At 42.4% G+C, this 63089-nt stretch overlaps 2 protein-coding genes across 7 annotated transcripts; both read right to left on the bottom strand.

The window, feature by feature from the left end:
• Positions 1 to 2387: 2387 nt before the first annotated feature.
• On the bottom strand, positions 2388 to 29902 carry usp25 (ubiquitin specific peptidase 25). Of its 6 annotated transcripts, XM_022745783.1 has the most exons (26): positions 29682 to 29902; positions 24188 to 24265; positions 23875 to 24019; positions 23413 to 23536; positions 22159 to 22321; positions 20410 to 20496; positions 18825 to 18962; positions 17830 to 17906; positions 17629 to 17702; positions 16679 to 16830; positions 14951 to 15078; positions 14736 to 14831; positions 14444 to 14608; positions 13530 to 13768; positions 13340 to 13410; positions 13020 to 13248; positions 12287 to 12547; positions 11566 to 11705; positions 9913 to 10086; positions 8948 to 9043; positions 7990 to 8168; positions 7224 to 7302; positions 6992 to 7071; positions 6603 to 6726; positions 4563 to 4755; positions 2388 to 3828 (listed from the first exon to the last, which is right to left on the bottom strand). In XM_022745783.1, exons 1-26 carry the CDS (start codon positions 29721 to 29723, stop codon positions 3656 to 3658), a joined length of 3507 nt encoding a protein of 1168 aa, XP_022601504.1. In that variant the 5' UTR covers positions 29724 to 29902; the 3' UTR covers positions 2388 to 3655. The 6 variants fall into 6 exon arrangements, with proteins under 6 accessions (XP_022601504.1, XP_022601499.1, XP_022601500.1 ...); XM_022745778.1 differs by lacking the exon at positions 9913 to 10086; XM_022745779.1 differs by lacking the exon at positions 9913 to 10086 and having other exon boundaries at positions 17830 to 17903.
• Positions 29903 to 41252: 11350 nt separating this feature from the next.
• nrip1 (nuclear receptor interacting protein 1) lies at positions 41253 to 44903 on the bottom strand. The gene has a single exon (XM_022745936.1). It carries the CDS (start codon positions 44901 to 44903, stop codon positions 41271 to 41273), a length of 3633 nt encoding a protein of 1210 aa, XP_022601657.1. The 3' UTR covers positions 41253 to 41270.
• Between the last annotated feature and the right edge of the window lie 18186 nt (positions 44904 to 63089).

Here is a 63089-nt window from a genome sequence, read left to right as displayed (position 1 = left end):
CACACACACACACACACACACACACACACACACACACACACACACACACACACACACACACACACACACACACGATAATTCCTGCCCTGGTATTTTTAAAACCAGGGTAGAATAAGGACAACACACAGACTCACATACAGTAGATCTCAATGTCTTATTACCTCATAAGCAGAGAGGTCGATTATTGATCTTCAGATAGGTCTGAGCAGCCAACACAGTGAGACAGTGTATCAGGTGTCACAGAGTCTACATGCTCAGACAGTGATGTGTCTGTATGGAGAGGACTCACAGAGTCTCCGTCAACAAGGCTGAGCGAGTAAACGAACTATGTCCGGCGTTTGAAAACTACCTCATGTCAGAGGAAGCCCTCCAAGCCCTAAATGATAATAGTATTAATAGAGAGACTTGGATTAAAAAAAAAAAAAACAACACTGACATTTTTGTTACGGCATTCTCCACACTGAGTGGACAAAACAAACACACCAACCACCTGCTGTCTCAGTAATAAAAAGATGAGCTGGAGCGAAGGCTTCCTTATTTGCTTTTGTTTGTTGAATGTGACTCAGTCTGATTGGCTGAAAGGATACAAGCTGAGGAAGACCTTGAGTCAGACTGTGGGAGCTGTTCACAGGGTTAATGAAGAGGTATGTAAATGTGCATTAGGACTACTCTCCAAATAATAACATAACTGTTGAAGGAAAATGTACTTCAGTTGTCATTGTTTTCTTTATACTAAAGGAAATCAAAAAGATGAGTCAGCAGAGCAAATATTGGTGAGATATTTGCTGCTTTTTAGTTTTGCATTTCTCACTGTTGCTGAGTGTGGGTGTAGACATTGTACTTTGGGATAGCAAGATGTATCTGCTGCCTTTCTATTAGTAGGGATCAGTTTTTGTGACTGGTACACTGAGCTTTAGGCTGTTAAGATGCAGCAGTGGGAAGTAACTAAGTACATTTACTCAAGTACTGTACTTAAGTACAATGCTGAGGTACTATGTGCTACTATTTCCTTATTCTCCACTAACTACATTTCAGAGAGTGATACTGTATTTTTTCTCTCCACCTATAGTTCTAAGTTACTTTTAAGAGAAATATGATAGCTCATAAAACACAAACCATTGTTGATTAAACCAGTGGTTTCCAATGTTTTTGGCTTGTGATAGTGTAGAGTTGAGGCCCTTGTTACGTTTCTGATGTCTGTGAGTTGTTAACAGCTTCACCAAATCGTGATTACTCCTTTAAGTTCTCACATGGTTTCATTTAAATAACTGAATAATTGAATAATCAATGCCTGAAGAGGTAAAATTATCCAATGTTCCAGAGCAAAAACAATCAAAGTCCTAAAACATGAAAACAGATATGTGTATCAAAACTCAAATTAATCATTTTAATACCCATCAGATTTATCCTGTAGCCCTTTGGGGGGGCCCCAACCATAACTCAGCTGAACTACCCATGTGTATATAAAGTATTTAAAACTAGCTCCACCTTGACTAGATGCAACAGTATCTATGCTACTTACACATGTATCAATATTAACAGCCTCGTAATGTCATATAGAATCAGTCACTGGGACCAAGCCTTTAAATGAATTGGGTACTCAAGTACATTTTGCTGCATGACATATTTTTCTCGCTGGAGTTTTACTTGTAGTGGAGTCATTTTACCTACTGTACTGATCTGAATACTTCCACCACTGTTAAGATGTGAATATGTTTACATAAAAAAAGCTTGAGCTCATATACAGGAAAAAATCAAATATGCCAATATGTGCCAGGGTTGACAGCGTAAGTATTTCCACTAACAGGTGCTGAACAGTTTGTGTGTGGCCTGTGGATGAAAATGTGTCTCACTGATAAACTAGAGTTACTGCCTCACGGTTGTTCGTCTCTGCCAACCAGTTAAGTTGCAAAAAATATGGTCAGAATCTCCCCTTCCCTTCCTCACCTACAGTACTGAATAATGGTCAGAAGAGCTTTCGCAGAACATTATGATGTCACAGTGAAGTTGACCTTTGACCGTCTGGATATAAAATGTCCTCACATCACAAACTGTGTCATAATCGGTGTCAAGTTGCAGTTTACATACATGTCTGTCTAGACTCATAATATATGTAGTAAAGGAATTTAACAGTGTATTTTGTCATAATTAGCGCTTGAATTCTTGATTTATGAAAATGTAAAAATGTGTGTTGTGAAGTCACAGTGACCTTCGACCACGAAAATCGAATGTTAATCAAGTCCAAGTGTTCCTGAGATATTGCGTTCATGGGAATGAGATGGACAGACAACCTGATGCCTCCAGCTGTCACTGTCACAAAGGCATAAAAAGACAAAATTCATCAGTTAAAGCTCAGAGTACAATTCAAAACACAGCACTGTATTTTATTATATATCCAATATTCAATATTCAATTTTGAAAGATTATTTCATCTTATGGTCTGCACAATGCGGGTGGCCAGTGTTTTGGAGATATTTGTGAAAGTGTTTCCTGTCTTCTTCCGTTGGTTGTTTGTAGTGATCCTCGTTCCCGGAAATTAGTGTTACTGCAGGAAATTAGCTCAAAATGTATTATTAAAAAAAAAAAAAAAAAAAAAGCAATTTCAAAGCAGCTAGAACTGAGTCTTGTTTAATAGTTTTATTTTCTTGGCCATAAGCTGTACACGTTGGAGTTTGTATTAATGAAAGGCTGATTTTAATTAACTGCATAATACCATCTGAATGATCACAGCTGGATCACATAGAGGTTTGAGACCAATGGTACATGATGTCAGTCTGACTTTAAGTGAGGACACTGAAGCTCTACTTACATTGCAAACTGCCAGCTCCTCTGTCTGCCCCCTAATGTCTCAAATGAAAGACATTTCACTATGAACAGTGAGGTGCAATGTTAATAATAATGTCAGTGTCAGTTATTATTGAGCAAGTGAAGTAAAAATCAAAATCAGGCAAAGCATTGGTTAATTTGGCCTAAAAGGGCCATAAATAAAATTTTATTCTCTCGATTTATTAACAAGCCACAGGAAGTCCGTGGCTGTCTACCACAGCACTTAAAACATCTCATTCTGGCGCAGTCCACAAAGACATGTGACCCATTTGAGATACGCTGAGCCACTGATAAATCTGAAGGCTCTCTTCCTTACTTCCTTAGAAAAATAAAACAAAACATGGTAATACTGTACCAAACTGGAGGCAGAGCAGCAGGGTGATCCTTTTCACGCAGAGAAGGGTGCTTTAGAAAGGGCTATGAGCGTGGTTGGAGAAGCTTGAATCAAACAGCAACAACAACAATAATAAACTATGAAAAACCCTCAAACTCTGTTTTTTGCAAAGCTGAAGCAGAATGTGCTTGGCTTTCAACCACTGCAGGATTGCCACTGTTTTTTCCATCATCTTCTCCTCTCACATTTCTTTATTCCCTCCCAACAGTCCGTCCTCTCTTCCTCCTTTCCTCCGTTGTGTTTTGCTTAAAATAAAAGTGAAATAATATTTATAATGATAAAACCTATAGCAGCAAAAGAGTAACAGAGGAATAACAGCTAGAAGCGAGTGACCCCTGGATTTATAAGGAAGGCATGGGTTAAGAGAGGTCCATGGATTTTTTGCCCAGGGTTGGGCCTCTGAAAAGGGAGCGGTGTCTGGCCGTCCCTCGGAGCTCATCTCCCCTCGGTGGGCACCCTGCCTAGGGCGGCCATGATGCGGCTGAATCGTTCACACAGCTCCAGCGTGGAGTAGGAGGGCAGCTTGGGAGGGTCGTGGAAGCTTTTGATCTCCGTCGAGCAGTCCAGTAACTTGGGGAGGAAGTCGGTCAGCTTTTCCTGCAGGTTGGCTGTGAGCAGGAGGTCAGACAGACAGAAAGATAGTAGATAATTAACTGTATGGACCATGCAAAACAATACAGTGAAAGTCAGATTGCTAATCACAGAAAGCACAGGGTAAATATTTTCAAAGTGATATCACAAGTAGTTTGAAAGCATGTTCCACCACAGAAACAGATTGTAAAACTACTGAAATGGGCTCTGGGTGATAATACACTGCTTTTCCTGAATAAAGGCCAGGAACTCAAAGAACATGCTCTCTGTGGACTGATATTGGAGCATACTGATAAAAGCTGGATCCTCTTCAGTCCTTTTTCCTACCAAGAAATTTATCTGAACATTTCTTAGAGCAGACTTTGCTGTTGATTAATGTGCAGATTATTTCCCTGATTAACCAATGAATTGTTTTGTTTATAAAATATCAGTGAATGCCCTTCTCAATTTCCCAGGGCTCAATTGGACGTCTTCAGAATGTCTTCTTTTGTTTTGACGAAACAATGAAGAAGCTATTACTGCTGTGAAGCTCTGCAATCATCGAATTTTTAAAGCTTAAATAAAACAACAGCTAACCTGAAATTTTCCCAGTACAAGTGAAAATGCTGCACAACCTGGAAGTGAACTGAGCAGTGGCCTGATTATCATGATCTTTGGCAGGGGTACCGAGGAATGTACTAGTAACCTAAGACTTCAACTCTCCAGAAATATCTAACAGGCCAAGTCTGTTCCTGCTCCCTCAGGGACTCACATTCCATCTCTTGGCCCAGGTAAGAACACCAGCGGTTCCTCATGTCCTCCACTGCCAGAAGGTCTCTCTCAGTGTCGTGGACCAGCAGCAGAGGGATGCAGGGCACCACCAGCTCATTCATGATGCCTAGGCCCGTGGTCACCTCTGGTTCTTCTCCTGACTCAAACATGGCGGCCGCTTGCTCGTTTAATTTCTATGGGAGGGAAGATACTGGTGAGTCTTTGATACATTAATACATTAAACTTTAAACAGTAATATTAATGTACTTTGTAATTTTATTTGTCTGACTTTAATTTAAGGGATAATCATGGTCAAGTTTCACAAATACATTTCCCATAATTTTAAGGGCTTTGGGGATGTAAACAGGAAGTATAACGTTACCATGGAGTCAGTCAGTCAGTCAGCTGTGGGCTCCAACATGAGGCTTGTTTTTTACCCTATAATTGTTTACATTTGATAAAGTGGCACCATTAGGCATATGTTGAATCAGCTATTAGCAGTTCTGAGAAGGAGTGTGAAGTTTAAAGAAAAATGTCCCAATCGGCCTCTGAGGGTTTTAAAGCACCTTAGTTGGCTCCATGAGCCGCATGACATAGCAACTGCTGCTGTACCAACTGCTGACTGCGTTGATTAGTGGGCTAAATTAGTGGGCCGAACAAGAATAACTAACTTCCTGTTGTGTTCAGAACAATGTGCACCTGTCCCTTTCACCTCATGCAGTATCTTTGCCCCCCCCCCCCACCAATCTAGGGAGGCGTGACTCACAGTTTGATAGTCAGTTTGAAGTCATGGTGCCCTCACAGCTTTTAGACAGAAGAAAAATTTTTTAAATAGCTTTGGCCAAGAACACGCTTTGCTGACTTTTGTGTATTTGTGTTATCTTACATAATTGTTTTTACTCCAAACAATAATCTTGGTTGTTAAATGTTGCTATGTCATTTATTTCACTGTTCTTGTTTTGTTCTTTCTAGTCAAGTTTTCCATTAGTCCTGATAGATAAATAAGTGACAGCTTGAGTAGTAACAGTAATCTTATCGGCATCATTAATATGACACAGTATCCTACAGCCACTGGAACTTAAGTGGGTCCTGACGTTCTCGCATGCATGTGGATACGAGCTTTTCTTCCTGTTCTTGGCCAGAACCACCTTGCTGTCACAGACAAACTCCATGACCTCCTCTCTCTGAGGAAACGACCCGTTTTTTTCAAGCCAGTTTGGAAATGGGAACTGCAAGGCTGGATTTGCAAAACATCCAAGTACATTAACTGTGTCAATGTTAGCAGTGTTTTCAATTAAAACAAGAGCTGAAGGTAAACAGCTGAGCGGACGGAGCCAGAGGTTCTGGCCAGAGATCTAAGATGACCGATCGGGCTGTGCAGAGCTGAGGTTTGAGGTTAGCTGAGGACATGCTTGTGTCTCATGGTAATGTGTTTACACTCGCGGGCCCTCCTGCTTCCTATTCCCACTCCAGTGATTACATTATGAGCACAATGCTGGTGTAAGGTTACTGAGTGCAGCAGCAAGAGGGCTGCTGAAGATCAGTGCGAGGCTGATCAGACCAAAATACCCTCAGCCCTAACCAATAATACCAGAGCACAGCCTGCAGTTTGGTGGGAGTGAAATGAAAAGGGGCTCACATCACAACGCTGAAAGGATTTTCATCTGTCAGTATCAGATGAAAAATCTTCAGTGGAATCTTTTGTGGGCTGCAAGCAAGCCAAAGCAATATCTCAGCAAAAGCAATTTGATTATAGTACCACAGCTCAGTATTGAGGGGGAAGTGTCTGGCGATGTTAGTTTTGCTGAGTCACTTCAGCAAAGGAAGTTTGATACAGAGGAAAGGGAGTGACAAAGAAGAGACAGGGATCACAGGGAAGGATTGCTGGACACAAAGGCTTCCGTTCCAAAACAGACCCTCTTTATAAATCACTTTGTATTATTGAGATATGACATATAGGAAGAAACATATCCGCACGTTTCAGAAAATATTTGACAAGTTGTTTGAAACAAATCACTGTGTTGTGCATGAATGAACTCACTAGCAAACACTCTCGACGGTAATGACCAAGAAGCTCCTCGTCGTGTCCTCTATACAGCCCTTTGGACAGAAGCTCCTTGTTGTACTGATACGAGTAAATCAGATACATCAGAGCCTCCACGTAACTGGAAAGGAAGCGATGTTCATGAACAGATGTTACATTCAGATAAAATAGCCTGCAAGGAATGTCAAAGTTGCACTGAGAACTTACAGAGTAAACCATTATACAGAAGAAATAAACTTGATGAACCCACTGTACAACTACAAAGCTTGGAGTTGTACAGACAGTTAACTGCTGCCCTCTATAGGCAGCAATTCACCATTTACTAGCTGCTACAGATGACCAGTGAACTGAAAATAAATGTAATGTAAGGTAATATTTCACCATACCTTGTCTTCTGAAAGAGCTCCAAGCCAGTCATCATGAAGACGGTCGTCTCACGGAAATTCCTGTAGTCCTGATGCCACATCTGATCAAAACAAACAGAGGTTACCACAGGCAAACTAACTATGCTCAAGCTCAATTATGTCACAGCAAAAGCTTTAAAGACAATGTATAATACTACCTTGAAGGCAGTCTACTATTTTAGATAAATAAAGCCCAGAAGAGACCACAGCTGACCTCATATTCATCCATGTTGACCTCCTCTGGCTTAATTAGGTCCAGTTTGGCACGTGCCACATTCATAATGCTCTTACATCTGTGGGGGGAGGTGGGGAGACAGGAAGAAGAACCGGTATTAGCGATAAGATGGTGAGTCATTGTGAGGTACTCCAGGAGATGAAACGGTCCACCCTGCCCCTAGGCCTTAACATGGCCTAATGAATCACTCTTTAGTGCTGAGAGGAGAAGTGAAACACTCCTCCGGAGGCTCCTATTGAGGCCACATGCACACATAAATCTAATTATCTTGCTGAAAATAGAGGAGAAGGGAGAAATCAATTTTTCACTCATGAATATGGATTGAGGCCAACAAGCATAGTTGAAAAGTTTTAAGAGGTAGTAAGGAGCGTTACACACACTTATGACACGAGCATCACAATCTCACCAGCGAGGGAATCTTATTTGCCAGCAGTACTAAAAAGATCATTAATGGACATGTGTCTCTTAACATCTGTGTTTCAGAAAGCAATGTTCAGATGAGACACAGTCAGTCTGTGCTGACTGTGAATGAGGAGGGCTGCTAGAGATGCTGTAATGTCAGAGTCAAGGTCTCTGCTACCCTCTGCTGGTCATTTTGAGAAGTTGATTTTATGTAAATTATCTAAGTTGATTTTAGTAGGTGGCTAAGTTTAAGACGATTGGACGAAAGGCACAGAACACACAGAATAGTATATGAGATTTTTAAAAAACGCAAGGTTGTGGCAGAGCCTAACGTCTTAACTACCTCTCATCAAAGGCCAGGTTCCTGTCGGCAAACTGTGTGAGCAGAGTCCTCTCCAGGATCTTCTTGGGTGCCTGGTTTTGGATGAAATAGACGATGATGTGCTGAAGTCGGTAGTCATTCTCAAGTGATGTGTCCTCTTGGGCAAATCTCAGAAGACGGGCATACTCCAGCTTTATGGCCTGGGCAGAGAGACAAAGTCATAACAAGTCGTGGTTAAAACTCTGACTGAGGCTGTGGTGGTATGGATATGGATGCTTCTTATTCAGCTACTCTTGAGTCAAGATCTTAAGGGTAACCTGCAGTGAATTTCCCTTTTAGACATTGATTACCGTCCTTGATTACTAAACGTTTGGGCAGAGCTTTGAGCTACTTTATCAAGGTACAATGCACTTGCCATTTTAGACTCATACTTCTGCAAAGCATCTGTACTGATTCAAGCTAGATAAATAGATAGCAGGACTAAAAAACGTCTAAAGGATTCTGTGATTGTTGGAATAAACTACTGGCAACAATAACATGTTGAAAAACAAGCAATCTTTCCACTACTTGCTGTAAAAAAAAAAAAGTCATGGTTTAATGGGTATTCTTTTTGATCCACTACAAATTGTCCTTACTGAGAAGTGGCACATAGAGCTGTCTTGTTTTCTCATTTTTTTCTTTTGGTATTACTTGATGTCTTTGAGATTTAAGAGGCAACTGCTTGTTTTTTCGCACAGTTGAGCATCTGTGCAGCAGCTCAGGAATAAACAGACAACTTTCCACTCGTAACTTTTGACTCAAGATCTGAAAAAACAGCATGATTAGAAAGGTTCGAGTGACTCTTGAGTAACTAGCTTTAAGTGTTTTGTGTTTGTCTCCTGCACTGGAAGAAAGTACAAAAGAGAAAACCAGGAAATGGAATGACATAAGAGGGAAGGTGGACGGAGATGGAATGAAGAAAAGAAGAGATAGTGTGTACCTTAAAAAAGGCTGCCTCAGGCCCATTCTTTTCATATACGCTGCAGGATTTGCCAATGGCCATTATTATACCCTGCATGTTGGGGGTCATCATCGCCTGCCCAGGAAGCAGGAACCATGTTAAACAAAACAACAGGTCCTTGGGACGAACCAAGCAAGGTCAACCTCTACGTTACGTGCTCTGAGGCACTATAATAAAGCATACCACAGTCAGGGCATGCCAGACATCACTCAGCAACCCATGCATTGGTTAGGGTGGCACAGTTGTGAGAGACAAAGCCAGTCGGTTCAATGGCATGATGCACAATCCTCACAAGGATAATGTGGGAAAACCAAGGTAGCCAGCTGTGTGTGACGGAGAGCCAAAAGTGCAGGGCAGTGAGGGAACAGGCTAGAATACTCACTAACAACAACAACTGTCCACGCAGAACATACAGAGCTACAACTACTGCTGATATTAAGCCAATTCAAAAGAAAATTCAACTACGATTCCATAGCAACAGCATGAAATCTGTGTATACGATAATAAAGATCCACGACAGGTGCATTTGATTTTGTACACAGGTCTTTTTTGTACACAGTTTGAACATACAAAGAGCATACAACGGCTTTTTTATTTCATATCATGACACTATGGTCTCGGCTTTTACAGTTAACAGTGACTCATGTAGGATTTCGGCTAAATGTCAACCTGTCTTTGTGCCAAGATGCAGGCTGGCTCAAGAAGAGACTTTTCACACAAGGGTAATATAGAAAGGCCAACAAAGAGATCGGTCTCATTGCACAGCATTTTCAGCCTCAAGCCAATCCACAAATCAGTCAGTATAAAGTGTCAGATTTCCTCAGGTGTGAAAAATCTTATGTAGAGCCACGTGAATGGGTAATGATGCTCTCACTCCATGTATCAAATAAGCACAGACTCGTCAGCACAAAAAGGGAACGAAGATTTATGTGGGCGAGAGCTACCTCATCATCATACCCCCCCTCTTCTGACTCAATGACAAAGGTCCCCACATTAGGAATGGCCACCTCTACTGTGCGCTGGCCAGAGGACTCATCCTCCATGACCAGGTCAGGAGGAGGGGTGGAGGGGGTGCTCACCCGGACCTCAGGCTGAGGGGAGGTGGGAGGGGGAATAGACTGTAAAGAGAATGGGACAGATGAAACAGGAAGGGGAGACAACTGATGGAAAGGCAAGAAACATTAAAGATCGAGGGAAAATGTGTAATATTAGCAAAATAATACTCATCAAATAAACTCATTTAACATCTGAACACTACAAGATTTGATGTGGTTTTCCTAAAAGACTGACTCACTCTGCTGACATCGCCTTTTCGACAAATCAAAATTAATCCTTGCTCAGACTCACTAGGAACAATTTTGAAAATGATGAATCAGCATGAAATATGGATTACAGGATAGATTCACATTTATTCAAGTTTGTCTAAAAACAACACTCAAATCAGTGTTTCCCACACAGACTTTAATTGGGCGGGCCGTCCAGGTACTGTATGTTAACGGCGGCCAAAGTATATTTGGCGACCCATTTTAGCATTTTTATCTTTATTTCATTATCCATCTGAGAGAACAACACCATCTGCAACTGAATAACTAGCGGACAATCTTCCCTCCTGTACCTGTTCATTCACCCGCCACCGTCTAATTAATAAAAGATCTCTAACTTAAATGTTTTCCACTGTTGCTTCATTCAAGAGCTCTCTCTCTCTCTCTCTCTCTCTCTCTCTCACACAAACACATTGACAACGCACCCGCTGACATAATCGGACTTGCCATTGGGAGCACTGGGAGAAATCCCACCGCATCAGTGGGCCAGACGTTTAGCAAATAGTAACTTATTAATACATCCAAGTTACCAACGGACCACTATCATTCATTTGGTGTCATGTTACCGAACAGCGAAGGTGAATGTAAGTCCAACATTCTCTTCCTTTTAGCTCTGGTTTAGTCTCCACCAACTCCACAGAAAAATATCTGACTCTTTAGCTGCTAAATTCTCCCCTATGTTCACCAGCTAGTCACTGAATGCGTCTGTCTGATGTTTGGTCATGGGCTTTTAGGCCTGTTTCGATGCTGCTATGATGCTATGGCAGCAGTGAGAATGAAACAAAACAGTCTGGTCAGAAAATCAAGACAATGGGCTGAAAAACCCTATTAAGCTCAACAGCACTGAGAGGAACTGCAGAGTTGAGTGAGCATTCTCTGTAATCACTATGATCACGTCACTATAAATGACACCTTTCACATACAAATAGTCACAAAAAGATATGGATTATAGCAGCTTTTAAGTGCTCTTGTATTGACACTTAAATATTACATTTTAAGAGTAAATAGTTGACACCTCATTCAACAAATAAAATTGGATCCTGAGCAAATAATTACTCCTACAGGTGTTCTCTCAGTTCATTTACTCAGGGGGGGAAAAGATGAAAGTGGATGAAATAAAATGAGATGAAATAAAAACGCAGGTGAATACACTTCACTTTTACAGATTGATATAAACAAACTGATGTGTAAAAAAAGACTGATACACATGACGGGTGACAATGACATGGCGTGAGTGTGGCTGTGTCACTGTGTGTCTTTGTGTATTTTACATACAGCATTTAGCAATGCTTCAGGGCTTCTCTCCTCTTGCTCAGCAGCAGCCCTTGAGATGGCTCTCTCTGTGTCCTCCTGCAGGTGCTTGGAGTCATTTGTGGGTGATGGCTGCTCCATGTACTCTGGGTCCTGCTGGGGTACTACAAGAGGGCGACAGCACCATCAGAGAAATGCAGAAATTCACGGTTCTTTACGTTTCAACCGTTATCTTTTCACAAAAGCATTTTCTGTGTTTGCCATCCACACAAAAGCCAAAACAACAGTGCAAAGTGTAAATTTATCCACATTAGTATGAGTGTGATTGCAGAAATCATCCATTGCATTTACCAATATTCAGGATTTCATGTAGAAAGCTTGTATTTTGAACAAGTGCCTTGATTTAATGTAGTTTATGTAATAACAGTGTGTCTACAATGAAGTATAAATTGAGTTGAAGTGCAACCCAATAACAGACCTGTCACTGCTTAATTTAGCCAATTATCATACTGTGTATCCACCATAATTCAACAGAAATACATTTGAGTGCTATTGGCTGAGCGGTGAGTCAAAATCTTACTGTACATATTGTATACAATGCACGGAGCATGCCAATATTTCAAGGTCATTTCCTCGTCTTTTTATAACTCTCTAGGGAACAAGAGTTTTTTGTATTTATCTTACAACCAATTATTGATTCTCAATTAAGTATTCTATTCTGCATTCAAAGGGTCATGATACTGACCTGCATTGTCTGGAGGGCTGGATTCGATACTCATGGGCTGAGGAGAAGAGGAAGAAGTGGAGGTGCTGGATGCTGCCGAGGCAGCGGCAGCTGCTGTGGCCAATGCCAGCTTCTCCTGCTGGGCCTTGCGGGCCTGCAGGGTGTCCCACTCCTCAATCTCCTTGTCAAACAGCTCATTGTCCTCCTTCACATACTGCTTCAGGTCTGGAGGCAATTTGTCCATGCCGCTGAGTATCTGTCCCGTTTCCTTATCAAACTCCTCTGCACAGACAACAGAGAGGACAATGAATATATTTTCTCTGCAAAACATGAAAGCTCATTTCTTTCAAAAGAAATTACAATTTCTTCTTAGTGATAAAGTACTTACAACAACAGAATTTGTAACATTTGGGATAAATTGTGTCACAAATAGTATGAATTTTTTAGTTATAGCCAAAAATGTATTTTATGAGGTCACACTGATCTTGACCTTTCACATCTAAGCACCAAATTCTAATCAGTTCATCCTCGGGTACGAGTGGGCGTTTGTGTCAGATGTAATGAAATTCCCTACAGGCATTCCTGATATTTCACATTCACATTCAACAGCACAAACATGAGGTCACAGTGACTTTGAATAATGGACAAATTAACAAACATATACAAAACGTCAACACTAACAGAAATCCTAGAATGGTGCATCATAAGTACATATGTGAGTGATGTATTGTTTTCTCAGTAAGTCCATGTGTACCTTCTATGAGAAAGGGCTTCTTGTCGTTGATATACATGAGACAGTAGGCACTGGCGTTGCGGTAGCCTCCGAATGAGTCTCTGACCAGCTCCTCCCAGGACGACTTAGTGACCGAGATATCATTATACTTCATCCAGCAACGCTGATGTGGGTCATAGATGTAAGCCCAGTAGTGCCCTGCATTGGCCTGGCCTTCGTGGACCAGCACTGCATGAAGCCGGTATGGCACCTGGAATAACATAAAAAACATTTAAAATGCTGATTCACAAATGGAGTACTTGATTGTGCCTTTTTGTATTGCAAATAAAAGTGGTGCTCACCTGCATCATAGATTTGTCAGAGTACATTAGCTCAATGGTTCTGTGGATTCTGGTTATACTGCCCTGCAGATCTGATGGGAAGAACATCGTATACAATCTATTAGTAAGCGCCCATCTAATGTTTACTTCGGCAATATAATACAGAAAGTGAAGGACAAGTAAATCATGCTGACAGAACCACAACACCTACCACGGGTGTCATTTTCCACCTCACTCCTCCAACGATGCAAGCAGCCCTCGAGCACCCTCAGCTCTTCTTCAGTGATGTGTCGTGGGGCAGGGTGCATGGGGAGGTCAGGGGGAAGCCGGGACTGGGTAAAGGGTTTATGAATGGGTACTCTCTGTTGTTGGGCTGCAGTGGGAGCTGTAGCGGGAACCGAGGCAGGGCCTGAGCTCTCTAGGGGAGGCAAGGAGTCCTGCTCGGCTGTGCTGCAGGGTAAGACACAAAGTATAGAAAATAAAAACAAAATACATACAGAAATACAGGTCTAGAGTTACAACAACAAAGTGCCAATAAAATGAACGAATGGCCTGTAGTGTGAATAATGTACAGATAATCTGACTTTCTCCTCAAACAAATATGTTGACTTGTTCATCTTCCATTTTATGACGGGCCACTTTGATTTGCCGCAGCTAACTTCATGTCAAACCATTCCCTCTCAATTTCTGTTACTGTACAGTGATGGCAGTATTATTTTTTTCAGGTTTAGGTTTTTCAGGTTATATGACTTTTATCTCTACTGCACTTGAAGATCTGTGTTATGAAGTTCTTCTTTTCACTCTTGGGGGACATTTTCTAAATGAAACTTGTCTACTTATATTAGTGGTCACATCTCTAGATCACGTACATATTTATGAACATGTGGCATTCATCAACTTAAAACAGCAATTTATGACAAGTTTGTGGATTTAAGAGGGTTTGGGACTTTTAAAGTTCTTGGAATATTGGTACAAGCAAGAGAAAAAATAAAGGAGGTTCAGGATAATAATATGAAAATAATCTTGCTTGAGGGCCTGTTTTTACCTGTTCCTCTGTCCCTGCTACTGAAACTAAAAGAAAAAATGATGAAGAAATCAAACAACAGGCTTTCTTATGAAACTTGCCTTGGTAGGGGCAGCTGTTGTCCTGTGGTGCCACCGGGGGGTGCTGATGAGTCAATGTCTTCCACTGGGGAGGTGCACACTGGCTTACTGGAGGCAAATTCCATGGCATACTGGAGGACATCTGCCAGAGGAAACCTCTTGGGGCCTGAGCCATAACTCAGATACCTGAGAGGGAGCAGAGATGGAGGTAAGCCGAGGGGGAAAGAAATAAGAGAGAAGGGTATAATGTGAGACAAATAGAGAGCACAATTAGAAGGCTGTTGTTGACTGTAGCTAAATAAAAAGGTATCACCTCTCCAGGCGCTGCTGGAGCAGTGTCAGATGCTCTTTCAGCCTCCTGATCTCCTCCCTCTTGATCCTTGTTATTTCTCTGTTCCTGTCCATATACCTAACGATTACAAAGATTACAGCAGAGGCTTCAGTCTTAAAAGTCTCGGGATTAACTGTCATTTCCAGCAGGGACAAATAGATTCTATAATAAAAACCAGTTGTTAATATTTCTATCACCTGTCCATGTAGAGCATAGAGGGGAACTCAAGCTTGTTGTGGATCTTCTCAGGACGTCCTAGTGCTTGGTTGAATTCAAATCTTGACAGTTCAAAGGTCAACACTGGAGGGAGTTCTGTGAACCAGTGCTGAAAGAAAATAGGATCTTGAGATTAATTCTCTTGTCGTGTTAGAATATAAAGTTTGGTAAAGATATTTTGCCTTTCCTTGTGGAGTTTCTTATTTTTTCTTATTTAACTGTCACAAATTGTCATATAACAAAATTTGGTTTGCAAGATCCATTTTTGAGAAGATTTTGGCAACTGATTCATGGCGCATTCAGACCATATTCCACCTGGCGAAATTTACTCATGTGGTGTGACTAACAGCAGGAGGGACAGGAAATGGCATGGGCAGAATTGTAAATGTAACCGGTAAGAGCTAGCATGGCTAGCAGGCTAATGACAGCAGTCCACAAAGTTGTCAGATAACATGTGTTTTATTCTTTGGCTGTGCAGTTATAAAACACCAGCAAACAATATTTCCTGAATGAGAGGTCAGTCCCACCCCTCTCAAACTAGCTGCTTCGATCAAACTGAACTCTAAGCGAAGAAGACGGGTCAATTTGGAAATAATCAAATGTTTCTTGCCCCGATCCACATAAACGTGAATGGGATGTGAATTTTGGTTTCGACTGCACCATTAGATTTTAACTGCTTGTCTGATTCTTTCCTGGGGGAAACCCTGTATGCCTATATGATGTGAATGGAGCATCACTCCTGCTCCCTCACTCCCTTGTGCTCATGGCTGGTGCTTTTCCAGAGGGCTCGGTGCCATACCCATCTGTGTACTTGCCTGGTAATTAGCTACTCCCAGCTGCTGTGGGACACTGCAGGCAAGGCTACAGTGAACCAGAGGTCAAACCCAGAATAGCACAGGTGTAAAATAAGGGCAAGGAGGTCAACCCTTTGGAGAGGATCCACCACATAATCCCATATTATTTAACCTGGTTGTCTTCTCTTTAGTATTAATGATAGGTGGTGATTAACAACTGCTATTAGCAATTAAAGGTTCTATATGTAACATTCACAAAAACTCTTGTTATTAAAGACACCAGTGGCCGTTAAGTGAACTGCAGTCAGCATCCTAATGCTCGTGCTGACACAGTCTATGTTGTGCAGGGAACAAATCGTTTGCTGACGTTAGCAGACTCCATTTCAAAGCTAACATTAGCTAGTGTTGCACACTGCTGGTGCTGTAGGGGAGTGGAAGCCAGGCATTGAGGTATGTGGGAGTGACAATAAACGTCACATCTTTTGGATTTTCTTGGAAAATTTGGCCTGGGTCCTTTACATAGAAATCACTCCAGAGGCTGTTATAGGCAACTGAGAAAGTCATGGGAAAGACATTGGCAATAAAAACCCAATTAATACATGTAAATTGCTTCATATTCTTACATACATACTTAAATGTTTCAAATTTAAGTACTTTAATTTTGTAATGATGCAATTACATAAATTGAATGTTAAGAGAGGACAGACTGCACATGTATTTGTGGTGCACAAATTGTTTGGTTGAGAAATGAGATGTTTAACTATTCATTATGGTCATGTAGCCATTAGTTATTTCTAGTTCACCTCTTATATTTCATGTGAGGATGAAAAAAAAAAAGTTTCGTTTTGTATAACTTGTCAAAATGCCCATTCAAATTTTCTTAACAGTTCAATGAAAGCAACTGTTGTCACTGACCTCTTGTCCAGACCTGGCTGAGTTCTCTGCTGAGTGCAGGGACTCGATCTCGCCCTCAATCATTGCAGCCTCCAGACACTCATGGAGATCCTTGAAGCCGTTCACCTGCAGGGGGTACTGCCCAAACATCTCTGTGTTCTCAAATTTTTTACCTGTTGAATTACAAGCAGAGATGAACAGATGAGCACTAATAGTCATAATTGCTGAGCTAACTGAGATAGCATTTGAGAACAAGACGAGTGTGCACTAATTGCAATCAGCTATTTAAAGCTGTGTTATCATCATGTGAGAGGGAAAGATGGTGGTCTTAAGACTTTTGGATCCCACTGTGCATCATCTCGTATACCTCGGTCAAAGGTGTGTCAGGTGTGACTATGACACAAGAGTTGGAAAAGGCGAAGAGGTTGAAAAAAAGAAGAAAAAAAGGCAATAAAAGGAGCCACTTCACACTCATTTACATCCAAGGTGATTTTGACTTGTTCAGCAGTCACGCAATCACAACTACTTAAATGGCTGCACAGAGCACCCTGCACCAACTACTGATGAGAAGACACCCCCCCCGCCGCCACACACACACACACACACACACACACACACACAAAACAGGAGGAGAGGAGTTGCTAGCGGACATGCAGATGAGGCATTAAGGTCATTTTATGAGCAGCAGAGTCCACTGGCTCGGCTTTTGGTGGCTCTGGGCCAGTATTGTCATGCATAATAAGCGCAATGTCAATCAGCCGTCAAGGTCTTCCACGATCAATGCAACTGCTCTCCTCTTTTACATGGACCACATCTCATTAAGACAAGGTCACCTTTCATTACTGGGGGCAAGAACTTGCTTGCTTTCTGGCTGCTGTAATCAGACCGTCCTAATGTTTAATCCCTCTGTGATTCTCTAGCTACCCCTCACTTTTCCTCTTGATTGGTTTTAATTTAACTCCGCTTCTCACCTTCCAGGACACCCACAGCAAGGAAGCGACCATAGAAAAGCTCCACCATAGGGTTCTTTGGCTTCTCGCCCTCCCTGAAAACAAAGAAACGTGGTGTTCAAAATCACAGGCAACAGTTTTTTGTTTTATGTTTTTTTTTTTACATGAGACATCTCTGATTCTTTCCACAGTGACCTCTGAGGAGCTGTGAGCTGTGGTTACCTGTCTTCTTCAGCCTTCATCTGGAAGGCATCCTCCAGCCAGTCCAGCAGCTTGTGGGTGAACTCGCTCACATCCTGCTGTTGAGCAAAGCAAAGACAAACATGCAACATGACCAATTACAGGATCGCCATTGGGACATGGAGGTCACAGAGTCAAACTGCAGGATTTAACTGCACCTACAAGCAAGAAAGTCCAATCAGTCAAATCAATGCCATGTCTATCAACTGCTGATATTCCCTGAGCTTTGGATATGAGATGACTGCTCTTAGTGGAGGAGTTCACAGATTGCTGAACTTCAAACCTGAATGCCCCAAGGCCACTCTCACACAGACATCAATGCCACCCGGTAATTCAGGTCAATGCCTTTTCCAACCTGACTAACACTCAGAGGAATGACATGACTGATGAGCACAGAGGCCAGAAGAGTGGCCTCAGTTAACCTCTGCACAGACACTGGCTTAGTGCAAATGCTTATGTAAGGAGAAGAACAGAACAGCTTTGTACATTTGACATGTGTGTGTCACATTAAAGGATATATGCACAAAAAAGCAAATTCCCGGTCAATATGATTTTTTTCCAGAGTTCAGAGGGGATGATGCTGGTTGGAGGATTAATAATTCTAGATAAGAGGGGTTAAGTGTCTGGGATTCAGTAGAGCTGAGTCAGGAGAATGACAATGAAATTGAACAGTCAAGCCTGGGAACATCAAATATTTCTGGTATGTGCAAACAGCAAAAAAGGCCTATTTTCTAGCACTATTGTACAGTTTATAGTACAGGTAATCAGTATATAACCTATGAATCTCCGCAAACATGATAATAAATCTAAAAATGTATATACAACATTTCAAAACAACTGTTTTGAAATTACCTTACAAAACATAAAAGACAGACAAAGCAATAAGAAATCATTACAGTTATTTAACTGATAAATGCAACAACTACATATGGATTGGAAAAACAAATAAAAACAGAGTATGGCAGAAAGAGGCTTACCTGCTGCGACTCACTGGACTTGAAGGCGTCTTTGAGGATTTCCACAGCTCGTGACGGATCCACATATTTCCTCTTGGACCCCACCATGAGGGAGAAAAGGTTCCTTAGCTCCTGCATGAAGGGCAGGTTCCTGTGCTCCTGATCACAGCAACACAATCGACAATTTAGCTAAACAAACTTTGTCAAATGAGTGTTTCTCACCTCAGAAGGAGACAGCGGGTATGTGCAGATGCTTCATTGAAAACCATATCTGATATTTTCCCATCCTGTGTTTTAGTAAAGGTCTTAGACAGAAAGTTTGTTAAGCTTTTCAGATGCACTGATGCACATTTAGAACAGTAAAACATTATCTGCCGTGTGATAATTGTTGGAGGTAATGCTCCATTTGTAAAGATAATTATATAGTAATGTTAAAGACTTGCTGGAAAGTGTCTGCCAGTAAGTCACTGGCTGTGTGTATAAGACTTAGTTCATGGCACGAATGGTTTGAGCAATTTGAGCATTTAAAAAAAAACATTTTCATAATATATCATACTAGGGAGGGATGGTTTGGTAGCTATAGAACCAGCTCCCCCTGATAGACCCGTGTTGACTGTGGATCAAATATGATATCACCTAAATGCAACACCAGTAACTCCACCGGTGATTACCAGTTTAGCAATTTGCTTTTAAACCACATGACAATGAACAAAGTTTATTCAACAGTTATCAATGTTTTATGTGTAAATACCCCACTGGTTGCTGTATTAAGTGGAGAGTATGTTGGATTGTTTTTTCCCACACTTCCCATATTTAAATGTGCTGCATAAGTGATTTGAGGTTGCACAGTGTCACCATAGTGACATTATAACAGTGAGATGCAGAGCTGACATGACTTAGCAGTGCATAATAACAACACTAGTGATTCAAGCATGTTAATGTAAAGATTAGAAACTAAGCTCTAGCAGTCTTGTACTGCTAAATTAAAAGGTCAGTGATTAGAACAGAGGGAACTTAGATGAAGAGATGACTGCCCCAAACCACACTACCACATCAGAGGCTTAGACCAGATTAGTGGCAGGCTGCTAACCCTTTGGTGAGCACCCTGTAGGGAAAATATGGACCGACAAAAACATGCTGAGAACTATTCTGCCAATGTAGTGGTGACTGACAAAAGTTGAGCATCTCAAATTTGAAAAAACTCCAGGCTCAATCAAATCAAGCGCTGTTTGCTTCTTCATTTCTGTCTTAGTGGACAAATACGAAGGCTTCATCAAACATTTCACACCAGCTGACACTTCTTGTAGCTTAGAAGCAGTGAGTTAAATGAACTATCAGGGACACAACACTAAGCTGCTGTGACCTTAGGGCAAGATCACACAGCTGCTGAATGGTGGCTCCCAGCTCTCAGAGGGTCAAACCCTCAGAGCTAAAGCACTGCTGGCTTTGATAGGCTACGATAGGGCAGCTATGATATAAAGACTGTGAGGTCGCCCACACAGGTGACTCAACTAAAAAGGATTAAAAGTCATCACACGCTTGACTTTGTTACTGCTTGATCATTGTCCTCTGCTGAGAACCTGTGAGGACAGGTCGGGGGTCTCACCTTCTGGTTGCGAGGCAGGTCATGGACTCTGGCTGGAGGAGAGTAGTTGAGTACCAGCCTCTGGAACTCCAGCAGGTTGAACAGAGACTTGAGGTTGAAGAGGGATAAAGACACATTAGTAACAGCCAATGATAAGACAGCTTTGGCCTCCATACACCGGTTTTATGTCAGAGAACAACCATGAGAAAAATTTCACTATAAAATTTAGTGTCTCAATGTAAGCTGACCTTGCTCAGTCTCTACATTGCAGTTGCAATAACTGCCATTGTAATTATTCCCACTACTTCATAAACATACTGCATGTGCAAGATAGTGCTTCTGAGTCACTCGTCCTGTTTTCTAACTTTTCCTAATTAAACCGTGTTTCTTATCAAAAGCTTATTGTAATTACATTAAGACTTCCCTTCTTGCCAGATTATACAACAATCTGATGTAAACCTGACCTCTTTACTTATTACTTGGAAGAATATGGTTACAGTTCTTGTTGCATCATGTGATGAAAGTACTGAACACAACCTAAGGTGCAGTGGGAAAGGAATAACTTTGCGGGGAAGATAGATTTCTCACAAGCAAGAATCCATCTTGCCAGGCACCCAGCTATTTGCTTGTGGCTGAACCACAGTGGTTTAGACCAATGAGTGTCCTGTGAGGAAGGAATTTCTGGCAGCCACAGAGAGGTGACTGTTTTTGTATTTCTAAGACTGTTTTTTATGCACAAAGACAGCAAGAATCATCTAACATGCTAACTAGCTTTTAAAGCTCCGCAGACTGTGGTTTGTTGTTATGGTGTGTTTCTTCTTCGACGCTCTCCTACCACATCATATGATATACAGATAGTTCATCCAATCACATGCCAAGTATTTTTCAAAGCACCTGCCCTTTTCCTAACAGTTTCTTCCCAGATGGTTCTGTGTAACAAACCATCTGGCGTGTCAGGTTAGGGAAGTAAGGAAATGAGCTAAGACTCTGTCGTGCTTTATAGAATGTTTTTTACATAACAAGCAAAATCACATTTAATTGCAAATTCAGTATGGTGTGATTTTGTTACACATAAAAACTGCACTGCACAAAATGTTCAACTATTAACAGCAATAACAAGAGCCACATCTTTCTCTGCTTTCATCTCAGGGTCATGATGTTTAATTTCTGTTTGTATGTCAAGGAGGATACAAAAACTGTCAAGATTATATTAGCTATGTTATTAGGAAAAGAGAAAAGTTGTTTACTCCTGTTCTTGTAAGTGCAGCAGGGTCAGGTTCAAGCAGTGCCTTCTTCTCAAGGTTGGGGGTTACATTACACACAGGAGCCAGGCACCATGTGATGGTGTATCCAGTGTTCATCGGGCATAATTTAGCTCAGGTCACATTCTACCACTGACTTCACCAGTGGACAAGAAACTAAGTCTTTATGACAGCATTTCCATTATTTTCCAGCATATAAACATTGAGATAACTCTAACTCACTACTACTTAGGATGACTGCAGCAGATTAAAGCACTGATTTCTGCATCATAACAATTACATGCAAACCAACTAGGAATGTACTAATTAATGCAAAAGTCAAGTCTCCAGTGCCATCATAAGTTTCCCATCACTGCAGAAAGTAGGTGTAAGAGCAAAGCACTTTGAGACAACAAAGGGGATTTAGAGCATAATCAGAAAACATTTCAGACTGTGCCTTTCATTTGGTCTTGGTTTGCCAGTGAGTGTGTGTGTTTGTGTGTGTGTGTGTGTATATGTGTGCGCCCACCTGTATAACAGCACTGAACCAGCAGGTATTGCCAACATTTTTCAGCCCCACAGGGCAGTTATCTATCCTCTTCCTGTCATGCGGGTTGGGTGAATCACTCCATACTTCTGTGTGGGTACGCTTCAGACTTGCCTTGTTCTCCGCTATACTGGCCTCCAAAACTCTAGAAAGACAGAAGGCGGCAAAATATAAACAAATTCAATTAAAGTGCAACTAACACATTTTTTCTTACATTGCCTCAGGATTACGTGCTTTATGTAGAACTGAATTGAAACACTGAAGTGTTTGTTATATTTATTTCACAGTAGGAGGTGAAGATTGGTTTTCCTAAATCCCTTGTCACTTGCTGGTTCATCCACTGCAGTTTAACTGCACTATTTCCTAAAAAGTTGAGCACTATTTTTTAACCCTCTTTCATCTCATGCTTCATCTTGTGTCTACAAACAAAGCTGTGTAACAGCGCTCCCCACGCGAGTGTTGAAATACATTGTGTTCAAAAGCATTTCTCCTAAGCGCCACGTTTCTGTATAAATGTGGTTCGTTAGCCATTGGAGGGGCTTATTTCAACAGTCCACATGAGTACAGTCTGAATAAGGTTTAATTTAACTGCCAAACTGAGCCTCCTTAATATCATGCTTCAGGCAGGTTATAATGTACTTGATATCCATGTGTACTCCTCTGAAATGTGCTATTGTTAAGATAACATCACACCCCTTTCACCCTATTTCAAAACGGCTTTATTTCAGGGACTGTTAGACAGGGTGTTTAACACGGTTAACTTTACTGTTGGACACAAATGATTTGGTGTTGGATATGACAATTATGTGGCTATTATTTAATTTGACCTTGCTGTTACAATAAGGCTTTTGTTTTCACTACAGAACATCAGTTCAGCAATGCACAACACAAGTGTGTGCAAAAGATATTTTCATCACACTGTGGGAAAGGATGAAGACAATGTAGGCGGTAAGTTTGGATGTTCATCCAAGGCTCTTTTCTTTCTCCAAAGTTTTTTTTTTTTTTGGTATTTTTGCCTTTGTTGTGAGAGCGGTAGTGAGAGAGACACAGGAAAGTCAAGGAGAGAGGGGGTTGACACACAGCAAAGTGAACCATAATGGTAAGCGCTCTACCAGCTGAACCACCGGTGAGCCCCCCATCCAAGGCTTGTTGCTGGTTTTTTAATTGTTTGGTCAGATGTTTAGTCCAGAACCTCTTGGTACATTTGCTTTTGGTCAGAGATGCTGTTGAGCCCACCTGCTGATGGCCTGCTCCTCATCAGTGATGCCCGTCTCCCTAAATGCCCGACTGGACTCCTCCAGGCTGAGGGCGATAGCCCTCTGCAGGTCATCTTTATCGTCCCCAGTCAGGTCAATGACATCTGCATCAAGAAAGTGCGCACACACACACACATACACACACTTTTAGAACGTTGAAGGAAGTATTCCAAACACTCTGTTTTATTATCTTTGAAGACTTACTGTTGCATGTGTATGATGTTTTGTGCTGTAATATTTATACAATACATTACATTGACATGGGTAACATGGTTGTTGAATTGTTTTTTAATGTGCATTCAAATTTAATTACAGACATTTATACAGATTGAGATCCTGTGTTATGAAAGTTTAAACTAAGCTTATGCGTTTCTTTTTTCTTTTAATCATCCCTGTGAGGTCTCTCGTACTTCTGTGCCAAAATTTTAAGTGAGCTGCTCACTTGTGTCTGCCTGGCTGCCCACGCTGATATATCTGTCGCTGGCCACCTGAGATGTCTGGTAGTAGGTTGTCTCATCTTGCTGAGGAACCTTAGCATTCTTCTCCGTCAGAAAAGCTACAGCCTCGGCCAGGTCTCCATTGCTCACCTGCAGCAACAATGTATTTGTTCAGGCTGATGTTAGTTGGGTATGAACACAGGAAAATTAACACCAACGCTCAACTAGAACTTGAACTCTGGGTTCAAGTGCACACAGTATATGGGTGTCAGCTCACAATGTACCTGCAGAGCCTGCTGAAGCAGCTGAACGTGATACCTGCAGAGCCTGCTGAAGCAGCTGAACGTCTGTGGTGCCCGTGATCTCCCTCAACTGGTTTAGTAGCGTCTGTTGATGCTATTGAAGGCAAAGGAAGAGAGAAGAATACAAGCTGTTAGGAGCAGAGCAGGATGCAAGAGAAGGAGTAAGTAGTTTAGAACAGGGTCGGTGTAAGTTTAATTTTAAAGCTGAAAAATGCCAATATTTCAACTACATCAATAATAACTGTACTTATAAGGCTCTTACTCATCTATAGTGACAGCCAGATAATTTTACGAAAGGCGCTGTAAGGTCCCTATTTCTATCTAAGTCAACAGGGGAAGGCTAAATATTTTCTCTATTATAATTAATCCTTTTTTTAATCTATGATTTTTTTATAATTATTTTGAATAAAAACAGATGAGAATCTGCAGGGTAACATGCTGCACCACAGGCTCTGATCATAATTACTCTCAGTGCAGTTATACAATATATGGAAGTTTAGGTGCTCTAAACAGCTTTACATATGGAACCAATGTCATGGCAATTGGGGCTGCAATGATTAATCAATGAACTGATTGATAGAAAATGTATCTGGAACTATTAAGATAAATGATTAATCTTTTTTCTAGTCATTTTAAAGCAACGATTCATGGCATGTCATGGCAAAGTCACATTCTGCAGAACCAATATTAGATTGCATCTGGCTCAACACCATCCAGAGGTAAAAGCTCAGACAGAAAAAATATGGCAACTTGCTGCTTTACCCTCCAAACAGACTCTGGTCAGTATCAACAATCAGTAGCACCTGCATTAAAAGTAACAGATAATCACAAAATGATCCTAATGTTAAGACACAATGTTGGAAATTGCCATACATATGTAACTTGTGGTTGAGGAAGTGATACAGTATCTAATCAAAAGCTCCCTGTCAAATCCCATCCCTATTAATGAGTTCACTGACGTGTGATGACCTAACGATGTCAAACCCAGCTGGACTGCATGGCTTTAACCACACACTCTTAACCTACAATGCACAGCTAGAATAAATGCACTATAAATACAGGGGGAGTGCACTTAGTGTCAGCATCCAAGGCAGAAGTCTTAAGTCTCAAGTGAGAGGAACACAGAGTGTACTGCAGCTTTCGCAGGTGCAGCAGGCAACAGAGTGTCACATCACATGGGTTTCCATTAGATGAGGACTCATTAGTGTAGGTTCATTTCATACACCATGGACTGATTGCACAACACACATATATGGCAATGCTTTACACAGTCTACGTCACAGACTGTTCTGAACACTGGAGTGCTTCTGCTACTACACAAAAGGAAGTGAAAACCACTTAAGCCTTGGAGCATGTCATGTCATAAAGCAGCACTACCACCAAACAAATAACACAGGCCTTCATCCAACACACATTTTGTGCTCTTCACTTGTGCAGTGTATACTTTTTCACTATTAATGTGAAATGATAAAAGTGAACTGCACCTTAACAAAACATCAAACATCACAATCCACCAGAAGTACTCAAAGAAAATCAGATCAGGGAAAAGGAACTAATAGGGCCAAGTGTGAACTCTGAGGTCTGACAACACATGTCCACATACATCAGATTTTGATTACAGTGCTGTATAATGAACACCATGGTTTTCTATGATTATGAGAGTTGTTGTCTTCATTGTTAAACATCTTAATGCCAATTTATTTTTAGTAGGATTCCTTCAGTGTTCAGCCTTGTCTAATTAAAACCAATAACAACTCTGAAGTGAATAAAACATTTTCGTATTAAAAATGAGCGTTTCTCTGACACTCTTGGGCAGACACAGGACGTCAGGAAGGGCTACGAGAGGGGCGGTTTGCTCAGCTTGTTTCTCTGATAACTTAAGATCCAGGTGTCCAATGACTAAAAATCCTTCATCCAGTTAAAGGTTATACTTATATGGTTATAAGATTAGTAAAAGTGACGGTGATGTTACTTGAAACAGTAAGAAAGTAGTTGGCTAGAAATGTCTTAATGTCCAGCAGTCCGACCAACAGCCTGCGCTTATAGAAAACTCTGAATGAATCCCCTCCATTAGCTCCAACCACATTCTGCAGGGGTCCAGCACATCACTTGCTCTCAGAGTTGCAAAATAACAGTGTAGTGATTTGGAAATTACACCCTTTATTCAACCACTAAAATGCCAGCTGGCTGACCGAGCACAGAAAGTGAGCAGCTACGGCTGGTGCACATAACATGATACCAAAACAGTTTTGATGTAAAAACAGTAGTCACAACAAACAGCATACTTTGGAGGTCTACAACCAAGTGATGACTGCACAATACGAGCTGATTGAAAGTAAACGGAATTTCATTTAAGGTAAAAATCTAACTTGTTAATTTCTAATGGATAAAGTGTTGAACACAAAGGTTTGTGTCTGACACACCCAGAACAACATATTCTGCACAACTGACAGTGTTAAATAAATTCAAACTATACACAGCTGTCATTCATCCAGAACGTTGTGCCCTGCAAATATTCTTAGATTGTTATGTGCCTTGTTCAATTTTAATGTGAGTATAATTTAATGTAAAGTGCCACAATATCAAGCATATAGATTACTACATTAAGAATTCATTAGTCACAGACTGGGCAGATTACAAATGATTTTCCAATAATTATTTGAAGATGGTAGCACTAGCTCAGAAGGACTACTCCCAAAATGAAATGTGAAATAAAAAAAAAACAAAAACCAATTGAACTTATTTAAAAAGATTTCTCATCATCACAACAATATTACCATCACAACAATCTAAGTATCTGAAAAACATGCATTTACAACTGAGCACTGTCAGATCAGTCAAAGACATCAGCACAGCATGACTTCTGCTGTACTATCCTGATGTGAGGCACTCAATTCTTCCAGCCCGGGGGTTACTGTTGTGTACCTGTTCTCCAATCCTACAATCAGCAACAAGATTCTCTGTGAGCCTTCGAAAGCAAAAGTGCTTTCTATAACCCTAGAGGGGAAATGTTTTCACAAAGTCAGTGGAGAATGAAAAGAAGGTTTACGCCTTTCTTAAAGTAACAGCATATAAACCAATTTACACAACTCAGCAGTGATCTTAATACACATGTAGCATGTTAGGTCACAACAATAGATAAATAAAGAATATAACACCGTTCTTTACAAACCTTATAGAAGAAGTACTACTCTGACATGTCACTGTATTGAATACAAAGTATTAGTATGGATGCCTGACACTGAGGGCTAATTTAAAAGAAACAAGTTTTGGAGAGAAACTATCAGAATATGTTACTATAGGGCCTCATTTACACTTTTTTTCAGTTCTTCAAACATTTATGAACAATATTTATAACAGCACATTATGTCTGAAGCAAATAAGCATTTCCCAAAGGCTCTAATTACAGCAGATATAGTTATGGCTGATGGCTGCTAGTGCTTGCAGTGTGGAGAACTCTGTTACTAAGGCAATAAAAGCATTATATCATGCACTCGCCATGTTACAACCACTGAAGACAAGTAAACATAAAAATGACAGTGGCTTTTGGTCAGAGGAAGAGACTGATGGATGCAGTTTTGTTGACATGGAGGATGGCAGTGTCAGTGAAGTGTGAAGGGAGTTACACCTGTGAGGTCAGGGCCAAGTCAACCACTCACTCACACACTCACTCACACACTCACACACATACACACACACACACACACACACACACACACACACACACACACACACACACACACACACACTTCTCATCTCCATGTGACATGTCTGGCATGGCTGTTTGTCACACTGGTCATCGGCCATTAAGTGGCAGCTTGTGAACTACACCACAGAATTCTCTGCATGGCACAGGGAGCAACTTTGAGGCTGTACAGCAGGTCATAGACGGGGGCATTCCCAGTGAATCTACTCTCAGGTTCTCACGGCTGTTTTGAATGTGCATGTGAAGGGGTTGCAAACAAAAACAAATTGCTCTGGAAGGATTAGAAGTCCTTCAATATGACCTCATCGCACAGGTCATTACATGAAAACCTGCACCACACCCTACACTCATGAGGCACTCTAATGATGGAACAGAACTGCAATGACTATAACTAAATCAACACTCACATTTATTGTCAAGACAAATTAAACCTGAACAGCTGTGCATGGTGACACTTTAAAAAAAAAAAAAAAACTTTTTAACATTTAGTTGCAACTGTTAAGTCACCTATGAAGCAAAATTGCTCAATAATGTAATAGACCACTTTTAGCCTATCTTTACTGTCAGTACTGTTAATTGTGGTTTCATTTCGACCCTGGAAAAGGTCACACTGCATAATAGGGTTTGTGTTACACTGCTGCTTTAAAGCTTGAGTCATCGATGGAAGGCGAAGAATTTATTTTTGCCTGTGCACCAGACTTTTAACTGCCACCAGCCCATCAGATATTCACCTCACTGCTAGCTTTTTTTTAGGTAAGTAAGCTAAGTCAGATTTGGTTGAACACAAAAAGACTATGCTGCAGAACCAAGGTAGTCCAGCATAACATGACCACATAACTCTTACGAAAAAAATTTCATTTCTTTATTATCTTAATTAGGACTGGCAGAGCAAATATCTTACCTACGTTTTAGCAACACCAGTCAAGTGGTTACATAACTAACCAGAGCTGTGCAATGCTCTGGATGGTGGTCACAGAGTAAATCTCATAACCATGATCCTAAGCAACGGGAATGACCCTTAATGCACTTTCGTAACTGAGAGTTATGATCAAATGTAACCTAACAACCTGCCTTCTCGGTTGTGAACCATTACACGCTTGGCTCACTATCAGGCTACTCAATCTCCGCCAAACGTCAACGCTCGGCTATGTTTCTACCTCCGCCGCTGGCCACACTTTGTAAACAAAGATATCAATGTGATGAGTAACCTAGGAAACATTTGAACACACAAACACGGATATCCACGCCTTCAAGCTAAACATTGTTGTTGGTTGTAGCCTACATCTTCAGTATAGCGCCCCGGAGAAAAAGATTTACTTAGTCTAGTACGAAGTTGACGACACTTGCGTTAAATCTGTCACTTGGCCTTGTTTATTTCAGTTGACGACACAGTTCGCCCAGTATGCTAAAGCTACCAAGCGAGATAACGTTTTACCCACATGGATGCGTATGTATTAGCAACTATCATTAATGTTACACAACTTGAGCGAACAACGCTATGGTTTAACCTAACTTTACGTGGTGCCGTTAGCTAACATTGGCTAACAGCTAGCAAAACATTGGATAACGCTTTGAGCTAGGATAACGTAAGGCCTAGCTTAAACAATTTTTTTGGTTCTTACAATTGGTTCCTTAACATTAAAAACGCATGTCCTGTAACCATAATAAAACATCAATTCGAGGATAACCCAACTAACCATGAGGCTGGTCAGCCGACGTTGCAAATACTTTGAGCCCTAAAACTATGCACCTATACAGTTCGGCTAAAGTTAGCCAGCCACCAAGTTAGCTTCTGTAAGCTTACCTTCTGAGAATGCTGCTGGAGGACATTCTGCTCCACGGTCATGGCCGGTTCAGAGATAAATTTTATTAAATCCAAACCAGAGTTTCAAAATGCAAGGAACACTTTTCACTAAAGCGAATGAAAATGCGATGCTATGATGTCCCCTCCTCAATCATCGACATTACGGGCGCCATGGCAGAGTGACTACCGCAGGTCGTCAGCAGGCATGAAAACATTGCTCTTCCCTGCCTGAGATCTGGGATCGATTACTCACGCCTGCTTGAACTGCATTTACGTCACGGATGAGACTTTTGGAAATCATGGGTAAGCAATTAATTAACACAGTTTTGGCCTGATACGTCTGCTTTTATTACTGACCACACCCTGCTTGGGTTTACTTTATCTCGTGATCATATCCTGTTGGTCTTCATAACATGAACTCATCTAAGCAGTACCTGAGAATTTTCTTTGCAAAACTTAACATTCGTGGTTCATTTTAGCCCCTTTTCAACATTCTCAAAAAGCAAACCCAATATAGGCTACTTGAAAATATAGGGCCCAAGTGGTGCCACCAATAATACTGTGTAGACATTTGTTTATTATCTTATATTTCATTCACTGTTTGTTATCCCTTGATGTTGCTGTTCTGAACATGTAGGCTACATATACAGTAGGCCTATATATATGTGTGTGTGTGTGTTTGTGTGTGTGTGTGTGTTGTTAAATGTGTTGTTACATATGTTGCAGTATCCATTTGTGCCATATCCATTTTCCTCATAGGAAGGAAATAATAACCATATATCTCCAAATAGATTTATAAGCGAAGGAGTTTTCATAAAATGCATTTAACTTGGTTGTGAAATCGCCTTTGAAATTCTATTCGATATTTGTTGGAAAGTAAGATGAATACTGTTTTACATTCTGCAGACAAGTTTTGAAAATTGTATTGTCTTTCATTGCATCATTTGTGAAATTGTGTAGACTCTGCAGTTATTGCCTATTGTTTGTTCTCCTTATGTACCAAATCCTCAAGGCGTACTTCGCATTTTGTCTGTTTTATTTCAGTTTCCTGTGAATTGACATTCTGGGAAAAGGATTTTTGCAACAGGTCCTTACAAACTGCTTATAATGCACAATGTTTGCAACACAGACGAAGCAAAGTAATAGTAATAACTCAATAACTCAACATCATATAATCAGAAATCAAATAGATTTGAACCACTGAGTTATTATGATAAACAACACCAGAGTGTAATGAGGATTTAATTGCAACTGATTCTTGCTTAATCGCTGTTACAATTTATAGAATGATTTGATGGTTTGATTTCACATAACAATAACCACTCTCAGTAACCTGGCAGTGACTGTCTGACAGTCTCAGATACTGAGACCATATCAGTGCTCTATTTAATTCTAAATACCTTGAACATGATATATGCAAATATATATACTGTACATATGAGCGACCAGGTGAAATGAATGGAACTGCTGTTGTATGAAGGGGTTTCAGTGCGTGTTATTTTCTGATCTTTTTTTTTTTTACACAAAATCCCTTTAATGAATAAGTGGTTGATATCTGTTTGATCCTTAAATTTCTTCAGTGCTTTCTTATTGACCTTAGAAAAGACTCATTTTACCCTGTAGCCATTCTTTTTTTATACTGTGTTGTTTTTTCAATATAATTTTGCTATAGTGAGATAAACGCCTATAGCAACTGCCCTTCAGTATAACTACACTGAATTAATCAACTGTTACCTCCTGCTCTTTATCTCCAGCTCCTTTTTAATTCAAGAGCTATCCTTTGGCCTCCAGGAGGTGCTGTAACAGCAGCACAAACTTGTAGAACTTGCACGCCATTGTTATTGAACAGACACACTATTTAAATACATTTGGTTTCATATGGAAATACGGACTTAGTAGGCAGATTCAGATGCAGATCACCTCTACTGCTTCCACAGCACCACAGATGATCATGTTGGTGGAAAGTAACTAAGTACATTTACTCAAATACTGTAGTTATGTCCAATTTTGAGATACCTTTACGTACTTACTTTTACTTTACTTTATAGATTAACATTAAGAGTATTTTTTTCATCTTACCAGCCCTAAAAGTCTTATCCTCTTAAAACAAAACAAACCTGTCCTTATGGTACGATCATTTCCAACTTTTTAAATTGTATATAAATAGTTCCACGAATTATCTAGAATAAGATAATATTTCTGTCACCTTCAGTAATCACTGATCCCTTATTCTGTCCTCTTTCAAAATTCTCAAACTAATTTCTGAAAGGCTACTGAAACTAGTTGATTCCTGTACAGTCCTGTATTGTAAGCACATGATTGTCATTGGCTGAATAACACAGGTCTTACAATTTGTGGAAAAGACACTAAATTCAGTTGTCTAATTTCTGGCCTAATTATTCAGACAGATGAAATAACACCAACATCCAGACACTGGGCATTGAAACCTGTCAGCTGTTATTAATTCAGTGCAAGATGGGAGAGAACAGTCCTCTTCCAGAAAAATGGGTCATCCTTTAGATGTTCAGGAATAGCATTGTTGTAATAGTTATGACTGAAGCAGTCAGCATGCTTTGTTAACATGAACTGTGTCATCTAAGTAGTACATATAAATATTAATGGGAATAGTCAGAACTTTATGGAGTTATGTGGAAGGATTTAGCAACAACAACAGGGATGTAAGAAGGATGATTTCATCTGTTTATATTTTGCAATTTCATTACAAGAAGAACTGGGTGTAAAAATCATATATGTATATATATATACATATATATGTATATATAGTACATATCAATATATTGTTTTGTCATAGCCTCAATGCTTCAGTCAGTGCAAGCATTAGCCATTCATTGTGTGTCATTCAGCTTTTGTCCAGCAGAGGGAAACATCCTCCTTTGGAGCTCCAGCTTGCATAATGACAGATCTACCACAGTCACAGCGGGGATGTGGAAAAGGAAATGAATCATGAAAATGATTCCATTTGGTAAATCAAGTAGCATTATAAGTCACAAAGTCTGTGTCCAATTTACAGCAACTTCAATATGTAGCATAAGAAAATACTAACTGACCACCAGAGTGTGTGAAGGTTACCTTTAGCACCAGAACGCCTCCTAAAACAGCCCTCTTGTCTGAGCAGACACATCACAGAGTTTGACCTCGAGGCAGGAGGTAGAGCTATCAGTCAGAGAATCTGGGAAGCTGTCAGGAAACTAATCAGAAAATAAGTTGATGAATCAATTGGCAAAGTCAAACAGTAACCGCTGCAGTCTGAATAGATCCTTGGCTGACAAGCTGATATATATAAAGAGCTCAGACTTGTTTGTTGAAGATCAAAACGGATCCTGAAAGTGAGCCTGAGGGCTGTATGATAATAGCTTCACTCTTCTCACCAGGATATTTAAAATCCCCCTGCTCTCTGTCTGATTCAGTAATCCACCACACATAACATGTACTGTATATCACAGCTGTACTTTAGAAAATCAGCGATAACAAAAATCACAAAATAGAGCATATTTAACATGTGCATGTCATGCAAATTCAGGAACAAGTAAGTAAGAGATAGAACAGATACATTTCATTTCCGAACCTTTAAGGTCCTGTATGTCTCTTGAACTGCAGGCCTTTTTAAGGGACACACTGTGTATTCTGATTCAAATTTAATGTTTAATTTCAAATTTATTTGCAGTGCATGTGCATCTTTTTGGGTCCTTAATGTTCTAGTGCACCAAAATATCAAGGCTTACTTGTGTGGTGGTTAACCCTTCCATATCTTTAGCCTTTATCCTGCACACTGAATGAAACGGTGAAATATTGTAATGTATTAATTACTGTATTATAGGAGCAGAAGAATTTTTGTCTTTCATTAATGGTTTGATGGGGATTTAAGTGCTTTAGCTATTAGTTCTAGTTTGATTATTACTTTATTTCACCCAATGCATGCTTTGCTTTGGTCTCCACATCCTTGGGAAAAGGAATAAGCAGGTATAGAAAATGAATGGATGAAAATATTTTTGAGGACCAGTCCCTTTTCATTTTTTAGCAAATATCACCAACCATTGCGTCTAGTCCAACGCTAAAATAAGACCCTTTGCAAACAGACCAGATTGAGCTGGCAGACACTCTGCATACAAATTATATTGCAACAGTGTTTTGGAAACAAAATGTTGAATTTCATCCATGGTCGTCTCCTCTGTGCTGCCCTCTTGAGTCTGTTTGCGCACTTGCCAGGTTTTACTCACAGTCCATGTTTTACTGTGGGGGTTTAAAGACAGGCCAGGCTTCAAGGCTGCAGATGGACACTGTGGAGTTATTTTTTTATTAACTAAGAGCTTGCAGCAATTACATGTCTGTAGTTCTGGCTGAAAAAAAATCATCCAAATTCATCCACTCACTCCAGAAAAGACCATTGTGCTGGTCACCGTACTGTATGAAACTGAGTTGTGATAATTTTATGAGTGTAGTTTATCACATAATGGTTTTAAGTCTAAATGAGTTGGCACAGTCACTGTGGCATTTGATATAAGTGTGAGTGTCCAGTTTCTCCACATACTAAAACTTCACTAGTTTTTTAAAGTGCACCACTTCTTAAATGGTAAATCTTGATACTGGTTATCCAATTATACATAATTTGACATACTCTCTAATATAAAGTGAGTATACATACATGGATTATAACCATTGCATCTTTACAGATAGTGGCCAGTCAATCAGTACATCAATTGTACCCCAGTGGTTATTTCAACACTGCTGACATATAATTTCCCAACAGGATATTTATCTGTCATAAAACATGAAACCATGAACAGTGATATGTCATCTGAAATCATCTTTTCCTCATACTAAACCATGGTACCATATACAGTATGAAGTCTTGGCCTTCATATAAACAAGATAAGCCACGGTGTGTTTTTGCAGTCAGGGGAAATTACAGTGTCACACAGAGATTTTAGTTGCTGATCCTCGTATTTAATATCACATACAGACACAAACATCTATCACAGATGTTAATATGCGATACAGAAAATATGAACCTAACTTACCTGAGAGACATCACAGCACAGCGAGGGTTACAGTCGGTAAAATCAATGTATTTTGTTGGAAACAGTCATGGCAGCAATAATACATAGTTCACTACTAATAAAACACACTGATTGTGTCCTTTACCTTTGCTGTTTTTCCCCAGAGAGCAATATGAGCATTGATTTTATGACAGTGTAAAGAATGAAGTAGTTAAATGCTGTCATGGCTGGAAGTAGGGCATCTTGACAAGATCTTTGTTTGTGAGGATTTCAGCCATTTTCTAGCTTTAAATTCTTATAGACATTGAACACTTCCTCCAGTCAGTCCCCATCAGCAATAACCTGCATTACAAATTTATTATGATTTTTTTCAAAGCTAAGTTAATTCCCTAAACCAGAATCTGTCCATAAGAATTTAAGTATTTGTACCACAATGTGGAAAAAGGAGCAAATATTCCTCAGTGGCAGAGATTGCATGTGGAAGACATCTGTTCACGTGTTTCCTGTACACACCTGATCTGAGTTCTAATGAAAGCATGTTTAATATATGATCAATAGTCACTCAAAATGTCGTTCCTGTTTCTGGTCACAAATAAAATCATTTCAAGCAGTAGGCTACTGTATGTAAAAATCTCATCGCATTTAGATCAACAAGACTGTAAGTCCACAGCCATGCTAGCTGCTCTGTGATGCTCCAATTAGGCTCAGTGGTGCTTTTAACTAAATATGCTAACAAGAGCATGGCAACATGCTAACAACAACACTAAGCTAAAATGCTCATGTTTAGCAGGTATAATGTTTAGCATGTTCGATATCTTAGTAAAGTGTGTTAACATGCTAACTCTCACTTATTAGTGCTAAACAAACTACAGCCAAGGCTGATGGGAATGTCATTAGTTTTCAGGTATTTGGTTTCCAACCAACATAATTTTGACTTGGTGGTAGTGCTAAATTAAAGTAAGGGAATCACCGGAGGAAATATCCTCTGCTGAAAATGAATTTATGCTATTTCATCGAGTAGGAGTTAAGATATTTCACTGGATAACCTAAAATTTCAACCTGCTGGTGGTGCTAAGACAAAGAGACTCATCCTGTGGGGACCATGAATGTCTGCACAAGATTTCCTGGCAATTCATCCCATAGTTGCAGTTGGAACAACACCAAAGTAAAACATTTCTGTCCCTTCTTTACTTCCTACAATTTGATTGCTCTTCTAAATAATGTAAAACTTAACAGTTTTTAAAAATATAAGCAAAAAACCCTCTGAAAGCCAGATGCAGCTGTATTATTTTTTTCCTGTATGACTTCTAACTGAGTGGAACATCAGAGCACAAACTCAGAGTTAAATTTGGCATGCTTCGTCTTAAATGGCCCTTAACCCCCGCGGCACAAAGTTCACATCCAAACTGGTCTTAGCCAGCCCGGTTGACACTGAACTGCCCTTTTTCATTCAACTGGGGATTTTGACAGATGTTTACTTGAAAAGTTCATGACCTTGCAGATCAACCACAAAGCTATCGTTTGTGATGAAACATACAGGAAATTAGTGGTAAATACATTTCCTGAGGATGAGCCTTTTCACATGAAAGAGTAAGAAATTGGTGAGACAACTGTTAATTGTTTAAACTGATAAGACGTTTAGGTCAGGTCAAGAGTGAAATTAATCACCTCTGAAAATATAGACCACAGGGGGGATTTGCTGCTATCTTTGAGAATCAAAACCTGCAGAACTTGTGTGAAAAGATCTGCAGAGGTAGAAGACACAGGCAGACAGGAGATTGACATTGCTAGCTCTCCCCAGCCAGTTTGTAAAACATTTACTCTTGTGCTTATCGGACATGGCAACTATCATCCATGTTCTTTCAATGTCAGCCAAGATCCCTCAAGCTGACAGGCTGCTCTGTGGACTACAGGGACTCTCACTCATCATGAATATTACATTGAGACTGTTTACATGCTTGCACACGGCCATCAGAAAGGAAGCTTTACAAAATAGCTGTTATTGACTTCAGCAACAATATAAATATATAATCCATTTCCATTCTTTCTGTGAACTCGTTGCACATCAGGCTTATTATTTATTTATGACTTATTACTGCTTTATGTATGTAGACTAGGAGGTCATGGGAAGCAGCAAAGTTTAAGAGGCTATCAGGGATGAAAGAAAAGAAAGGACTTAAGCCACTCTGCCACTTGTCATATTTACATGAAACCTTAGAAGAATGGCTCGAGTGTAATGCTGGGGAGGGGAGGGGAGGAGAGAGTGGAGGAAGGTGCTAGTGGTGTGTTATGTGGTTTGTGTGTGTATGTGTAGAGAAAGGCGGTAAGAGGGGGGGGTTGCCACAGCTGCAGGCCAACAGTTGATCCTGTCCCGGGAAACAGGATCAGCCAGGTCAGGGCAAGGGAGGGGCCATAAGGTCATGACCCTGGAGGTTAAGGAACAGACTTCACAAAGAGGTACATCTTCAAAAGCTAAGGCCCCACTGGGGGAACCAGTATAAGGTTGGGAAAATAAACCAGTTTGACATCCTTTCTCAGTGCAGGAGTTTCCCCAGGTGTTTGCTTTAACCTCTTTTCTTGACTTGAGGCGCTGCTCTCATGTGTTTTACACTCAGTAGCACTTGCTTCAGGCAAAGTACAGAAGGACTCCTACTGGTGTGTGTTAGGAAAGCAGTCTGGTGTTTTAGTATATTCTATTCATTCATTCTTTATTATGCTGCAAATGGGGTCATGTGACCCATAAAATGCTAATTACATTATCTGTGTGTGTGTGTGTGTGTGTATTCACATAACATATGAGGTCGACCCATGTGCTCAGAGTTCAGACACTTGTATGAGGAGAGGGTGATCAAACATCTGTGAGCATATTTATCACACCAATCACCAGGACAACTAGTGACAAGTGTTAGCTCGGCATGGCCTCCATGTGAATAAACAAAACACCTAACAAGTAGGTAACTCATTAACACTAAAATTGAAGCACAAGAGAAGTTGGTGTTTTAAACAGTTGTTTGCTCCCATGTAAATAAACTCTTGACCGAGCTCATGAAGTGCCGTCATTAAGTTGTTTGTCAGAGAATAAGCATCTGCAATGCCAGGAAATCGTTTTTGGAGGCCTCGTAACTATGAAATGCCTGTTGTGGGACTTCCGAGTCCTTGGCCTTTGGTTGAGTCACTGGTGGCCTGGTGCGCAGTGTTCACATCCTTTTGGCCACATGCTGAGGTCAGGAAATTAAAGGGAGAAGCCACAGACAAACAGTCGATTGTCAAGTTTTACACCTTGACCCCAGCTTAAACTTGTAGCTCCCTCCTTTATGTTTGCCGCTGTTTCAGCAATCAGAGGAAATCAAGAGGTTACTGGCAGTTCAGCCTTGATAAGAATCTTGAAATGGAGAAGTTCACGGAGGGGAAAGGTTACAGGGAGTTTAAAGAGAAGTGCAGTCAGTCATGGGGAGGATTAAATAAAAGGGAAGTCAGGGCTGAGGAACTGCGCTGCGCTTTCAGAAGTGCACTGCAGACAAAAAGCCGTCTGTTCACTCACTGAACTTCATATTCAAACCCAGTGCAAGGGAGGTTTAGCTTGAACTCGTCTTCACCTTCAGGAAGTCTCACGCTACAGGCTGTTTTTCTCAAGTCAAGAAAATGATCATAAAATAGACAACTTTCAGGACAGACAACACGGATTAAGGCTTTGCATTGACTGTACAATGAGGTCCATTTCAGGCTCTAAACAGAAGATGTGTGTTCCATTTTGTAAGGCAGATCCTTGGGTATTCAGTGTACATCTGGTGACCTCTCTGTGTCCTCCCTCCTCTCAGTGTCTTTCCTGCCTTTGTTAAGACTCAGCACTGTAGTGAACAGCAGCCAACTACAGAAGCAGACGTTTTGGGGCAAATACAGGACATCCTCTCACTCTACTTTAGTCTTTGATTCACAAAAGACTTTGACTTTGATGTCCATCTTTAATTATACAATTCTTTATTGCGACGCCCAAGTCTGATATTGGGATATGTGTGATAACTTCCCTATTGGCTGCTTTATGTTAATATGTTCTGTAAAATTGACTGCTTACATGAAATAAAACTAGGCTGCACATGACCCTTGAACAAGAGAATATAATTGGTAAAAGGTATTGATTAATATAATTTAAGAAATACAAACATGTTTTATGGTGGCAACTCAAAGACTAGAGCTTCCACCACATAACATCTTCTGATGTAAAATATTCTGAATGGCTAGAAAAAGAGGAACACATTCATACTAGGTCATGCATTTTAGTACTTTATTTTTGAGATATCAGTGCAAATGAACACCAAAAATGAAAACATAAAAAATGAAATAATGTTTCAGGTCTTCACATGAAAAAATGAAACATCTTTTTTTTTTTTATATTTGCTGCTACAAATGTATTTCTTAGATGCACAATGCAGATCTATGATTGTACGTCAATCCCCCACTATAGCCCCGAGCTCTTTCACAGAGCTTTGTTAACCAGTAACAGAAAAGAAAAGAAAAAAAAAAAAAAAAAAAAAATCACAAAAATATTCAATGCACGTTTATTTTTCACACATTTTTATCAACTTGCTCAACAGTCTGTGGTTATTTAGAGACTGTTCATATTCTAAACGAACCGCTCTCTGTGATAAAAAAAGACCTATTTTAAGACTTGACATTTTCCCCCATCACCAGTAGGGATACACAGGTAGTTCCCATGCGTCTGCATGCAACAGGCAGCAGTGAGGAGAGTCAGACATTATTACACAACACAGGGCAGGATAGATTATCATTTACCACATAGAGACACATGCAAAGAACAAACCAACCAAAAAAAAAAGAAAAAAAAAAAAAAAGGTGGGCATAGCATCCTCTGCCTTTGTATGTACACTTGTACGCATATAATTCATATTTACATATCAGGGCATTAAAAACTAGGGTAATATCTTTTCTTAAACATTACAAAATAGTCTTCTTTCATACTGAAAGTACTATTTACACAAATATATTTAACCGTTGTGAAAATGTATTAATAATCGAAGAGACATACTTCATCATAGGTATATGTATTAAAAAGATCACAAGACTAAATGGATAAAGCATTGTGTGAGAAGAACTGAAGAGAATACAGTACAATCAAAATAAGGAGCTAGATACCAGATATCCCTCAAGACACCAACATGTCTTGGTGATTGTTGGGGGGCAGGTACACATATCCAGCTGCTTTGAAAACAAAGATGTACCTGTGGTCTTCTCTTTATTATCATGCAATTCTTTTGACTTTTTATGAGTTACGAGACTGCCACAAAAATAAAAAAAAGATGTCCATAAACCACAACAGTTAAGAAATGATGAAAAAATAAAATCACAAACTGTCAAATTCCCAACAGATAACAATACTGACAATTCTTTTTATTACATGCCATTAAATTATTCTGAAAAGGACACAGAGAACTCAGCTTCGATAGTGCAAACTCCGGGTGAAATGAAAAGAAAAAGCCATGTGCTTCACATTCAAACGTTTTGTTTGCATGAAAAAAAAAAAAAAAAAAAAAAAGTGGCGTGGGTTTACCCAGGATGGTAAGATAAGTTTCTCAGACACTGCAGCCTTTTAACTGTTGCTCTAGAAACCTGTTTACACACAGTTGCTCAACTGTAAGCACCACACATGCTCTGTTGACCCATCTGCTCAGAAACTGCACAATCTGCAAACACATTATCCCCTGAATTTGCACCGTCGAATGTTGGCCTTAAAAGTTCAATTCAAATAAAAGCAAAACACAATGAGTTGTGACCATTCGAACCTCCGCTGATATATTCCCGCGCCATTGGTAATCAAACCATGGGAAAAGCAAGACAAAGCATTCATCATGTTAAGATCTTCACTGAAGCTATTGCAGTGTGAATATTGTTTTTGACCACCTCCTCTGAATGAATGCATCGTGTACATTGTTGTAATAGACTGCTGTGCCTGCTCTAGAGTGACTTTATTTGGAATCTTATCTAAAATTGATGGGACTCTGTTGGAAAATGTTCTGATGGAAAAAAATAAATAAATGTCCACTGAACTGAGCGCTAACATTTTTGGAGTCATCAATTATAAATGTTGCATGAAGTGTTCTCTCTAAATGTTTTAGGGCAGGCAACAAAGAGGGCATGGAACAGTGATATGTGTGCAATTAAGATATAAATAATAAGTGTAAAACAAGACCAAATTGTAAAGGAGGACTTCATGGCTGACAAAATCAAATATGAAGTGCTTGATAATCACTGTTGAGAAAGGTTCAATTTGAGAGTTGTGTAGATTTGGTTGTATCAATTAGACATTTTGCCAAAATAGATCTGTTTTGTACCATTCCATGACCTCACTATTTAAAAATAGAGAAAGCAATGCAAGTACGCATTTGAAGTTGAACTTGCTCTATTCCACTAATAAAAAAAAAATGGACAATCATTTTTGCATTCTTTGTTTTTGTCTCATCAAACCAATTTGGCAAGTCATTAAAAAAAAAGGAAAAATAAACAGAGTCAATGAATTTGATTTCCGTTTGTTGTTTTTCTGTAGTTGATACAACTTCTAGTCAGATGATTGGCTCAGCCCCTGGCTCTCATGGCTGTGCTTGTCGTTGTGGGTCGGTGATTGCGGAGTGGAGCGCAGACTGTGTTCATAGGCATGCATGTCACTGATTGGCTCTTCTTTCACTCTCACCACAGGCTGGGTCCCCTCCGCCTGATCCCTCACCTCCTTCCTCATCTGAATGCTGCCCTTCTGCAACATGTAATACAGGATGGGGTTAGAGCGTGAGAGCCGGGGAGAGTCCGGGTTTGAGTCACAACCCTCCTCCTCCTCATTCTCCTGACTACTCCACCGCACAGGGCTCTCAGGCTCCTGTTTGACTAGAGTAGGGGGGTCCCGTTTTTGAGTGACAGGCCATGGAGCTGGGTGGCGGCTCCAGGGGTTGCGGATAGGGCTGTCACCTGCAGGGGGGGTGGGCAGTGGTCTGAGATTACTCTGTAGCCCTGAGTTGAGGGGACCGTGAGGGTGCCAGCCAGGCAGGTGGAGGAAGCTGTGATTATGGGCAGGCTGACTGAGAATGCTGCCGTTGGCCTTGCCATTAGCCTGTAGGACAGAGGGACTGGGTGCCCCCCGGGGCTGCTGGGACAGCTCTTTCAGGCAGTTGTCAGAGAGCAGCAGCTGTTTGAGCACATTGAAGCCCCGGCTCTCTCTGGTGAGGGTTTCACTCGGTGGGCTCCTGGATGGAGCCTCCTCTTCCTTCAGACTCCTCTGCTGTTCAGGCTCTTCCTGAACAACAGAAGAGGCAAAAATGTTTGTGTCACCAGTGTCCACTGCTCTTGGAGAGCTGGTGTTATTCAAACTGTCAGTCCGATCAGAGCAGAGGCGTCGCTTCTTAGGACTGGGGCTTGGATACTCTCTCTGTTCCTCTTTAACCTGTCTGGGCTGTGACTCAGTCTGCATAGCAGCACTGGTATAGTAGGTAGCAGTCTGTTGTTTAAGCAGCTGGCTGAGGAGGCCATATTTTGCTATGACCTCTGCAGGCCGTGGTTCTGTTTTTAAGTCCTGCTGTGAGTCTGAGAGGGGGCTACTCTTCTCATAGCCACTGTGTCTCTTTCTGCCAGTCAAGTCATCAGACATGGCAGAGGATGGTCCCACCCCCTCCATGATCTCCGTTTTTACCTTTACATCCAAAGGAGGCCCATTGGAGGTGTCACAGGCACCGGGGCTCTTCTCATAACACGCCCCTGGCACCTCCGCACTCCTCCTCCCACTGGGCCTTTCTTTGCGGCTGACTGTAGCAGCAGCCGAGCCTGTTCCTAAAAGGAGCTGCAGCACGGTGCGCCTCTCCAGAAGGTTCTCGATCTGTGATACAGGAGGAGAGGCTTCCTTCCGACTGAAAGGTGTGCCACTGCCTGAGGGTCTGTCGGAGAGTGGAGTGGTGGTGGTCCTGTGAATTGGAGCATTGAGCCTTTCCAACAGGGCAATAGGCCTGCTGGCATCAAGCTCCTGGCCCAGCCCTTTGCTGGAGGGGATGGGTGGGGAGGAAGAAGCTGTGCCACACTGAGCCAAATTCTGCAACAGTTTACTGGCACTGAAGGCGGGCTCTGAAGCTTTCTCAGCAGGGAAGGTTTTAGATTTACACAAGTCCAATGGGCTGGACTGGACGTGGGGGGACGGGTAGGAGTACGGGGATAGGGCACCGCTAGGGTCACGACTAAGTGAGTAGAGGGGCTGGGCTGGGGCTACAGGCCTATCTGTGGGGCTTTTTGTCCTGGTCTCCTCCCATGGCACCAGTCCCTTTGGTTGGCTTCGAGACATGGTGGCCATAGATATATCAAGTGGCAAATCCTGGTTACCTACACTCTTATTGACCATCTCATTGTTTCTGCGATCGAGAAGAAGCTGCATTAGTGTGACCTTAGGGTGGGATTTTAGGTCTGGGCTCATTTCAGACTCCTTGTTCTTGGACAACTTTGATCCTTGACTTGGCTCTGGTTTCCACTTGTTTATTAAAGATTCTGTTAGTTTGTCCAGGGAGGAGGTAGAGATAGAGGAAGAGGAAGATGAAGAAATAGCACTGGAAACAGAGGAGACAATGGTAGAGGATGGAGAAAAGGTTGTGGTGGAAGGTTGAGCTGAGGCTTGAGGAGAGAATGCAACTGGGGTGGAAGAAAACACTGTGGTGGAAGAAGAGAGGGTAGAGGTGGAAGAAGAGAAGGAGGAGAAGGAGGAAGAGGGGGTGGTAGTTTTGGGCCCTGTGTCTTGTATGTTGGCCCGGTTTCTTATGGAGAGGTCAATGGGAGAGCAACTCGAGTAGGAGCTCTCTGCATCACTGCTGTCCTTGGTCATGCTCCTCTCCTGGGTGGAGCACTCGCTGTCCGATGTGACGGAGGAGGAGCCGCTCGGTGGCAGAATGCCACAGCTGTCCTCCAGGTGCCCATTCTTGGTCAGCTGCTTCTGGTTGTTGTGGTTGTTGAGTAGCAGGAGCAGCAGGCTGCTGCATGTCTGGGGGGGGCGGGTTGGACGGGAGTCAAAGCCTCGCTTCTCCCTCGGTGGTTGGCTGTGAGTGTGGCTTGGAGCATGTGGGGGAGTGGCTGGGGAGCTTTGGCTGTGGCCACGCAGCAAAGAGGGGCTCTGTGGACTCGACAGGGCTGTTCGAGAGAGTGTTGTTGTTATTGTGTTCGTTGCCGTCATTCCATTTTGGGTTGTTAAGGAGCTTAGGGTGTCTGGGGCTCCAGGCAGAGTCCCTCCCACACTAGGTGGCCTTTTGTCCTGGCCATGTTGCTGGTTTGCCATGGCAGCTAGTCTCTCGCTGGCAGATCTTCCAGAGAGCTGGGCTTTGAGAGCGTGCTCTCTGGAGTACTGCTGGAGATGGGCTTCACTGGACAGCAGCAGTGCCAGTTGACTGCAGGCCACGCTGGGCTTGGGTGAAGGTGCTGGACTAGAACGGATTTTCACCATGTTGGCCACCGCCTTCAGACGCTCCGCACAGGAAACTGACTCAGCAGTTGCTGGAGCAGAGGGGGGCGTGGCACTATGTGCTGACCGAGGTGATTCAGGGGGTCTGTCCTGATTGTGTCCCCGTCGACTGTAAGGTGTGTTACTGTGATTTTGAAGTTTGCTCTTCCTCATTAGCCCCTTCAAGCGGCTTGAGGCTGTCCCATACACAGGAAGTGGGTCTTTGTCTGCAGGTGGTGCCTTGGATGGAGAGGAGCACTCACTGGGGGGCTTATTAGAGTGCTGAGACATTGCCACACTCTGAAGCCGTGAGCTGAATGACTGAAGCAGAGAAGCCAACAGGGTGCTCTCCCCAGCATGAGGAGATCCCTCTAGAGCTCCATTTTGCAGGCCTCCCCCCTGACCATTTAGTTCCATTGGGGGTGAACTCATCCGCTGGCTCCCTGGATCATTCCAGGCTCCAGAGCGCAGTAGGCGGGCCTTCTTCAGGTGCTGTGAAGAACCTAGTGTGGGCCCATTGGTTCCAGCCTTGGGAGCTGTGGGGCCATGGTTGGGCAGTTGGTAGGGCCCGCCCACCTTGTCACCCTGCTCCTGGTTGCTATGGGCAGCCTCAGATCTCCCGCTTGCCGTGGCCCCAGGCCCGGCCACCACTGGATGCATCAGTAAACCTTCCAGATAAGTTAGAACAGCTGAATCCTTGTGTGTCTCAGGGCCAGGCTCCTCCCCATGAGTCATGTTCAATACTAGGATCCCCTCGTATGGTTCAGCACGGCTACTGGGAAACAAATGTCCACTAGGTCATCTGGTTGACAGTGGCATGTACTTCCTAAATAACAAAAAGAAGGCAGGGAATTGCACAGAGTGAGTCTGCTGGAGGCTGAAGGATGCACTGGCCGGATGTGATCCCTCTCCGTAGTGGACACAGTCAGCACTGTGATAAAACAGCAGCCATATTTGGAGGCAATCTGGGGCAGGTGGGCCTCCCAGGCATTGTTGTATGCCTTTAAACACCGTAGGATCCCAGAAGGCCCAGCTCCAGGCTTATGTGAGTAGCAAGCAAGGAGTCAGCGGGATTTCACCACAAAGATGTTGACACATTCCGTGGCTGTGGATGTTTGGGATGTCTGTCCTAAGGCCCGGCTGCGGCTCTGTCAGTGGCGCCTTTCAGCTTTGCAGATCTCACATGGGGGACCTATGGGAGAGAGCGAGAGAGAGAACAGAGGGAAGGGACGGTTGGGTGGAAGGAAAGAGGAGAAAAAGGAGAAACTGTGTGAGAAGCAGGGATTTGCAAAGCACTATATCACATTCATTTCACCACCTTGTCTGCCATCTCTGTTACTTAGCAACATTTCAGATTGACTGCACACGGCTCCCTCTCCTCTCTGCACTCTCCCTTCACAGCCACCGAACAGACGACAAATGTAGATTAGGCCTGATTGGATCCAAATTGAAAATTCAAGACCACTACCTTGAAAACATTCAGGTCTTGAGCTGTAAGCCCCTCACAGCGATGTCTTTCAAAAGTGAAGGGCCCTGTGAGAGCTGTGAATAATTTCTTATGCAGCTTGTCATTTCAGTGGATTATCCCCCCTACCGCCTTCTGCTCCTTATGCACTTGAGCAGCATCTCACACCAAGCAAACCCTCAGTCTACACAGAGCAGGGGCCGCCCAACCCACTCACCCACTCGCATGAATACGTGCATGCAGATGTGCATACTGCCGACGCACATGCACAAAGTGATAACCATTCTTGCGGCTACTCAGCAACACCTGGCCAGCTGTGAATCCTTTATCGAGCTTGGCTCTTTTGAGGCTGAATTGTTTTTAAATCAGAGCAAAACATGAACTGATCTGATGTGATGTGAGCTGTGTTTACTAGTACAGTACAAAGGCAGTGGAGAATCACAGCAAGGATACAGCTAACGGACACGCTGTACTTGACAGTCGTGTGTGTTTATTTTGTGTGTGTGTGTGTGTGTGTGTGTTGTGTATCAAGGGGTATGGCTGGCTTAAGGATCAGGTGCACCTGTCACACCACACCACTGTCAGGAGGGCAGCGCCAGTGACACCAGGGTGAGCATTGTGCCAGTTGCCATGACAGTGTCAGCGGTGCTGCCCTGGGAGACCTCTGCTCTGAACCCTGTCAGCGTGGTTTCCGTGGATACAGGACACCTCCGACAGTCCTGGCCACATCCCATAAAGGTTAATTAATACAGAGTTTCCACCTCGCCTCAGCTGCTGTTCGTGTCCTTTCCCCGACGCTGTCCTCACCTTTGGTGTCCGCTGAGTGGACCAACATAGAGGTCACACAACAGGACAGCAGCCCTTGATTATGACGAAAGGCCACGGCAACCCACGCAGCCACCAGTCTAAATACTTCACAGAGAGCAGTAGCAAGGGCCAAAAACAACAAGGCAGCAGGCTTATAATCAGGTTGAAATCCACCCCCGTGGCCAAGGTCCACAGGTTGTCATGACAGTGAGGGCAACAAAGTGACACTTTTAATGACACCTTGAAAATGAGCTGGGATTAGAAGCTGGATTTAAGTTCATCAGTGTGCAATTAAGTCTGCGTAGCAGGTGGAAAACAATCAAGTCGGTCCACAGTTTGATGAGACTCTTCAGACTCCGCCTTATTGTATAGAATAGGAAAACTTAAATGAGATGGGCCCATCAGCGTCAATTACAGTTCAAGGCCATCTTTAAGCTGTTGACCTAAATCTGACAACAACAAAAGCCAACCTGGTCACACTGGGCCATCTGACGTCTGCTGTCATGCTAATCTTAGATGCTCAGGATTAGGGCTATTTTCCCGCCAGTAAGCTTAACGCAGTTATAATAGAATGGCCTGTAACACCACATCGATTAGCACAGTAAACATGTTTACCTTCAAAATAACTTGGGAAAGTAACTAAAATGTCATGATACGGCCCCTGTAGTTAGTGAGAGAAAAAATGGAAATGGAAAAGAAACGCTGACATGCTTTCAACATGGGAAATTCTGTTAATCTCTCTGCTGCCGGCAGTGACCCTTTGGAATTAAACATGACCTTGTCTATGTTTTTGCCCAAAGAAACTTTCAATACAGAGCAGACAAGGCAGCACCGGGACACTCTGATACTGCACTATATTAGTTTATATTCCTACAACAGAACTACTGCATTCACTGTCTCACATAAAGTATGAATTAGTCTGCAAAAAAAAAAGAAAAAAAAAAAGAGGGGACGTTCAGCCTCTTGAGAGACGTGTAATGACAGAAGCAGTGTCAAAAAGTCCTGCCACAGCAAGGGCAAGAAAAAATATGTTCTCCTAAGTGACAGAGGTCTGTTAACAAATAAATGACCTTAATGTAGGGAGAGCTGTCCTCTGTACTGAACCCCTACAGCAAACAGCCCCCCCCTCCTTTCCCCTCTCAGAGTGTGTGATGTGTGCATTACTATTACATTATCTCCCCTGGTGTATACATTGAAAATGACCTTATACATCTGTTAACATGTCATCTCATAGGTGGTGGCACCCAAAATGCCTGACCTCCAACACCCACCACCCACCCCCACCCCCTCCCCCACCATGGGACACCACAGCACCAATGAGCTGCTCTTCGGTTTCTGTGGTGATTATCCATTATCCTTGACAATGTCAGCCAATGACAGAGCAGGCACCACTCTAAAGTGATTTTTGCCCCTATAGTCAGCCACGTACGTGTGTGAGAGGGAGGGCAAGTGATGTGGAGGGGTGAGAGCTTCATCATCCTCTGAATGGTGGACTCTTCATCTCTCTCTCTCTCTCTCTCTCTGTGTGTTTCGCTCCTCGTATACTTAAAAAGACACCAGGAGCAGGAAAGGTCATTACACTCTCAGCTGGTTCCTAAGATACACAGATTTATCAGAAGGTCGACATAATAATGTGTCAATGCAGATGTCACGAATTAGATCTTAAAATATGACCTTCATCTCCTCTACTGACCTCCACATTATAACCCCCCCTCCCCCCTCTCCCCCACACCACCCCCACCCAGTGACACTCAGTCATGAACACACTGGTAATAAAGCCTTTTTTGATCTTAAAAAAAGTGAGTTCCTAACTGACCTTCATTGTCAGGAATGGTAATCCATTTAAGCCATTTAAAATGTATGAGACCAAACAAAAGAATTAAAAAGGGGAAGAGCCAAAGGAGCGGCAGTTAAAGTCAAGGTCATTCATACCGCTAAGGCTTTTCCACTTGATGCAACAGCTGGTGTCCATGCAAAGCTCTGGGCGTTAATAAAAAGTGACAATGCTGCCCGAGTGGTGTGTATTACTAATGTCTGACACCAGCCTGGCAGATGTGTTCTCCCTGCATTTAAGGGGAGTCAAGGTTAAAGGAATTTAAAAGGAGAGGCGATGCCTAAACACTATTATATCATGTAATCTGCAGCCCAGCCCTGCTGCACATACTCAACAGGGTAGCTCACTTACACATGCCGTGTGACCGCTATTTGTAAATTCAATATGCCCTGACATGATTAAATAAGACAAAACATAAGCTACCTGACCAAATGCAGTTGTTCCAGGCCTTCCACCAGTGAACGGGTGCACCGGAGGAAAGTTGAATTAAAAGCTCTTGTTCACCTTGAGAGGGGTAAACAAGAGAATAACATGCTACCAAACAGCAGGAGAGCCAGAGCAAGAAAATGTTTTTGCAGATAAGTCAATCAGGACAGAATAACACTGAAATGCAATATACACACACACACAAACACACACACACACACACACAATGAGAACTAGGGCACTCTGACCCACTTCTTAGGATGCACTGACCAAACAAGTCATGCATAGCACACACACACACGCCCCCACACAGAAACCCATGGATGTACCCCACATAAAGGAAATGTAATATGTGATGAATGCTGAAAAGTCAGTCCTCTTGTGTTAAGTAGCACAGGCGATCCATTGAATGCGAGGAACACTGTGTGATGACTGACTGCTAACATTTCAGACTTGAACAAAATGGGACCGGAGTGCTTAAGTTCTTGGCCTGCATCTGGCCTTGGACGAGGAGTGCGGGGGCGGACTTTAACTTCATCTGCACTCATCAGTACAAAGAGTTCTTGGGGTTGAGAGAGAGCATAGAGGAATTCATGCACACTGATGAGTCATCTAAGCGGTTCAGAGCCCAGCTGACTGGAAGAGGACCCAGCCAAACTAGCTAGTACGGTGATGATATTGCTGCACTGTATCACAGACCCGGATAGTCTCTCCCCTCACCTTTCATGCCCAGGCTTGCATGGATGTGCTTACAAAAATGTTTGTGTCCTTAGTAAATATTTGTGTGCCATTTGGAAGACCCACCCAAGGGCCATTTCCTGAGTGGCTGAGAATTAGTGCATCAATTAAACACACACACACATTCCTTGTTAATGAGCCGTGGCTGCCATCAATCTATACCTGATTCATTTCTATTGGGCTCCGAGGTAATCTTCTGCTTACATCGTCTGTCCAAAATGGTCCTCATTTCCCTCCCGAAACAACACACATTTTCCATTTGTAAACACTGGTGCTGGAAATAGGAACAGCTGATTGCCCCATGGCCAGCACGCCAAAAGGCAGAGCTAGGCTCTTGAAACAGACTGCAGTGGTGATGTCTGAGGGAAATGGGCCACTTTGCAATTGAGATCAAATGTCCCACTGTCAGGCTGCCCTGAAAGCTGGATAAAACCAGCTAAAAAACCTTGTCCTTTAATGAATCATTCCCATAATATCCTTGGCATCAGCCCCTGAGAAGGCTATTGCCATGAGTCAGCAAGACGTCTGCCTTTATTGGGTTAAAAGAGTATTGCTTTTTTTCTTTTTACTGTGAGTAATTTGGGATGGTTTGGAGTAATATGGTGTGTGACAGAGGTCTAAGTAACAGAAAAAGGAGAGGACGTATCTCTGTTATCATTTTTGCCTTTCATAACGCTCCCAATGACCTACTTTCTAGTTTTTAAATCATTCTAATGCTTGCTCTGAGTGAGGCTGGAGAATGATGTTACAGGGTACAATGGATTGTGAAGGGACATTCCATTAGAATTATCAAAATCACAACTTGGATTTTCTTTCTCCGTTTTACCTTAGTAGGAATACAGTCTTAGTCAAAGTCAAAGTTCAAAGTTACACAATTAAAAGAATCTCTTAAATCAATTAGATACATTTAACCCAATAAAGTATAAAACAATTATGTGCAACCTTTTCTCTGAAAATCTCTCAAGCAGCACCAATCCAGCTGGCAGGGCAGAGCTGAGTACATGCCAATGAACAGGAGACTTCAATAAGATTAGTCCTACACCTGGCTCTGGTGTCCGACCCAGTGCTCACAGAGCAATAGCTGGTGCGACCAACAAAAACAGCTTCGATCTAAATATTCCTGACATTCTCAGACTCACAGAATTAGCATCCAGGTTAATAATCAAAATCACCTTTAAAATACAAGTTTGTGACTTGGCAGTCAGGTGAGGGTGGCACAAACACGTCCATACATCTGTAAGATCAACAGATAATCTAGTTTATTATCCAACTAGGCTTAAACATATTAAAGGACATGCTGCTGCAACAAGCTGCAGATGGCACAAACATCAAGACGGACAGAAGTACACTGACAAATAATAACTGTGAACTGTAACTGTGGGAAGGGTTAAGCACATAGAAAAGAAAGAAAGAACTAGAACATGCTAACAATACCTCTACATAATGTAAAGGGATAGCACAGATAAAACAACAAACCCAGAGGACCTTGTACCACCTCGCGCCCTGTTGTTACACAACCTGGAGAAGACCAAAGTGTAAGCTTTAGACAGGCAAAGCCAGCTATTTAAGTTAATGTTAAAAGCCTCTTATGATTCCTTTTCAAGCAAGACAAAGAGCAAAACATATTTTAATCAGTTATTGAGCAGGGTTAACACTAGTCAATTATACTGGAGATTATAATGGATTTTTTTTTTTTTTTTTTTAAATCAGCTGTCCTCAAAGTTCCACTGGGCCAAAATAAGACTTTTATTTTAAGACTATTATTATTTTTATTTAGTTATGATTATAGATTGTTATTAGCTGATAGAAAATGCTGGTATGGACATTATGACTACATAGTCCATATCTTTATTATATGAGACACTTATTGATTACCATTTACATGAGGTAACAGGACAACAAGATGACGATATGCACGGGCATGGAAATGGCAACAAGGGTGAAGGACAATGATGACAAAGTAGTGAACCATGTTACACTACAGTTGAGACATTACTTCCTCCGTTCAAAACATGAACCAACACTTGACTGAAGCAGTGTGTGTGTGTGTGTGTGTGTGTGTATGTGTACACTTCATATCGTAATACAGTGTGTAATCTGCAGAGGAAGGAAAAAGGAGAGAGACTGTGAAGTTATTGCAAACAGACTCAGGAAACACATCTATCTGCTCTGATTTACCAGAAATATAAAGCTTTACATCCACCATAAAAATTTTAAGACACACTGCCTCTCCTTTGAAACATTTTACTGCACATCAGTGAGAGTACGAGTTGACTCTAGTGCTGACTACTGCAGAGTTCAAATGTAACCAGAAGTCCCAAAACACTGCGATATAGTATAACGGAATTAGACAGTAAAAAAAAAACTTCATTTCAAAGTGGCATCACAATCTATATAACATGTTAGAGAAGGTTCCTGGTTAATCCCTTGTCAACAAGATAATTGAATAACTGACCCCAGAAATGCCTTGTTGGGCGACAGGTGACCTCAGAGTGTCTTTATCATATTGTTTCCAACAATTGCTTTGGACACACTGACTTAGATCTGAAATACATTTAAAAAAAATAAAATAAAACAAAAACAAAAAAAAACACATAATGAGATAAAAGAACGTTTTCTATAAAGGTTAAATACAGCAGGACGTTAAGGTCTTCAGGTGCTAAAGGTCTTTTTCTTGATGTGCACCAACATCATCATGTTCCCCAAATGAACCAGAGAAAAATCCACATCCCGTAGACACCAAGGCAAAAGACACTTTATTCAGCATGACCTCCATCTCATAATTAAGCCTTCCCTTTAATAGTAAGTCTAACACACAGTGGGCACACAGCACTACTTGCTAACTGCAGCAGGGTCATTTGATCACTACAACAGAGAAGAAGTGAGGTCCTGCCTGAGCTGCTCTTTGTCCAGTATCTGTGCCTGAGCTGCCCCTGGTTAATGCCCTGGCCTAATTTGGCAGTATTTGAAAAAAAAAAAAAAAGAAATGCTACATGAGCCAAATAAACGACTTAAAAATTACACTATAAATTTATTTTGGCAACAGTGCATTTGACAGTGGTCAGGTGTGTGGTTCAGGGGGATATATTTATCTCTCTGAGCACCCAGACAGGTGTGTATTAGTAAGTCTCGCCGATACATTTGGATCAGTGTTGATAACCACGTAATCATGCTGAAATAACAACCCTGCTTCTGCATTTACATTGGATCCATTTATAACAGGTGGATTAGATAAGACTGTGCTTAATCAACTTTCAGTGGTCACATTCTGTCAGTGGGCGGAGGGTTTCGTGATATGTGCCAGGCCGGTGACATGCAGTGAATATAAGAAATGCTTGCAGTGGCCACTGACTATTGACAACACAGTGCATGGAACTGACAAGCCGAACTGATCGGTGTAATTGGCTTTGAATCTAAATTTCACAGCAGGAAGTAGAAAGGATTGTTCTTGATGGAAAAAATATATATTTAAGGAGTATCTGAAATGAAATGGTTTGCTTCAGTCACCTGCGACAAAAGCAGAGGGGCAGATGAACAGAAGTAACGGTTGTCCGTACTCAAACTACTGCTGGTTTTCAAACAGAGGTTAATTGCAATTAATTGCCTTGGCAGCCCAGGTGTAATCAGTCCATGACTGATTAGGTACAAGCAGGGATCTGATGCCTGACGACCAGAACTGAAGCCATCAATTTAAACTGATAGAAGGTTTTTTTTTTTTTTTTTTTTTGCTGCTTTGGAATTGATCGGGTTGATCGGGTTGATCTGGTTGATCGGGTTGATCGGGTTCCCTTTACTGTAAGAGAAACATGCTAATTGTCAGCGTAGATGGAGACAAGCACAGGGCCAAGGCTTGCAGGAAATGAGTCTGTCTCCCCTCAGTCAGACATTGACTATTAAGTCAGAGAGAGAGAGAGAGAGAGAGAGAGAGAGAGAGATAGACAAGGCCAGCGCCGAACTGCAACTGGCCTGTTCTTTCTCTGTAACGAAGGACGGAAAAAAAATATTCAACGTAGTAAAAAGTGCTCAACAAGAATTCACACTAAGCCAAACACCAGCACACCTATTCTGCTGTAGTTGGGAGGTGAACACAGACACACATCATGCTCCCGTACCTTGTCATCCTTAGCTGTGGAGGCTGATACAGGTAAAGTGCAGTAATCAATTTGCTCTACTGGCAGGAGTGCTCCTTTAGAATACTAATAAGGCTTCCGCCCTCCCCTCCTCCTTCTTTCTCGCCATCCCTCCACTGCCACCCCCACTCTGCTTTTCTCCTTCCTCGTTCACCTTTCTCATGACTTGACACCCCCCCAGTGCCCCAGACCTGACCAAATGCTAAAGGAGGGCGGGCTGTCTTCTGCACAGATAACTGCTGCCACTAATCAAGCCTACGTGCACCGGGGCGTGGGATTAAAAGAGCTTGCACAGCTTGACTCAGGCACCGAACAGTGTTAGCGCACACACACACAAACACACACGCGCAGGCAGGCAGACACACACACACACACACACACACACACACACGAGGTCAAAATAAAAACCTATAGGGAAGCCAACAATGTCTCGTCCCAGAAACACACACATATACACAAGCCTCAGACGAGCATACAAACACAACAAGGTCAAGTTAAAAGCTGATATGTTAGGTGAACATTCTCGGGCTATAAAAGAACACACACAAGAAGATTAGATCTAAATTTACTCCGCCAGTCAAAACGCGACTCGGTGGTGAGCCACCCATCTCTATCTCTCAGAACACATGTCACGCAGGGAACCGCAGTGTTGTGCGCATCTAAAGCGAAAAAGAGGAACAAACTCGACTGAGAATTGACAGGGCCTTAATTCCCATTCGTTTTTCATTTGGAGAGATGGCTTACAAGGGGGGGGGGGGGGTCTCTACACCATATCAAACACATGCCGGAGGTGCCTGGAGGCTGTAACAAAGTGACCTCAATGTTACACACACACACACACACACACACACACACACACACATAAACAGGCAGTAGGAGTGTGTGTGTGCATGACAGAAGGGGAGAGAGAGACAACACCACCCTATGCATCAGCAGGGATATTTCATTATGTACATAACGAGTGCCATTAATCGCTCTTAACAAGAGGACACAACCTCACCTTGGCAGTCTCACACACACAGCAGGGAGGTGGGGGGGGGGGCATGGAAATATCTATAGTGCGCACAGAAATTAAAATTCACCACACTCAAGGATCCGCCGCCTCCTTTTGACCGACCACATTGTGGCCTGGGGGTGTGTGGAGACAAGCCAGCGGCCATATAGATAGACACATAAAAACACACACAAGTAAAAAAGGATAGGAGAAGAAGAAGAGGAAGGGAAGGGGAAGTGAAGAAATAAATATATAAATAAAAGTGGGGGGGGGGAATGCCGCAGTGGCGGTTGCCAGCGGGGGCTTGTGCCCTTGACATACTGACACGGGTGGAGGAGGGAGGGGGGCACTGTCATGTGACACTCTTGTCATTTGCCTGATCACCCGCCTGTCCACCCGCCTGTCTGCCCAGCCACCTGGCAAACCCACGCCCCCACCCAGTCGCAATGTCTCCGCCCACCTTCAAGCGACCTCATCCTCCGCTGACCTGACGCCACTTGCCACCCCCCCCTCCCTCCCACTATGCCCACCGCCGCCTACACCACCCCACCTCACCCTGCCCCGCCCCCTCTGCAGTCCTAGCACCCTATCCGCCCCACCCCTAGCACTCTGTCTCTCCTCCCTCCCCTCTCCCTCCCCCGCGGCTGTGCAGCAAGGTCAGGCGGGTCACCGTGTCCTCATCTGTAATCCGCTGCCATTCGTCAGCAGCCCCGGCCCAGGCTGGAGGAGAGAGAGGAGAGGCAGGCGCTCCGACGAGGGGAGAATGCCCAATTAGGCAGCTGTCACACACACACACTCACACACACACACACACACACACACACACACACAGCTCAACACAGCACAGCAGAGCAGAGCAGGAGAGAGCGAGAGAGGAAGGGAGGGAGGGAGGCTGCAGAATCAGCCTACTGTCCACAGACAGAAGGGGGTGGGGGGCGTGTGTGTGTGTGTGTGTGGTGGGGGGGGTGTACATGAATCCTTTCAGCTGTGAGTGTCTGTGTTGTATTGTTTTGGTGTGTGTGTGTGTGTGTGTGTGTGTGTGTGTGTGTGTGTGTGTGTGTGTGTGTGTGGACCAGTTGGGGGTCAACTACAGTTTAGACATGTATGACTACTATCTGAGGCATGTCAACAGGAGGAGCAGCGAGGTGTACAGACTTTTGAGGATGCAGTAGTTAAATGAAATTTTATGACGGGGCAACTCTTCTTATCTCACAATGAAATGAGTGCTGAGTATTCTGTTGAGTACCTCTCTTATCTGTAACCGCAAGATTGATGAGATGATCAGGGAGAAATGGCTGGGCTCTACTGGGGACAGAAAAACTCCACAGGGTAAGTCCTGTCTCATGGCCAGTTGGTCATTTAAACAAATCCAAAGGCCGGGTCAAAATGTCCCCAGCCGGAGTGGACTGTGGACTGGAGGGGTAGCACCACGCTGAAATTCTTTACTGTCCCAGACTAGCAGCAGATATGAAATGGGTGACAAATATCCCATAATTGGATCATTCATCACCGACGAACACATCTGTTTTGAGTAATGGGAAAACTAATCAGTAAAAATGATACAGGGACGACTCCGGCCCAGGCACCGGGAAGATTTATGCTAGAGCGATTCAGGACTCAAGCCTGTACCTATTGATTGTTTAGTCTGAATGCTTTTTCGTTTAATCAAAAGAAAGAGTCAAAATGGTACTACGCCAGCTGGGTGATGGAACAGGTGTGATCGAACGTCCTGGGGGCTGGGCCCCGGTGGGGCTGGGTTTTTTAGCTGCTCACAGGAGACTCTTTCCACACCCTTCTCCCTCGGTTCCACCTTAAATGTCAAAGTTCATCAGGGTTCAGTGGAGCTTCAAATCCAGCTTTGAGTGGTTAGTGTTCAAAAGGATTGCATCACAAGTGCGAGGGACACTTATCCGGTAAATCCTGTCTGAGTAGAAAGTACAGTTCATAGGGACTTAGGCTAGATGTCATACAGACTGAATACACATGTTCCCCCACCCTCGGTAAAGGTTTTCACTCAGCTATAGGTGTCTGGGGTAAAACCCCACCTTCGTGGTAGACAGTCAGTTTACACACGTACTGTATGAAACAGAAGGGAGGACCATGCATGTAGAGGGAAAATTTCCAATTATGTTAGAGCATGGAAAGGAGATAAACACTGAAATCCCCTGAGCAACACTCCACAGGAAGCACTTTCTATGCTGCAGTTTAAATGTCAATTTATTATTCATCACTCAAAGTTCCTTTTCCAACACTCATTTTCTATCTGTATTTTGTAGTTTACCGTTTACCAGCAGTATTGGGCAGTAACACATTCCTTAATGACATGTTTGATGTTTTCGGAAGTAAACAGTGTAAGGGATTACGCCTTAAAACTTTGCAATTACATCACAGTTTCCACTCCCAGTAACGCTCCGTTGCTTTAACATTTCTGTTTGTTAGGTGGGAGTTAGATGGTGTGTTAATATCAGGTTGTTCTCTCTGCGTTCAGCTAACATGAACCAGTCTGTCTGGGATGTGCTAGCTTGGTTGCAGGGGGTGGAGTTAATCTATCCAGAAAGAGGAGTTTCAAAGTTGTTTCATTTGCATTTTATTTGTTTTGTTCTTTAAAGGCCTCTTTGACGGAGCTGGACTGTGTCATTTATTACAGTTTTCAAATAACTAGCCAAAAACTGATTATTAATATTAACATATATATCAATAAATAGTGTAAAGAAATAGTGCAAAGACTATATGAACATTATAAATAAATACATCACAATATACATTTTTCATTTTATTGTGGCTCCGGTGGTACTTTAAAATCCTCCTTTTAAGACACCACACATTTGTCACTTTGATGTGAGAGAATTTGTGAAACCAACTTTTTGATGTGCACTCTGCAAATAAATACGATTTGGATTGAAAAAATAGAAAAATAAAAAAAAACAATCTACCGCAAACCAGTCCTGCAGCTAAACTTCAACAATGAATACAAGGAACACTGTGACACCGTATGACACAAGAGATACTATCAAGTTCATTAAGGTCACTGTAAAATCCCTATCAAGTCCCACAGACACACAAGTCTCTGTGGGAATACTCCTGTAATATATGTCAGCCTGTATCACTGCGCGACTCCACCCATCTCCGTGATTGTTATTATAATGACTCAGTGTTTTGTCGGCCAGTTCTTGCTCCATTCTCCCAGCACTGAAAGTACCTAAAGTGCTCCCAAAGTCTAAAGATTGTAATCTGTGATGTCATATTGATGCATAGCCTGAAGCAGCTCCATTAGCAGCCTGCGAGACAGACTTAGTGGATTCATACAATGTCTGCCTGTACTTTTACATCTATGAGGAAGTATAGATGATAGTAGGGCTATTAGTCCTGTTCCAGACAACATCGCCTTATCTCCGTCCAAAAATCATCCTCCATTACATTCACCTTGTACTTCTTTTCCAGTTCAGTGTGTATTGGTGCAAAATCATAGATTGAGGAACTGAAATGAACTACTGCAGGGGAATAGCACACTCTCACGTCTAAATCCATCTGTATAAAATCATAAATGGATTCTATTAATAGTTTCATAGTCTGTTGTAAGAAATCCTCTCCACTTTCCCTGTCACGGGGGGGGGGTCAGAGGTCAGCTACAAAGCAGAGTTCCTGGACCGGAGCTGGTAGTGATCCAGTTCAGTGTAGCACACAGTTTGCTGCCAAACACAGGTACTCACGCTAAAGGGCGGCGTCTTAACTCATTACACCGCCCTGCTACCCTAAGCGCAACCCTGATACGTACAGCTGTGTGCTGCTGTCGGACGAGACAATGTTCTCAGCGTGCAGCCGGTGTAATGTGCACCGCAAGCCGATACCTGATTGACCAGCGAACACACGACGCCAATGTAAACAAAAAGAGGACACGCGAGTCAGTCCATGGACACCAAATACAACACGCTATTATCTATACTGTCAGTTTACATGGATGACGCCCTGCGATCAGCTCAGGTTTGCTATTATGATATGAAAACTTAAAACACATCGCAACTTTACCAACATAGCAGCAATAACAATATTCCAGTTGAAGTTCAGGTGAAAAAGAGCCTTCTGCTTAACTCACGCATTAACAGCGTTGGTTACTAATAATAAGACTGCACTTTCCCTGATGAATAAACAAACACAGGGGTTATCACAACTAACTTAACTGTCGGATAATGAGTAAGAAAGGCCCATGTTTTTCAAAAACATGCTTTCAGTTTATGAGATTAAATATATACAATAGAGCAGATATTGAGACTTTATTCTATCACAATATGGACCATGTTTCCCTTACATAGGCTATACTGGCCACATCTTATTTATAATCTATTTTATCATTATTTATTATTAATGAGTCATCAATCCAACAAAATGACACCATTTAAGTAAAAACACAAGCGTATTACGGAAACTTAGAAACATTTTCACTTGTTATAGTGGGAGAGGCGCAGGTGCTGCTGATAACATTAATGACGGCTCTGTTCTGTTAAAGTGTCCCAGTAAACTGGGAGAGTGTGACTGTGAGCCAGCATGAACAATACCAGGACCCCCTCACCACGAGCGTACTGTGTTTCTGACTTGTGGGAAACACAGGTGTTAGAATGAGCACTTCAGGAACCCAGCAGGTGTGTCAGATAACAAAGACCTGTAGGCTTGACATTATTACACTGCAGCCATTTAGCTGCTGTTGGTGATCAGTGTGGCTCACAACAACGGTCACAAACATTAAATGCCTGTGCCCACAACTCTACTTTCGATTTGAACCCACCTGCAGATGCACTATAGTTGGTCTGTGCAGCAGTGTGTGCTCCTTGCAGAGACGGCTGATTGGTCAACAGAGGTGGAATTCATTGAAGCTAAAACTCACTTCAGCCATACCCTCAGCTATGGAACATTTGCCATTGGTTCCCTGTCCCTTTAAATAACTTTAAGACCTTTTTTCTCTTCTCTACCTCCCTCCCCTGAGGTTTATCACTGTGACTCTTCTCTCTTCCATCTTTCTCTTTCACACACACACACACACACACACACACACACACACACACACACACACACACACACACACACACACACACACACAAATGCTGCCTGTATGTGTGGCTGGCAACTACAAAGCAGTTAGCCAAGCATCTCTTGGCTCTGTGCAGAGAGAATAAGACACTCTCATTACTGCCCTTAAAAAGCTCTTGCCCTCACAAAATCCACTGTAGACCCAGACGCCGGTGCACAAAGTCACAGGAAAGATTTAGGGAGTTGAAGGCTACTTTTTTCCTTACAGCTCAGTTCTGTGTTTGTGTGCATGTCTGTGGTTGATGGTTTCTTTCTGACCACCCCCCCCCCACCCGTCCCCTTCTCCTGTTCCTCTTTAATGTCACAGGGCTGGCTCATATGACCTTGAGCAGCAACGTTGGCACGGCAATAGCGAGAGCTGCCTCGCCTGCGGGCGCCCTTGAACTGGATCTTGCCAAACACAAAAAAAAAAAAAAAAAAAAAAAAAAAAAAAAAAAAAAAAAAAAAAAAAAAACCTTCATGCGGCCTGATAGACATCTCAGCTCCTCCTACCCCCCCCCCCCACCTCACCACCAACCCCTCAACTATCCTCCCCCTTTCTCCTCAGCTCTTTTATTCAATCTACGCCACTCCTTATCTGTTCCCTCTGGTGGGAAGAGATTTATCAGGATGCTGTATCTTTAACCTCTCTATCAGACTGAGATAGAAACAGAATTTCAAAATGTCTGACCGGGCTGCGTGGATTTATTTTTAAACTACCACCTCCTCCTCCTCCTTCATGCACAAGCCCTGTGCCATTTCAGGACTGGGAGGTCTGTGGGTGGTGGGGGTGGGGTTGTGGGTGGGGGGCAGTTGCTTTATGGAATACACCTGCGTGATGAGACAACCATCCACTCCAGAGGTGTTGTTTGCGTACAAGGAAATTCCAGACTGTTTTTCCTCCCTGCTTTGCTCTGAGCCACTGGCACACAGTGACCTGTAGCTTCAAAACAAATGTCCCTGCCTCTGTTCCAAGGATGAGCGTCAGCCAACCAGCCAATCACGGTCCTCTGACTAGAGAGGGGGTGGTGCCTCAGTGTTTTGACAAGTTGATGGCGACCTACAGGGTCCCGATGAAGACCTCTGATTTTCCAGAGTAAACATTGTGGTCCATAGTCCAAAGTCTGGCTCTGCGCTGTCAAACTGAGCTCTTGCATGAGAGCATAGTCTACTGTAAAAGCACAAAGAAGGGTTTTATCAGCATGCAAATATTGCGGCACCCTCCCTGCGACTGCAAACGCGGGCCACCGAGGTTCAAGTACTACAGTAAATATTTGCATTGCCCTGTTGGGAGCAATGTGTTCAATACTAGGTGTTTGAAAATTCATAAAAGGCCTTTTCTTTTGAACATAACATACATACACTGCACAACAGTGAGTGTGCAGAGGACTGTATAGGAGGCTTGGACACTAGGAGACTGTCCTAGCCCTCCTACTGGTTCTCTTCATGCCTGACCTTTCAAAACTGTAATGTTATCACATGTCATACGCGGGCCTGCTGGAAACCATCTGCTAAAGGCGCTGTGGTGGCTCCCTGTCACCAAAAAAAAAAAAAAAAAAAAAAAAAAAAAAAAGAAGCACTGGCTGGAATGGCCAGGTACTGGTTCTGACTGGTTTACTGCTCAGCATGTCTCACCCATACACAAACACTCACTCACACACACACACACACACACAAACAGACTGTGACACGTATACGCCCCTTCAGAGGCTGTTGTTGAGCGACATGAGCCATGAGCAGTCTCCTCAATTAGTGTTAAGGGGCTTTCGCACAGAGACATGAAGTTCTGGGGCTAAGAATAACATGAGACAGGTCTGCTGCCCGGCAGTGGCAGGGCTCTGGAGCTGTGGCACTAAGGAGAGCCTTGGTGTGTGTACTAACCAGTCTTGCTGCTAATCCGATCCCCCGCCATGTTTAGCCCCACCTCGGGATATTATGTTATGTTTGCTAGCGTGACACCTTGGCTAATAGGGCTGTTTTTACACTGAGCGAAACCAATATGATTAACATTAGCCAGGACTGATATAGGAAAAGAGAAAAGACAAACTCTAATGAACCCTGTGTTTATTTGCTGTGAAATCCCTGCCATCTAAAAAAAAAATAAAAAAAATAAAAAAATAATCTAGTTTTCATATCAGGGATATGGGTGCGTTAAAATATTAAAAAGACCCACTATAGACCCCCCCCCACCCCCCACATTAGAGCCAAAAAGCAGACTCGGTTGTAGAGGCACCACAGTGTCCTGGGAGATTCATTACAGGCAGATTTGTTCCACATAGTGAAATATGAGTGAGCTCTACTGCCTGAAAATTGCATTGCTCCATAAGCAGACCCCCAATGCAAGAATAAGCTCTGATTCTCAGTTCTAAAGGTCTTAGCACAGTACAACAGCCGCAGCAATTATTTGTGAGGAGACGATCAAACCCAGTGTTTATCCTGTTTTGTCTTGTAGGAAGACACAAAGAATAGGACACAACGAGCCACAGCACAGGCCCACATGAAATCAACACCAAAAATATATGGTGAGTGTGGACAAAGTGTCTTCTTCTAACACAACATCAACGTCATTGGTCTGTTCTGATATTGGGATTCCTTTGTGAATTTGAGCGGAATGAGCTAAATAATAACATCTCATGAGGACTCATGTAAGCAAATTATCTATTCACATGTCTGGCTTTGGCACAGATGATATGCAAATAGGTCATCTCATCTGAATAAGCATCTGTATTGATCATTTTCTAAACCACAGTTGAACTTGGTACAGTAAATAACCTGACCTGAATAAAGTCGAGCAAATCTGGCAGAAAGCGAGCTATATTTAGAAAACAGCACCCGTGTGTGTGTCAGAGACAGAGAAATGTGAAAAGATCCTTTACTTAAAAGCATGTGTGGCTCAGGCTTTGAGCTTGTCAGGTCTGACTGCAGTAATCAAACGCTATTACTGGAGACTGAGAGGGGAAGAAAGGAACTTATAGGAGGTGGCAGTGCTTCAGAGACTCCTGCACTACTGTAAGGCTTATATGTGCGTATGTTTTTTGAAGTGTGTGGCTGGGGAGTGAGGAGAGACCTCAGTGCTCAGCTTGGGGCGTATAATCTATGGTTCATTTGCAGCTTTTCTCCCCAGTATGACAAGCCGTTTACAAGACGTAGCCTCTGCTGCTGACCCAGTTCTGAGTGGCTGCGTCTCGCGACAAGGCCCTGCCTCCCCATCAGGCCCTGCTCCTCGTCTAACTGACGATAACACCGCCACCCTCTGCCTCCGTGAACTGTGGGAAAAAAAATAGGTCGCCCTGACCCACTTTTCTTCTTCTTCTTTTTTTTTTTTTTTTTTTTTTTTTTCTCCCCTCCCTAAGATCGTGCAAGGAGTTCTGCAGAGCATGATCGAGGGAGACAGTAAAAGGGAGAGAGGGAGGGAAACAAAGGAAGAAGGGAAGTTTAAAAAAAAAAAGACAGAGACTTCTCTGTG

The sequence above is a fragment of the Seriola dumerili genome, unplaced genomic scaffold (assembly GCF_002260705.1).
Source record: "Seriola dumerili isolate Sdu_G_001 unplaced genomic scaffold, Sdu_1.0 BDQW01000091.1, whole genome shotgun sequence".
In the NCBI taxonomy this organism is placed as follows: domain Eukaryota; kingdom Metazoa; phylum Chordata; class Actinopteri; order Carangiformes; family Carangidae; genus Seriola; species Seriola dumerili.
Note: the sequence above shows the minus strand (reverse complement) of the source record. Positions and strands in the feature narration are given on the sequence as shown.

What these genes read in the sequence shown, in the direction of transcription:
- usp25 (XM_022745783.1), bottom strand. Translation starts at nt 29,723, where the DNA reads ATGACCGTGGAGCAGAATGTCCTCCAGCAGCATTCTCAGAAG. An exon ending in ACCTGCCTCGCAACCAGAAG is followed by an intron (nt 18,963 to 20,409) that starts GTGAGACCCCCG and finishes TGCTGTGATCAG; the next exon opens with GAGCACAGGAACCTGCCCTT. An exon ending in TCAACATGGATGAATATGAG is followed by an intron (nt 7,072 to 7,223) that starts GTCAGCTGTGGT and finishes TGTTTTGATCAG; the next exon opens with ATGTGGCATCAGGACTACAG.
- nrip1 (XM_022745936.1), bottom strand. Translation starts at nt 44,903, where the DNA reads ATGACTCATGGGGAGGAGCCTGGCCCTGAGACACACAAGGATTCAGCT.